Here is a 72,089-nt window from a genome sequence, read left to right as displayed (position 1 = left end):
ATACGAAACCATCCTCCCCATAAACATCTTTGAACTAAGGACGATTAACAATGTCCTTTTTCAGGCCTTCCACCTGTTACAAAATCACGCCACTCAAGTACAAGCAGACAATGCCACCACGGTGGGCTACATCAATCGACAAGGCGGAACCAAAGGCAAGGTGGCTATGAGAAGTCACCAATATCCTCCTTTGGGCAGAGTGACATGCCACGGCACTGTCTGCCATATTCATTCTGGGAGTGGACAACTGGGAGCCAGATTTCCTCAGTCGGCAAGATCTCCACCCGGAGAGAGTGGGGTCGCCACCCTCAATTCTTCTGTCAGATAGTATCCCTATGGGGTTGGCCTCAGATCTGATGGCATCCCGACACAACACGCATCTTCAGTGTTACTGCTCAAGGACAAGGGACCCACAGGCGACAGCTGTAGATGCATTTTTTACGCCCTGGACCTTTTAGACGATCTATCTGTTCCCTCCATTCACTCTAGTACCACGAATCTTAGAGGGAAAAGGTTCAGGCAATTTTAATCTCCTTGGCGGGCCTGGTACGCAGATCTCTTCTCCCTGTTGGTAGCCAACCCCTGGCCATTGACGCTGAGATAAGATCTTCAGCAAGGCCCATTCGTCTATCCAAACTTACAGCGGCTATGTTTGACGGGGTGGAAGTTGAGAGGGAGATTTTAGCCAGGAAGGGCATTCCAGAGGCCGTTATCCCGACTGCTCCATGCTAGGAAAGATGTCACATCACGGCACTACCATCGGCTATGGAAGATGTATGTCTCCTGGTGTCAGTCATCGTTATCTGCCAGCGGTTTTCAAATTGGGTCGTTTTGCCTTGTCAGTCTTTTAACAAAAATGGTTGGCCTAGATCTCGGAGGTTCAGACCTTTCTTAAGGGTGTGCTCCACTTGCAACCACCTTTTGTATATCCTACGACCCCTTGGGATCTCACAGTTGGTGTTGGATTTTCTACAACCATTGCAGCAGGCGGAGTCCAAGTATTTGCTTGGAAGACTCTCACCTTGTTGGCTCTTGCTTCTGCGCGGCGACTCTCTGAATTGGGGGGCCTTGTCCTGAAAATCTTGGGTTTCACGAAGATCGTGCAGAACTCAGGACTTGTAGGTTGTCTCGGCATTTCACATAAATCCACCTATTGTAGTTCAGGTAGTAACCGATTCCTCCACGCCTCGTAGTTTGGATATGGTGCAAGCGTTGTGCATTTATGTCAACGGAATGGCTCGTACCCGGAAGTCAGATACTCCTTTGTTTTGTATGAGGCCACCAAGATTGGTTGTCCTGCTTCGAAGCAAACCATTGGATAAAACTCACTATCCAACAGGCTTATTCATTTGTGTCCTTACCTTTGCCACAGTCTGTCACCGCCCATTCCACTAGGTCGGTGAGATATTCCTGGGCGGCTGCTCGTGGAGTCTCTGCCTTGCAGTTGCGTAGGGCTGCTACCTGGTCCAGTGCCCACACTTTTGTTAAATTCTATTGTTTTGATACCTTGGCGTCGGGCGCTCAGTTTGGTTTTGCATGGATCTCGGCACACACCCACCCGTAATGAGAGCTCTGGCATGTCCCCACTGTAATTCACCATCCCAGTATACTCTATGGATGCTAGTTAAAACTGGATTTTGGTACTTACTGGTAAATGCTTTTCTCCAAGACCATAGGGGATACAGGCCGCCCACCTCTGTGCTTTCTTTTCTGCATATTGTTTGTGTTGTTGTGCATCAGCGTATGCGCGTTGCTTTCGCTATTTTTTTGTTTTACTTTTTAAGTTATGTTGCTCAGTTTCTCCTGTTCTTCTATTCTGTTTTTTCCTCCTCCTTGAGGCATGTTCCGTCTCCTTCGGGCACAGTTATGGAGACTGGTCTGATGAAAGGGGGCATAGAGGGGAGGAGCCAGCACACACTAGGTTGAAAAAATTTAAAGTGCACCACCTCAAATAGAACCATCTATACCCCGCTGTAATTCGCCATCCCAGTATCCCCTACGGACTTCAAGAAAAGGATTTACCGGTAAGTACCAAAATCACGTGTATTTTTTTGGTGTGTATGTGTGGTTTTTTTTTTTTTTTATTTATTTTTTTTTTATGCACTTTTTTAATGTTTTTCAGCTTTGCGGAATGATGAGTATTATCTGGCTGGTTTATCCATTTCACTATCACTGGTGCACGGTGGACCCGCTCCAAATTTTTTTTCTCCTGTCTTATACAATGCTCTAACATATGGCTGGAAAAATACTCCACTTGTATTACAAGATCTTGTAGATGTGGAAGCAAAAGAAATTATGCAGAAGGTATATACATAATGTTAATTTAATTACTGCATTTATTTTTAATTATGTGTCAATGATTTTATTTATTTTTTTTGTATATTCATTTTGAGTCGTGATTTCATTATCTCACATTTAGTAATGTCATGTTGACCTATAGATTTACCCATTTATATTTTTTTAAATTTCAGATTATGAATGCTACTTCAGTTGAGAATCTTCAAGACGTGTTGTATGAAAATAACCTGCTCCTTAATCTTGCTGGCTGTCTCCGTGTAATTAAAACAGTTGACGACAAACACCAAATTGTCCAAGACTACTTGCATTGGTATCTACGGGATAGAACAATGCATTCTGAAGAGAGGTTATTACATTTAAAGTTTAAATAATGCCACGTTTATTTAATTGTTGGATTTTCCAGTCGGATTATACTGACTTTATAGAATACTTTAGTGTTGAGTAGAATGCATAACCAGTTGCTTCTGTATGCTATAAAGATTAGCTGCATAAAAGAAAATACCTTTTTTTTTTTTTTCTTTTTTCTTTTTTGGAGATAAACAGCGTAACTATTTAAATGTGTGCAAAATGTAGAAAAAATGTATATTAAAATTTAGTGTTGGTAAATTGCAATGAACAAAAGTCCCTCTAGAGCAGTGGTTCCCAAGCTCTGTCCCCAAGTAACCTCAACAGTTCGTGTTTTCCAGGTCACCAAGCAGTTGAACAGGTGTATTCATTACTCACTGACACATTTTAAAAGACCCACAGGTGGACCAAATTATTTCACTTGCAATCCTGTGAGGGGACCTGGAAAATATTAACTGTTGGGGGTACTTGAGACCGCGGTTGGGTACCACGGCTCTAGAGGGTAAAACAGGATTTTAATTACCTACCGGTAAATCCTTTTCTCTTAGTCCGTACAGGATGCTGGGCGCCCGTCCCAGTGCGTACTGTATCTGCAGTTATCGGTTATGGTTACACTCATGTTGTTTTTCTTTTCAGTCAGTCCGTTGCTGATGTTATTCATGCCATGGCATGCGGTATGCTATTTTTGTTTGTGTTTACACAGGTTGTTACATTTTCGGTCAGCATATTGCTGTATATTTTTCATGCCGTCAGCTGGTGTTCTATTGAATGCCACGTTCTGCGGCATGTTTGAGGTGTGAGCTGGTATGACGCTCACCGTGTTTAAACAGTAAATTCTTTCCTCAAAATGTCCGTCTCCCTGGGCACAGTTCTATAACTGGAGTCTGGAGGAGGGGCATAGAGGGAGGAGCCAGTTCACACCCATTCAAAGTCTCTTATAGTGTGCCCATGCCTCCTGCGTATCCCGTCTTTACCCCATGGTTCTTTTGGAGTCCCCAGCATCCTCTACGGACTAATAGAAAATGATTTACCGGTAGGTATTAAAATCCTATTTTTCTCTTACGTCCTACAGGATGCTGGGGTCCATATTTGTACCATGGTGATGTACCAAAGCTCACCGAACGGGAGGGAGAGCGCGGAGGACCTGCAGAACTGATTGACCAAACTTTAGGCCCTCACTGTCCAAAGTATCGAACTTGTAAACGTAGCAAACATGTTAGACCCAGACTAAGTAGCTGCTTGGCAAAGTTGTAAAGCCTAGACACCCCGAGCAGCCACCCAGAAAGAACCCACCTTAGAGTAGAGTGGGCTTTAACAGATTTGGGACACTGCAATCCTGCAGTAGAATATGCATGCTGGATAGTGACTCTGATCCAGTGAGAGATCGTCTGCTTAGAAGCAGTACACCCAATTTTCTTGGGATCATACAGAACAGAGTCCGATTTTCTGTGACGAGCAGTCCTCTTCACATAGATTTTCAGAGACCTTGAAACATCTAAGGACTATGACGAAATAGAGGAGTCAGTAGTAGCGACTGGTACCACAATAGGTTGGTTGATACAAAAAGCCTACACAACCTTTAGAAGGAACTGCTGATGTGTCCGGAGCTCAGCTCTATCTTCACGGAAGATTAAGTAAGGGGCTTTAACAAGACAAAGCCCCCAACTCCGACACACGTCTAGCAAAAGCTAAGGCCAACAAAGTGACAGCCTTCCACGTGAGAAACTTGACTTCAAACTCCTGTAGAGGCTCGAACCAATCCGATTGGAGGAACTGTAACACCACATTAAGATCCCATGGTGACATAGGTGGCACAAAGGGAGTCTGGATGTGCAGAACTCCTTTCAAGAAAGTCTGTTCCTCAGGGAGGGAAGCCAGTTTCTGGAAGAAAATGGATAAGGCCAAAATCTGGACCTTTATGGATCCCAAACTCAGGACCATATCCACACCTGCTTGCAGGAAGAGGAGAAACCGTTCCAGTTGAAATTCCACTGTAGGAAACTTCTTGCATTCACACCAAGATACATACTTTTTCCAAATGCAATGGTAATGTTTAGACGTTTCTCCTTTCCTAGCCTGTATCAGGGTAGGAATAAACTTGTTCGGAATGCCTTTTACGAGCTCATATCTGGTGTTCAACCTCCATGTCGTTAAACGTAGTCGTGGTAAGTCTTGATAAGTGAATGGACCCTGTTCCAGAAGGTCCTCCCGAAGAGTAAGAGCGTTCAGGATGCTCCTCACAGCGCTGCAGTAAAGTACCGCTGAGCCGTCCGGGAGCGCACTTAATACTGCGCTCCTACCCTGAAGCCGCCATCTTCACACCGTCCCCCTGCTTGTTAGGTGGTGGCGGTGACTCCCTCGCCACACTTCAGCTCTGCAAGGGGGTGGTGGCCTGCTGCTGGGGTGAGCATTCCCCTGCGGCGGGGAGCGATCTATACCCTCTGGAGCTCAATGTCCAGTCAGTGGAGACAGTGGCTCAGACCCCGCAGGGCGGACACTCCTCCCCCGTTATTCCCCCCCTGCTGGCAGGCTGTTGCCAACAGCCTCCTGTACAAAAACAAACTCTAAAAAGTAACTTTACTAGAAAAACTCTATAGAGCTCCCCTAGGTGTGAACGGCTCCTCCGGGCAAATTTTCTAAACGGAGTCTGGTAGGAGGGACATAGAGGGAGGAGCCAGCCCACACTATTAAAGTCTTAAAGGTACTAATATGGACCCCAGCATCCTCTAGGATGTAAGAGAAATTTACTAAATATCAATTTGTTTTTGGAGTGTTTCAAAAATTTGAGTGTTATTTTACAAATCACATATTTACTAAATCCTCAATCAATTTCAAATCTTTTTTTTATTTTAATTTTAGACTAGTACTTTAGAGTCTGGGTACAGGTACCATAGGCCCATTACATGCTGGCCCTTGTGGTTCTAAAAGTTCAAAGCTGCTGGTGTAGGATTGCTGTAATCTCTAGTATCACTGTAAAGAAATAAGACTGGTACCCACACCATTTTTCTCCTAATTTTGATTAACCAGAATGGGCTCAGAAACTTTGTAGGATGGGTTAATCACGCAATTTTTTATTTTGTTTAAATTTAACTCTTTATTCTATAATATACCAAAGCATGCACAGATATTGAGCTATGCCGTCCTTATAATCTGTCTCTATTTGACTGATGTCTCCCATAAATAAGGGAATCTCAATGTAATTGACTAAAACTGGACACCAGAAACTGAAGATACCATAAAACACACTGCTTGTCCAGCGATTTGTTTTAGACTTCACACACAATTTTGTGTAGATTTTACCTAAGTAAACAGGCAGCGTTAGTTTAGCATCAGAGGGTGATCGTCAGTGGTGAGTACCAACCGGGGGCCCAGCTAGGAGTGACCCCCTGGTTTACTGTGCAGCTGACAGCATAGTGTGGAGGGCAGAACCCTCCTGTGGGGTCCCGCTATGGCCCCCGCGTGAGACTGGCTAAATAAAAGGTAAACCAAGCATTTATGTGAGGTTTTTAGATGCAGGGAAACATGGCCAGTATAAACATACAGCAGTAGCTCCGTTGCCATGGTGGGGGTCGGAGCTACATTAGAGCGGGCTCAGCAGCATTTTGGCACCTGCAGCAGCCTCCACAACTGCCCCTAGATCTTTCATTTCATCCTTCCGGAGTCCAGAAGGACTACCTATAGTTTATCTGTAGCGATTTGTTAATGTCCCAATATTCTATTGATTTAAATGTTTTAATTTTAGATTTAAAGAGGGACTGAAGACATTGGGTGTGCTTGACGCAATGAATGCGCATCCGGATTTATTTAAAAAAGCATTTATATGGAAAAAGGATGTTATGACATCCGATGTCGTGTCTCATCTCTTCAAAATATCCTATAGTCCAGTGGGTAGTAATGCAAGGATTCGTGAAGAGAGAATTATTTGCTACTGGCGAGACTTTATTCTGGATTGTGAAGGTTAGTATACTTTTATTTTCACATGCTTACATATATGCAAAAGTGCAAATGCCGGTACTAATGATTTTTAAGTTGATGATAACATTTGCTTTTATTTGGTTTCACTATTTCAGAGAGAGAATGCAGAACCAAGCTACAAGATATACTGTTGTTTGTGACTGGCGTAAACCATATTCCACCAATAGGACTTGACCCACAGCCATCCATTGAATTTATTGATGGATCGTCAAACTATCCAGAGGCTAACACTTGTGGCAATGTGCTTAGACTTCCATTTTCCAAAGGTTACAAAGAATTCAAAGAAAACTTAGAATTTGGTATTCTGAATTCACCTGGTTTTGGCCGACCATAGTATGTTTTGTTTTTTTTACATCTTTACCGTTTGTAACGTTTCTTGAAGTTGGAACATAGATGTTGACTATGACACTTAAAGGACCATCCCTCTGTATAATGTAGTTTCTGGATAGTTTTGTATTGTCCAAAACTGGGCTAGATGCTGATGGAAAAAAGTATATATATATATATATATATATATATATATATATATGTTCAGTGTCACATCTCTCTGCCCAAATCATCTAACACACCGCATAACACTATGCTACTACTGACACTAACATTGAGACACACAACCTATGTATAGTATTTGTATCCAAATATACATACACTAAAACACAAACTCCAGTGGTTTGAGCTCAGTTAACTTATGTCTTCTTATGCTGGGTACACACTGGCTGATATATCAGCCGTTCTGTTGAATGGCCCATATATTGTGGGTCAGTCAGCCAGTGTGTACGAACGATATATCTGTGAATGCTGTCCGTTGGCCCTGCAGTACAGCCGACTACCAATATATCTGTCGATTTTATTGGTGCATCGCTGTGTCTATGGGCGGTCAATGAATGGGCAGGCACATGTTAACACCCAAACAGTTGATGATGTCAGTCCCGATGGATCAGGCAGTGTGTTTGCTCAACACAATGCCCGGCCGTCCATACATATATATGCAGATATATCTACTAGTGCGGCACTTCAGCTATTGAGAAACTACACATCTCAGCACGCCCTGACACAGCTTTAGCATTCTCTGACAGCAAAACTGTGTCAGGGCATGCTGGGATATGTAGTTTCACAACAGCTGGAGGGCCGCAGTTTGGACATGCCTGTACTAATGTGTACCCAGCATTATATATATCAAAGGTGGCCTCACCTACAGTATAAGTAGTGCAGCCCACCATTCCTCATAGTTAAAATATCTCAGTGTGCAGGTGTCCATTTTAGAGGAGGTGACTAGGAGTTTTCATTATGTTTAAACATTTGATTCATAGAGTCTATGTGCAGCCTTTTCAACCCACCCTTTTTTATTATGGGGATGCTTTAAAAACTTGCTGTTTTTTCAACATATTTAGTTAAATGTTTGTTCTGTTTTTATACTATTTAGAGCAGAGTAAAATTTACGGAGGGAGTTGACTGCAATACTGCAGCTGGTCTTGCCTATATTTTTGTAATAAAAATTTAGAAATTGTGACCCAAGCCTGATATTTAAATTGTCACAGTATATCACACATTTATTCCTGTGGGTGTTCTATTTGTGTCCATTACAATGTTTCTCATTTATCTCCTTTAGTTCTTGTACGGTCTGTAATGTAGCTTTTTTTTCAGTGTCCTTTCTATCACATCCTACAAATTGCATCTGCTGTTATATTGTAATGTTTGTGCTTCCTTAAAAAATAAAAAAAATAAAGTATTTACATTTAAAGTCAAAATGGGACTGACTGCAGAATGCTTGCAGCAACAAATAGCTAGTGTGTCATGGAAATGCTTTTGGCACACGATATAGTAAAAAAATTTCACACAGGAGGCAGAATACAGTAGCTACGGGGGGAGGGGAGGGGAGAGGGAGTGTTTATACACAGTGTAAGTCCCAAGGTGGGTACACAGTGGCCAATCTATTGGACAGTCAATTGAATTAATATTGCTGGTTCAACGGACTTGGTGTACCCCTGATATGTCAGAATGATGGTGTACATATCGCAATAGCCAGGCAGCACATCAGATGCCTCATATCTGCAGCTATATCCGTGTGTGTGTGTGTGTATATATGTATATATATGTATATATATGTATATGTATATGTATATATATATATATATATATATATATATATATATATGGTCCGGCAGGGCTTGACAATGCAACTGGGTGGTTGCATGTAAATGCACACCCAGTTGTGAAGTCAGTCATTAAAGGTTGGGCAGTGTGTATGGCCAAATCATCTGCAGATGATCTTTCAGTGTGTATCCAGCCCTACGCATGCAGTAGCTATACCCCACACTCCTTCAGCCACCAGACCTCCACAGTGCATCTCATGACCCCTTCATATGGAGCTTCAAGGAAGGTCTCACTGTTGATATGTTGCTGCCTCACAGTATCTGAGAACTGCAGTGGTAAGCAGATTGAAGTTTATTGCTGAGCAGTGCACTACTGCTGGAACTAGTATAAAATGAGGCTACCCACATGTGGGAGTGACTTAGTGTATAAGGTGAAGGGGTGATCTTCAGTTTGCCGAATGTCGGGATCCCGGCGCACAGTATACCGGCGATGGAATCCCGACATACCGGCACATATTCTCCCTCGTGGGGGTCCACGACCACCATGGAGGGAGAATAAAATAGCGTTGTGCGCATAGCGTGTCACCGTCCCCACGGCGAGCCCACAAGGGGCTCCTTTGCGCTCGGCACGGTGTCGGGCTCCTGGCGCCGGTATGCTGGTCGCCGGGAGTCCAATCGTCGGCATACCATACTACACCCGAGGTGAAGGGCTGTCCTTCAAAAGCGAAGGTGGCAGTATCAATGGGGAGGTCAGATATACAAAGGAACCCTCCCAGGACAGCCATCCGAGCAGTGGTGCAGGATGGATTGGCTGCGCCCTGTCTTAGCTTGACCCTCTATCCCTGGACCAAGTTTAAATTTGACTTTCTAGAAATTTTACAGCCAACATAGGGAATCCAGCGCTGCACTAGTATAACATCCAAAACCTGGATAACAGTGCTGTCTGTGGGATACCTCTGCCTAACAGTATTGCACTGGGATGGAGGACTCGCAAGTTTAGCAAGAAACACCCCTCCATTTCTAGTCAAGGGGGTGGGTATACCCACCGCTGTAACAGAAGAATGTGCACGTTGTATCCACAGGTCAAGGCACAAACGCAATATAAGGTAATTTAGTCCTATAACAGATAGAGCTCAGCTTATTACTCCATAGGGAATACAGAACAATTCTAATAATAATGCTGATACACCCAGGTGTTGAGGTTACTCTCACATGGCCCTATCACTTCAGAGTCAAGAGGCATTAAATGATAACCCTTACACTATTTAGGTGCAAAGGACTAAATTTATGAAGATGGGAGATTTTTTAATATTTATTTTATATAACTGGTGATGTTGCCCATAGCAACCAGATTCTACGTAACATGAAGATAATAGCTACAATCTGTTTGGTATGGGCAACATCAATGTTTCTAAAAAACAAACCCCATCTTAGTCAATTTACCCCACAGAAGGTAGCCATGGTTTCACCAAAATACTTATCCGTGGTGTTATAATCTAGTAAACATATTACTGAACATACATTGTAAGGTCGCCGTGGAAGCTGTGCAGTGCATGTAATTTACTGAATGTGGAGTTTCATCGTAAGTACAGCAAATTTTCAAGAAATACAATTGTCAGGTCCTGGGTGCAGGTCATAACTCTAATACATCGTATAAGAAGTAAATGTGGAGCTACAGAATGTGTCCAAAGTGCAGAAGTCCTGTTTCACACACTGTGTGACCTTGCGCTTTGGAACCAGATTACCATCAGAATGGATCCCACTGTTATAACACAAATAAACGATTAATTTTTTTCAAGTTGTGCTAACCTGGAGAGGAGTGCATTGTGGGTAGAATATAGCAGATACACCGGTAACTTGCTAATATTAAGCAGCAACATTTCTATGCTAGTGTAATACAGATGAATTTTCTATGAACTTTAAATCCTCAGTACATTAGAGAGGGACAATGCAGCAGAGTAATGCACAGCAATGCAGTGGTATACTCAGCAACCTGTATGCAGATGCTAATAGTCTAGCACAGGCATTCCCAACCACGGTCCTCAAGGCACACCAACAGTGCAGGTTTTAGTGATATCCAGGCTGCAGCACAGATGGTTAAATCAAAATAACTGAGCTACTAATAAAGTCACCTGTGCTGAAGCCTGGAAATCACTAAAACCTGCACGGTTGGTGTGCCTTGAGGACCGTGGTTGGAAATGCCTGGTCTAGCAGGTAAAATGGGGGAATTGGAATTGTTAGCATCAAAGGCTGAGTATGACAGGTATTACGGAAACATGGTGGGACGACTCCACGACTGGGTTGCTAACTTAGAGGGGTATTCTCTTTTTAGGAGGGACAGGGCTAACAAAAGAGGAGGTGGTGTATGTCTTTATGTTAAACCATACCTAAAGGAGGTTATCTATGAGGAAACTGGCGATAATGTAGAGTCACTATGGGAAGAAATCTCAAGTGGGGGAATTTATGCAAAACTAGTCATAGGCACGTGCTACAACCAGCCGGATATTAGCATACATGAGGAAGAACAACTATTGCAGCAAATCAAAACGGCTGCGGGATTGGGGGACATCCTTGTGATTGAGGATTTTAAATACCTGGATATAAACTAGAGTAACGATTCATGTGCTAAAGCGAGGGGCAGCAGGTTTTTAAATACGTTTAGGCATCACTACTTGTCTCAATTAGTCCAGGACCCAGCTAGGGGTAAAACTACCCTGGATCTAGTAATTACTAATAATGTGGACATTATATCAAATACTAAAGTTGGGGAGACTTTGGGTAACAGTGATCACTATATGATCACATTCGACATCAGTTTCAGGAAACCTAGCTACAGGGGTTCCACCGAAACGTTTAAGTTTAGGAAGTCTAATTTCATGCTTAGATGTGCACTTAACGCCATAGATATATACCAGCTCACACCACTAACACGCCGTACAACATGGCATTTGTAACCAAACCCAGTCAACAGCATGAACAAAAACCCAGCAACAGGCTGATTATAACCAAACACAACCAATGTGTAACACAAGCAAAAACTACAACCACTTACTGCAGATAGAGTCCGCACTGGGACGGGTGCCCAGCATCCTCTACGGACTAAGAGAAAAGGATTTACCGGTAGGTATTAAAATCCTATTTTCTTCTACGTCCTAGAGGATGCTGGGGACACTTCACAGACCATGGGGTTTATACCAAAGCTTCAGATCGGGCGGGAGAGTGCGGATGACTCTGCAGCACCGATTGACCAAACAACAGTTCCTCATCAGCCAGGGTATCAAACTTGTAGAACTTTGCAAAAGTGTTTGAACCCGACCAAGTAGCCGCTCGGCAAAGCTGTAACGCCGAGACCCCACGGGCAGCCGCCCAAGATGAGCCCACTTTCCTGGTAGAATGGGCCTTAACCAATTTCGGTAACGGCAATCCAGCCGTAGTATGAGCCTGTTAAATCATATTACAGATCCAATGCGCAATAGTCTGCTTGGAAGCAGACGTCCCAATCTTGTTGGGAGCATATAAGACAACCGGAGCCTCTGTTTTCCAAATCTGAGCTGTTCTGGCTACATAGATTCTAAAAGCCCTGACCACATCCCGAGACTTTGAGTCCACGAGGGCGCCAGTTGCCACTAGCACCACAATAGGTTGGGTCATGTGAAAAGCTTAAACCACCTTTGGCAGAAACTGCTGCCGAGTTCTCAACTCCGCTCTGTCTTCATGGAAGATCAAATAGGGGCTCTTGTGAGACAAGGCCACTAACTCAGACACCCGCCTTGCGGATGCCAAGGCCAATAACATGACCACTTTCCAAGTAAGGAATTTTAACTGAACCTTCCGTAAAGGTTCAAACCAAGGAGATTGCAGGAACTGTAACACCACGTTGAGATCCCACAGTGCCACCGGAGGCACAAAAGGAGGCTAGATATGCAGCACCCCATTCATGAAAGTCTGAACCTCAGGGAGGGAGGCCAATTCCTTCTGAAAGAATATTGATAAGGCCGAAATTTGTACCTTAATGGAGCCTAGTTTAAGGCCCGCATCCACACAAGCTTGTAGAAAATGGAGAAAACGCCCAAGTTGCAATTCCTCCGTAGGGGCCTTTTTGGATTCACACCAAGACACATATTTTCACCAAATACGGTGGTAATGCTTCGCTGTTACTTCTTTTCTAGCCTGTAGTACAGTGGGGATAACTTCACTGGGAATCCCCTTCCGGGCTAGAATATGGCGTTCAACCGCCATGCCGTCAAACGCAGCCACGGTAAGTCCTGGAACATGCACAGAGACCTTGCTGCAACAGGTCCTCTCGTAGAGGAAGAGGTTACGGATCTCCTATGAGCAACTCGTGAAGATCCGGATACCAGGCCCTCTTTGGCCAGTCTGGGACAATTAGTTTCGCCGGAACTCTTGTTCTTCTTACGATCCTTATCACCTTCGGGATGAGTGGAAGCAGAGGGAACACGTAGACCGACGGAAACACCCACGGAGTCACCAGGGCGTCCAACACTATTGCTTGAGGGTCCCACGACCTGGAACAATACATCCGAAGTTTCTTGTTGAGGCGAGACGCCATCATGTCTACATGAGGAATTCCCCAATGACATGTCACGTCTGCAAAGACCTCTTGATGAAGACCCCACTCCCCTGGATGGAGATCGTGTCTGCTGAGGAAGTTCTGCTTCCCAGTTGTCCACTCCTGGAATGAGGAACGCCGACAGAGCGCTTACATGCCTTTCCGCACAGCTGCGAACTTTTGTGGCCTCTGCCATTGTCTCTCTGCTTTTTGTTCCGCCTTTGCGGTTTATGTACACCTCTGCTGTTGTCCGACTGAATCAAGATGTGCAGATCTTGAAGAAGATTCTCCGCTTGCCGAAGACCGTTGTAAATGGCCCTCAATTCCAGAATGTTAATGTGCAGACAAGCCTCGTGACTTGACCATTTTCGCTTGAAATTTTCCCCTTGTGCGACTGCTCCCCATCCTCGGAGACTTGCATCCGTGGTCACCAGGATCCAATCCTGGATCCCGAACCTACATCCCTCTAGAAGATGAGGACTGTGCAGCCACCACAGGAGAGAGATTCTGGTCCTGGAAGACAGACCTATTTTTCGGTGCATGTGCAGGTGAGACCCAGACCACTTGTCCAGCAGGTCCCACTGAAAAACCCCGGCATGAAACCTGCCAAAGGAAATGGCTTCGTAGGCCGACACCATCTTTCCTAGCAATTGAGTGCACTGATGAATCGACACCCTTGCCGGTTTCAGAATCCCTTTTACCATGTTCTGGATTTCCAGAGTTTTCTCCACCGGGAGAAAAACTCTCTGTAACTCTGTGTCCAGAATCATGCCCAGGAACGACAGCCGCTTTGTCGGAACCAACTGTGATTTTGACAAATTCAGGAGCCAACCATGTTGCTGTCGAATCTTCAGGGAGAGTGTGACGTGTTCTAGTAATTTCTACCTTGATCTTGCCTTTATCAGCAGTTCGTCCAAGTACGGGATAATTGTGACTCCTTGCTTGCGCAAGAGGACCATAATTTCCGCCATCACCTTTGTGAAGATCCTTGGAGCCGTGGAAAGCTCAAACGGCAACATCTGAAATTGGTAATGACAATCCTGAACCGCAATCCTCAGGTACGCATGATGCGGAGGGCAAATGGGGACGTGTAAGTACGCGTCCTTTATGTCTACTGACACTATAAAATCTCCACCCTCCAGACTGGGGATTACTGCCCAAAAAGATTCCATTGAATTTGAATCTCTTCAGATAGAAATTGAGAGACCTTAAGTTCAGAATCGGTCTGACTGAGCCATCCGGCTTCGATACCATGAACAGGCTCGAAAAAAAACCTTTTCCTTGTTGTGACGGTGGTACTGTGACAATGACCTGATGTTGACACAGCTTTTGTATGGCTGCGCATACTACCTCCCTTTCCGGGAGAGACGCTGGCAAGGTTGATTTTAAAAAATGTTGAGGGGGCACGTTTTGAAACTCCAGTTTGTAACATTGGGTTATCATGTCTAATACCCAAGGATCCAGGCCCGATCGAATCCAGACCTGACTGAAAAGCCTAAGACGTGCCCCCACTTGAGTGGACTCATGCAGAGGAGCCCCAGCGTCATGTGGAGGATTTTGCAGCAGCCGCGGAGGGCTTTTGCTCCTGGGAACCTGACACCGCAAGTGATCTTTTACCCCTTCCCCTACCTCTAGTAGCAAGAAAGGAGCCCCCTCGACCTCTTTTGTACTTATTGGTCCTAAAGGTCTGCATCTGATAGTGAGGCGTTTTCTTCTGCTGTGAAGGGACATAAGGTAGAAATGATGATTTACCCGCAGTAGCCGTAGATACCAGGTATGCAAGGCCGTCACCAAACAAGACACCACCTTTATACGGCAGAGTCTCCATAGCTTTCTTTGAGTCCGCATCAACATTACATTGATGAATCCACAATGCCCTCCTAGCCGAGACTGCCATGGCATTGGCCTGTGATACCAAAATGCCAATATCCCTTGCAGCGTCTTTCAGATATGCTGCAGCGTCCCTTATGTAACTTAAAGTTACGAGAATGCTATCCCTGTCCAGGGTATCAATTTCAGTGGATAAATTATCCGCCCACTTTTCAATAGCGCTACTCACCAATGCCGACGCCACGGTAGGTCTGAGCAGCGTCCCCGTATAGACATATCGATTTCAATGTGCTTTCCTGTCGACGATCCGCAGGATCCTTCAGGGCTGTCGTGTCCGGACTCGGAAGAGCTACCTTTTTGGACAGACGGGATAAAGACTTGTCCACAGAGGGGGGTTGACTCCCACATTTTCCTGTCCCCTGAGGGAAATAGATAAGTCAGCAGAATTCTCTTGTAAAGCAAAAACTGTCAGGATTTTCCTAAGCCTTTTAAAAAAAGAGTATTCAGTTCATTAGAGGGAGGGAACGTTACCTCAGGTTTCCTACACTTATACATGCAGACCCTCGTATCAGGAACTTCAGGGTCCTCCTTTATTGCCACAATCATGTACTGAATATTCTTAGCCAGTTTAGGATTCAATCTGGCATCATTATAGTCGACACAGGAATCAGTATCCGTGTCGGTATCTGTGTCTAACTCGGTATCTGTGTCTACTAACTGGGCAAATGAACGCGTCTGTGCCCCCCAAGGGGTTTGTAAGCTGTGGTGGGTCACCAGGGTCCGGTGATCCTGTGGTCAGGGCCCTGGATGCTGTCCTCAGGAAGCCATGGCGGGGCCTGCCTGTAGCTCCTACTGTGCAGACAGACAGCAGCAGCTTGCAATCTGCCTGTTGCAGCCTTGATAGAAGCAATTAAAAATTAAAGTATAAAAAGGGGCTGGAGCACAGGAAACATCCAGCTCACTCAAACCACTAATCTAAAATGGTCTTGGAGGAGTATAGAGGGAGAGGAGCGAGCTAAACTTATTTAAAGAAATTTTAAGTGTCAGGATATATTTATCCACCTGTCTATACCCCAGTGTACTGTATGTACTCCAGTGTCCTCTAGAGGATCAAGGTGAAAAAATATTGCGTGCCTTTGATAAAGCAGGTTTTTAGTAAATGAATAAAAGTGCAAATAAAGTGCTTCCAGAGATTGAATTTATTTTAATGTTGTAACAGTATCATGTTTAACAAATAAAGTTCTTAATTTTTTTTTAAAAATCATTATCTTTATACAATTATATTTAGACGTTCAAGAAAATCACAGGTGTTCTTAAAATGTTCAACTCCGTGGTTAAAATCATTTGTTGTGGGATCAAATTGTAGACAAAGGTTTGTCATCTCATCTACATCCAATATAATGGTATTGTCTGGTACAACAACATTATTATTTGTTTCTATTGTGGCTGTAGAGCCATAGTTATCTATGCCATACTCATCGATGTTTACTTCTGTGTCAAACATTGGATTATGAAGCATTCCAGCTGTCCATAACTGCATTGGGGAATGGTATCTTTCAGTGCTCATAAGGTGATTATTCCATTGTGCAACAAATTCTGTTACTGCATGATTAATTCTTCTCAGATATACATAATGCAAAGCAAAGAGATGGCACTCATTGTTAGTATTTAGTATTCCTCTATGCTCCATCCATAAAAATAAATCTTTAAAGTAGTAGATGACAACTCTGTTTAATTCTGCCCATAAGCGTTCTATCCGTTGATTGTGAACACTCTGGCCAGTTATGAAGCTACCCCTATTAGGTCCTCTTGAGTTAATCATGTAACGTGCTATGTTAATATTTTCAACACCCATGTCTCCTCTTACTCGTAATGGTAATCCAAACCTTGATACACCTTTTTGAAATAATTGCAGTGTTGTTGATGCATTATTGTTTGTAGCAGTTTTAAGATAAATTATATTTCTGCTGAACCCATCTATGCAACCATGGAACACAAATCTCCAAGAGATTAGCTTGTGGTTACTGTCAATATGCCTGAAAGAAAGGAAAAAAAATAATGGTTATTATGATGACCTTGTTTTCAACAAAATCACATATTGCTACTCAAAATTATACAACTGTCTAATTTAAGTTTATGCGTTTCTTAAGAAATGAGGGGCTTTTAATAATTGTGAGCACCTACTAACACAAAGGTGATACTGTAACTAGGTTAAATATTGTGGAACAATTAACCAAAGGATACATCCTTAAGTATATACCGTTAAGAACAATGCTCTCATTCTTATCTAGTTGCAAAACAGCTGCAGCAGGCACATCAGTCTCTTTTTTCAAAATGTGCATACCTCAGAGCTGCAATGCGCATGCACAGTGCATGAATTATGATAACAGTCGCAAACACCATTTAGACAGTGTTCGTGGTGGTAAATTGGAGTGATTGGGTGAACACATGAGTCATGGATGTTCAGAATGCATTTTCTGGTCATGCATAAATGATCAGCTATTAATTACCTTGCTACTGGAGAGATCGCTGCATTCGGGGAGAGAAGCATAGCCTGCATGTCTACAGAGGCACTATATCTTTGTGACGCACCCATATGAAACTATGGTACTGATTTATCAGTATTTGTATGCCAGCTAGGAGGCAGCAGTGGGCAGATCTATGCTCAGATTGCTGTTCACATTTGCAAGTACAGGTTGAGTATCCCATATCCATATATTCCGAAATACGGAATATTCCGAAATACGGACTTTTTTTGAGTGAGAGTGAGATAGTGAAATCTTTGTTTTTTGATGACTCAATGTACACAAACTTTAATACACAAAGTTATTAATAATATTGTATTAAATGACCTTCAGGCTGTGTATACAAGGTGTATATGAAACATATGTGAATTGTGTGTATGTAGACACACTTTGTTTAATGCACAAAGTTATAAAAAATATTGGCAAAAATGACCTTCAGGCTGTGTGTATAAGGTGTATATGTAACATAAATGCATTCTGTGCTTAGATTTAGGTCCCATCACCATGATATCTCATTATGGTATGCAATTATTCCAACATACGGAAAAATCCAATATCCAAAATACCTCTGGTCCCAAGCATTTTGGATAAGGGATACTCAACCTGTATATGCATATATTGGAAAAAGCTAAAGGATAGAAACAGCAATCACATCTGAATGAGGTACAATGTGTCAACTATACCAGATTTGGAGAGGTTTTTTTTTCTACCATCTGAAGTTATTATCAATAGCAAACCCTGACAGACTACAGTTAATATACAAACCAACTAATGCTTTATTTGTCGAGTACAAAAGAAAAGTTTACATTACATGGGTGGGATATATAATATATTTTTAGTTTAGTAATCCCTTTTTATATCAATAAAATAATACTAGTAGTAGAATTACTATTCACACCATTACATTGTGTACAGTAGACCAAAAAAATAAAATGATAAAAAAAAAAATAGGTTCTGGTTTATTGGATTATTAAGCCTAAATGAAAGTGCACACAGCTGATTACAATGGATTATATACAATATCCTGGCCATCAGGATGCCGGCAGTAAATATCCTGACACTGGCATCCCGACGGGCTCAGCAAGTATGCTACCCCCCTATACCTCCTGCAGCCTAACACTATCCTCCCCCATAGTGCCTTACCCTAAACCCCAGCAGCTTAAACCTAACCCTCCTCCCTTAATTCCTAACCCTAACCTCCCACCTTCCGCAGCCTAACACTCCTCTCCCACAGACTAACCCTAACCTCACCCCCTAGTTCCTAACCTTACCTCCACACAGCCTAAACCTAACCCTACCCCTTAGTGCCTAACCCTTACCACCTCAACCCGCAACCTAACACTAACCTCCCCCAGTAAGTGCCTAAACACTCCCCCTTACCCTCGGCTACATACTCACCTCCTCTGGCATCCAGAGATTTGGATCCTGACGGGATTCCGGCGCTGGTGTCCTGATCCTGTTCAGGATTTAGGTGTTGGTGTCCCTAGCGGGTATAATATTCTGTGATCCTGACGGGAAGGATCGAGCCCTGGGAGCGCGATTGCAACAACATGTTCTTACCACAAATGATTTGGACCTGGTACACTATAAACTCTACGCTGAATAGCCCGTCTTTTACGAACAGCTCGGCCAACAGGATCCAGAAGTTGCAGCCTCCTTCTAATTTTCCACCTCTGTACTCTCAGTGCTCGGCTTCTGAGACTACCTTGAATATAACTTTCTCCAGCATTTGGTGTGGAATTTAGAAAACTCAAGATATGCTGATCAAGTTCATCATCACATATATCACTGAATCTGTTGTCAGAAGATGTAGGCAAGTTTAGTTCTTGTCGTCTTCTGTACAAAGTTGAAACACTGATGTTTAAGCAAGTTGCTATTCGAATCCACGAAAAGCCTAGTTCCCACAAATATTGTATCTGTTCTCTAGAAACAATGAACCTTAAAAAAAAAAAAAAACATTAATAAATACTGTTGTGAGATCTTGAAGAATTTGTGAATGTGTTTCACAGGCCGAAACCCTCCCTTTTTTTTTTTTAAAGTAGTCATTCACTTTTTGAAAATGTATCATATCATTATCTACCTATCAGCTTTAATAAACACTTGTCTGTTTCATAACACCCTTGAGTGAATGACTCAGACTCTGTACATTTGCATAAACATCTCTTGTGCGATTTTGCACAGAACTTGCTCATAAAACAATATTCACATTTGTAACATTTTGACATTTACATCTGGAGAGGCAATTACGGTGTTAAAAAGGGTACTTGGACACGAGCAGTAAGGGCTTATTCTTGTACTAGTGTTTCCGAATCTTGAATATAAGGCATATATGGCCAAAAATCGGCATAATTTACAGATGGTATGTGTCAGGTTCAAGTTTCAGATAATGATCACTTGTACCGGTGAATGCCCACATTAACCAGCAGTTATTTCCTTTGTCACATATTCCAAAAAAAAGTTTTGTAATAGACACAATTTTGTTATAATTGCACAAGAGATGTGCACATAACCTATCTTTAGTATATGTATCGAAATATGCATTCATTTACCTATGCCTTTTTAAAGACTAGATAAATATCTTAAAGGGTCTACTACGGTAAGCGAACACTCTGGATACCGGCGCCAGGATCCTGGCAACAGGGTGAGCACAAAAGAGTCCCTTGCAGGCTCACTGCGCTCGCCGTGCTATTTATATCAAATGCCTCCCATCTTAAGACCGCTTCTGTTAACACTTTAAAAAGCTTTTTATCTTCAGAAACAAAATAAAATTATGTAAAGGTTGGAGTGCACCTGGCACAGTAGATGACTGCCCCCCTGTCATATTTGAAAAAGGAAAGGCACGTGTTAAAAATGGGGTGTGGTCTTGTGTGAAAAGGGCATGGCCCCACAAGAGCACAACCAATTCAAATTATGCCAGACAGTAGAATTGCCCCTTAAGGGCCCTACACACTGGTCGATACCAGTGAAAGATATGAACGATCTAGTTCATTAATTAACGAAATACCACTCATATTTTTCAGTGTGGAGGCACCAACAATGAACGATGTGCGGCCCCGCGCTCGTTCATCGTTAGTGCTCTGTCGCTTGTGCATGCAGGCCAATATGGACGCTCGTCTATATTTGCATGCACTGCTATAGAGCCGGGTGACGGGGGGAGTGAAGAAAATTCACTCCACCCGTCACCTCTCCCCCACCCACCTCCAGGTCGCCCGTCTGCCGTATTGGCGGCGGGTCGACCAGTCTGTAGCGCCCTTTACTCACATTACAATACATAGTTGTGTCCTTTAGTCACAATACACCACACACTAGAGACCCTTATTAACATTATGCTTCACAATAGTTCCCCTTACACACATTATGCCAGAGTAGTGGCCCTTACACAGTGGGCGCACTAGCTAGTGCCAGAGATGTCACATCCTTTACATCATAGTTAATTTTGACAAGTATTTTCAATTTAGTTTTTGTCTTAGTCATTTACTTAAAAAATGAATAAATTTAAAGTAAAATCACATTTTAGTATTGGTTTTTGTTTCGTTTTAGTCAAGATTTAATCAGTACATCTTTGTTTTCATTTTAGTCCTGAAATTAACGGTCAACAAATGTGCATTTTTATACAGGTTGAGTATCCCATATCCAAATATTCCGAAATACGGAATATTCCGAAATACGGACTTTTTTGAGTGAGAGTAAGATAGTGAAACCTTTGTTTTATGATGGCTCAATGTGCACAAACTTTGTTTAATACACAGTCATTAAAAATATTGTATTAAATGACCTTCAGGCTGTGTGTATAAGGTGTATATGAAACCTAAATTAATTGTGTGAATGTACACACACTTTGTTTAATGCACAAAGCTATAAAAAATATTGGCTAAAATTACCTTCAGGCTGTGTGTATAAGGTGTATATGTAACATAAATGCATTCTGTACTTAGACTTGGGTCCCACCACCATGATCTCTCATTGTGGTATGTAATTATTACAAAATACGGAAAAATCCGATATCCAAAATACCTCTGGTCCCAAGCATTTTGGATAAGGGAGACTCAACCTGTAATACAAGATTCTAAATGCCAAAAACCTAACTTTTTAGAAAAATAACCATAACTTGTAACACATCATAACATATGGGAATGTTTACAATATATGTAGCTACAATCACACACTTTTATGCAGGTGCAAGAGACTACTGCAAATGTAATTGTGTTATTGTGAAAATGACACAGAAAAAACAGAAAAATGGACTAAACTTAACACTTATTCAAATAACAATAGACCTTGCCTGAAAAGCATACAATCCATGGTTGCATTGCCAATCACTTATGAATAGAAAATAGTCGAGGTGTCATCACAAAATAGATAATAATTAATCATATTATTCTGTTAAAACAAAGCTAAAAGTTGATATTTGGCAAATTTATGACCTGGAGCAGAATGTGAAAACATACTGACAGAACTTCATAAAATACAGTAAAATAACTCGCCAGGAACACAGAGTATGGAAGGGTCCCACCCATTGGCACCTGTTCAGTATAATCCTGACAGTAAAAATTCCAATGGATCACGGTCACTATTATTACCCTAGCACTATCTCACCGCTCCCACAGCCTAACCCTAACTGTCCATTTCAGCTACCTAACTATAACCATCCCCTTCTGCAGCCTAATGCTGGGTACACACTGGCAGTGGGCTGGTAGCACAAACTTAAAGTGATATTTTCAGCTTGATATTTCTTATTATAGAGCATTTTTACAATCAAGAAGAATACGTTGATGAAAATGAAACTTACCTTGGCCTACCTACACCGACACTTAGAAGGGGAGCAGAATATCCAGGTGTTTGATTACAGTCAAATAAATGATTGATCCTGGTTTGGATATCCTCAATTAACAAAACTGTATGCTGAGATATGTCTTCTAGCATTGGAAGTAAAGTACTGTTTCCGCTAATAAAATGGTGACATGCAATGAGCATTGCAATTAAAACTTCTAAATGGCTTTCAAGTTTTCTATGTAGATGTTCCAAAAAATTTATATCCACTGAAAAAATAGCCCTTTCTGCAATAGTACAGCTTGACTTTAGTGAAAGAAAATATTCTTGAATATCTTCCACTGCCTCGATTAATATGAAATTAACACATAAACAGAGGAAAATACAAAAAGAGTAACTCATGGTTAATGGTTGCAATTGAATATATATTTAGTTGATATATAGTTAAAAAAAAAAATAATAATATTGGAATTATCTTGTCCTTCAAATTATTTGGAGATTTGCAAAACTGTATCAGAAGTCTCTCAAATTCCCTCGCTGGGCCACCATAATCTACAGCTCCTTCTGCATTCCCAAAGGAATCAGTCAAGTCAGTCAAGAGGACAGAAACGAGATTGTTTTCAGCCGTAATCCACGACACGCTCCTTCACAGACTAGTCCGTGTTTAACTTAGAACTGCTTTCAGTATAAATCTGTACTGCCAGATTTCACAGAACACCCTTTAAAGTCAAAAACAAAAATAAATCAAAATTTAGTTTCAAATAACTTTTAAAAATAAGGGCAAGTACAAATATTTATATATTTAGCATTCATGATTACCAATCCAAGCACTCACACACAGATTTTGATTTAATTGATGTCAAATAATATCCACACACATGCACATACAGATGCATGAGCACACATTGCGTCAAATATGAAGCTGGGCACCTCTGCATATACACTATATGGACACTGTATCCCAATACATATGGAGCAGGTACTTAATTTCCAAATAGAACAGCTCCCACTCTTCTTGGAAGGCTTTCCACAAGATTTTGGAGCGTTTCGATGGGAATTTGGGCCTATTCATTCTGTAGAGCATTTATGAGGTCAGGCACTGATGTTGGACGAGAAGGCCTGGCTCACAAGCTCCGGTCCAGTTCATCCCAAAGGTGCTCGATGGGGTTGCGGTCAGGGCTCTGTGCGGCCAGTCATGTTCTTCCACACAGAACTCATCAAACCGTGTCTTTGTACCCCAGTGCATAACGCAAGGACTATAGTCATCTTGGAATAGTAAAGGGCCTTCCCCAAACTGTTGCCACTAAGTTGGAAGCATAGCCCTGTCCAAACTGTCTTGGTATGCTAAAGCATTAAGATTGACCTTCACTGGAGAAAAGGAGCCTAGTCCAAACCCTGAAAAACAGCCCCATAGCATTATCCCTCCTCCACCTTCACAGTTTACACAACGTAGTCAGGCAGGTACCATTCTCCCGGCATCTGCCAAACCCAGACTCGCACTCCTGACTGCCAAACAGAGAAGCGTGATTCACCATCACTCCACAGAACACATTTCCACTGCTCACCATTCATGTATTGTGGGAAGACCAATATTGCTATATTGTTGCTCCCAGGAGGGGAGTCATTACAAATTTTTGAATGAAACAGACGCCCCTTGATAAACTACAACTTATGCCAACTGTCTCGGATGGTAAAGACTAATCCTGGAATTGGGAGAACTCTACACCAAAGCATAATTTTATGCAGAAAAATCTACTAACCCTCTCCCACTACTTACCTAAACATAAGCCTTTCCCCCACAACCTAACCCTAAGACATCCCCTACTGACTAAACTTTACCCCTCCTTCCCCTCCGATAGCCTATTCCCAAGCCTCCCCAGCATAATTACGTTTGGTATGCCAACAGACAGGTTTCAGGCATTGTGAGAGGAGTCAGGATTCCGGCATGGGTCTTCTCACCAGTATCGGGTGATAAAGCTGATTATTTACCTTATAACATTCACTATATGTGGGTAAGAGACTCAGTACGCAATTGGCGTATGGGGTACCGTAAGGGTACGCACTTAGCGTAGCAGACGCTTAGCCGTGGTCGAGACGCACGAGCGGCACGCTCACTCACAGCTTTACGCTTGGTATCGAACACGCTATAGGCGGCCGACTACCGTAATGCTATGCTACTAGCGTAGCGGACGCTGTGACCGCGAGGGGAACACGAGCGGCGCAGACGCTCACGGGATGACACTCAGTAAACCTTGTATGCAACACACTGAAAGATTGAGTTTATACTGTAAACCTTACTACTGAAATACTGTAGCGATATAATGCTGCTTAACCTTGTTAATATAAAAGCTGCTTGAGCGATTGAGACGCTCCGAATACCCTCAGCAATGTAATAAACACACAATTCCTTGCTAAGGCTCCTAAACCTTTACTAACGAGATTTAGTTATATCAAAAGGGGAAACACAGTTAACATTTCATACACTACAGGCTAACATTAATATCTAACAGAATAACTACACATGAATATACAATAGCGGCACAATCGCAAACACAAATACATAGACTAAAGGGCCCTACTCATTTGGCGATTCGCCGCCGAGGTGCCCGACGGCCGATACGGCCGACGAGCAACCCGGCGGCGGGGGGGCAGTGACGGGGGGAGTGAAGTTTCTTCACTCCCCCCGTCACCCGGCTGCATTGAAGTGCAGGCTAATATGGACGAGATCGTCCATATTGGCCTGCATGCACAGCCGACGGGAGATCAGCGATGAACGAGCGCGGGGACGCGCATCGTTCATCGCTGTAGTCTCCACACTGAAAGATATGAACGAGTTCTCGTTCATTTATGAACGAGATCGTTCATATCTTTCATTATATCGGCCAGTGTGTAGGGCCTATAAGAATGAATGGCTAACATTACATGGGTAACAAAGTGGCCACAGAGAAACATACCATACGGGGAACACTCGCCAGCGCAACCGGATCCAGTCCTCCAATTATCAGAGATAAATGTTGATGAGAGAGAGTACTGGCCGGTCTGGGGACAGTGGCCTTTATATACACAACATACAGTACACTACAAAGGGCCCTACAATCGCATTGTTCATTGGACACAAGAATGTCTCTCTGCACTGTAACAAAAGGTCATAGGTGGATTTGAACAGGTGGGCTGTGACTATTACAAACAGCTCAGGTGGGAGGGAATCTCAGGATTCCCGCCGCATGCATGAACCGCAAATATAGTAAATGTCCAGAAACTACTAATAGACATAACTATACGCAGGAGCGATTAATCTTTACCTAACCAACACCGGATTGTTACTAATAAAATACTCTTCGGTTAGGTACCAGACACCACTGTTCAACCTTTGTATCATGAAAAGAAGGATTCCCAAGTCCATGAACCAGTCATATTAAACAAACTTACAGTTATTATTAAGGGGAACATTACCTATAAAACATACTATTTAGATTTATTATGTAACGATTGAGTCGCCCGCTAGACGCACAAACTCTACCGTAAATGCACATACCACACGCTCGAGTGCATGGCCGTGGAGGTGCCATCACGCAACTGCGAATATGCGCACGCACGGGAGAGAATGTGCATGTGCAGCGGGCAAGCGCATGGGGTGAATATATGGCAACGTGTAGCATGATATTTTTCCGACTGACACGCGATTCCAGGCGCCGGCATCCCAAAAGACAGGAAGCCAACTACATCCCGTATTAAGGATTACATGCAGGGTCAGGGACACAGAAAGAAGCCTGTATGTGCTTTGAGAGCTGCTGGGTATTGTACGCATGTGTGGTCTTGCTGAACACACATTCACAATTGATCATACATGCACAGCACCCATTTTAGTGGGTTGAGTTGCTGGTGGCCGGGATACCGGCTGTCAGGATCCCGGCACAAGGTTATATTCAGCCACTATGGGGTTCGTGACCCCCAGGAGAGGGAATAGTCCTTGCTTGACAGTATTCCAGCATCGGCATACTGACCGCCAGGATCCCAACAGCCGGCATATTGACTACATTGCATCCTCATACGGACTACCCTTTTCCGCTAGGATCCGGCGTTCAACCGCCATGCCGTCAAACGCAGCCACGGTAAGTCTTGGAACAGACAGGGTCCCTGTTGCAACAGGTCTTGTCTTAGAGGAAGCGGCCACGGATCTTCTGTGAGCATTTCCTGCAGATCCGGATACCAGGTCCTTCGTGGCCAATGAAGATTGTTCTCACTCCTCTTTCTTACCATTCTCAACACCTTGGGTATGAGGGGGAAGAGGAGGAAATACATAGTCCGACTGGAAAAACTACTGCCTGATGGTCTCTTGACCTGGCGCAATACCTCTGTAGCTTTTTGTTGAGGCGAGACGCCATCATGTCTATCTGGGGTAGTACCCACCGACTCGCAATCTGTGCGAAAACTTCCCGATGAAGTCCCCACTCTCCTGGATGTAGGTCGTGTCTGCTGAGGAAGTCTGCTTCCAAGTTGTCCACTCCCGGAATAAACACTGCTGAAAGTACGCTTACATGATTCTCCACCCAGCGAAGAATTCTGGTGGCTTCCGCCATTGCCACTCTGCTCCTTGTGCCGCCTGCCTTGGCGGTTTACATGAGCTACTGCGGTCACGTTGTCTGACTGGATCAGAACTGGCTTGTCGCAAAGTAAGGTCTCCGCTTGACGTAGGGCGTTGTATATGGCCCTTAGTTCCAGAATGTTGATGTGAAGACAAGTCTCTTGACTTGACCAAAGACCTTGGAAATTTCTTCCCTGTGCGACTGCTCCCCAACCTCGGAGGCTCGCATCCGTGGTCACCAGGATCCAGTCCTGAATGCCGAATCTGCGGCCCTCTAGAAGGTGAACACTCTGCAGCCACCACATAAGAGATACTTTGGCTCTGGGGGACAGGGTGATCAACTGATGAATTTGTAGATGTGACCAGGACCATTTGTCCAGTAGGTCCCATTGGAAGGTCCTCGCATGGAACCTGCCAAAGGGGATGGCCTCGTATGATGCCACCATCTTTCCCAGGACTCGAGTGCATTGATGCACTGATACCTGTTTTGGTTTCAATAGGTTCTTGACCAGAGTCATGAGTTCCTGGGCCTTTTCTATTGGAAGATAAACCTTTTTCTGGTCTGTATACAGAATCATGCCCAAGAAAGTCAGATGAGTCGTAGGAACCAACTGCGACTTCGGGATATTGAGAATCCAGCAGTGTTGATTCAGCACCTTCAGTGAAAGTGATACGCTGTTCAGTAACTGCTCTCTTGATCTCGCTTTTATGAGGAGATCGTCCAAGTACGGGATAATTGGGGTCAGGGACTCAGGTTCGACAGCAAAAAGGTCGACATACCTTAGGTCGGCACCAATTAGTCGACACACCTTAGGTCGACATGGACAAAAGGTCGACATGGACAAAGGGTCTACATGAGTATTTTATGTTTTTTTGGTGTCGTCTTCTTCGTAGAATGACCGGGAACACCAATTAGTGTACCGCGTCTCCTCGCATGGATCACTTCACTCGCCATGCTTCGGGCATGGTACCTTCGCTCCGCTACCGCGTCACTCAGCACAGATACCCGGGATTGAAAAAATGGCCCGGGATTGGCTTCCCTAGGCGTCAGCTATCGGCGAAGACTCACATTTCTTTCTATCTTCCTCTGGGAAGGGAAAAGCAACCAAGACCCTCTTAGGGATATGGAATTTTTTTTCAGGATTTTCCAAGGCTTTTTCAAAGATAGCATTTCATTTCTTAGATGCTGGGAAGGGGAGAGGGGCCTTTTTACTGTCCGGGAAAAAGGGCTCCTCAACGTGCTCAGGATTTGTGTCAGAAATGTGCAACACATCCTGTACGGCTTCAATCATCAACTGCACCCCCTTTGCAAGTGATGCCGCCCCCCTCGAAAAACATCCCCGTCACCGTCCGCAGTGTCAGAATCGGTGTCCGTGTCATCCTACATAATCTTGGCAAGTGCACGTTTGTGAGAATGTACTTGCAGGGACCCTGAGGAAGCAGTATCTGACCATACAACCATAGAGTATTGCTGTACCCGAGTGGCCTGCTCAGATCTAGCAACCCTTTCAGAAATCTGAGATATAGTCCCCCTAAGAGAGGCTAACCACTCTGGTTCTCTAGCTGGGATCTGCGCTACAACAGTGCAATCCTGGTTACATGGGATGGGATCTTCCTGAGAAGATAAATCCTCTGCAGCAAATGAAACAGAGTCTCTAGACATGTTTGCTAATACACACCAATCACACCACATACACACAGAGTACTGGGCAGACAGAGTTTCCCCACAAGAATGGCAGAGAGACACAGAGATTGGAGACAACCCATACACAGCGCTATTACAGGTATAAGGAGACCCTAAACCTGAGCTGACTGTCCCTTAATAGGCAACACAGTCTTTCACAGCCTCCCCTCCCTTCTACAATACCCTGGTACCGTACAGATAGCTGGAGTTGCACTTGAGGGAATGATCTTCCACTTGCATCCAATTGCAGGCAGGAAAATGGCGCTGAAACGCTGCTGGGTCCGCTCTGAGGATGGCGCCATCTTCCCGCTCTTCAAGATTATACTGGCCTGAGGATTTTAGGTGCTGGCTGAAATCCGCAGACCCCGACAGGCAGAATTGGTCAGTGTAGTGTCAGGCGCTGGCTCAGGGCGCCCCTCACAGCGCCGCACTGAAGTACTGCTGAGCCGTCCGGGAGCGCAGTTAATACTGCGCTCCTACCCTGAAGCCGCCATCTTCACACCGACTCCCTGCTATTTAGGGGGGACGGTGACTCACTCGTCACACTTCAGCTCTGCAAGGGGGTGGCGGCCTGCTGCTGGGGTGAGCGTTCCCCTGCGACGGGGAGCAATCTATCCCCTCTGGAGCTCAATGTCCAGTCAGCGGAGACAGTGGCTCAGACCCCGCAGGGCAGACACTGCTCCCCCCCTTAGTCCCCTCCTGCAGGCAGGCTGTTGCCAACAGCCTTCTGTAGAAAAAAAAAAACCTCTATAAAATCACTTTACTAGAAAAGCTCTGTATAGCTTCCCTAGCTGTGACCGGCTCCTCCGGGCACATTTTCAAAACTGAGTCTGGTAGGAGGGGCATAGAGGGAGGAGCCAGCACACACTATTAAACTCTTAAAGTGCCAATGGCTCCTGGTGGACCAGTTTATACCCCATGGTACTAATATGGACCCAAGCATCCTGTAGGACGTAAGAGAAAATATAAAAACATTTCATACATCAGGCCTAGGCTCCAACTGGTGGATTTCTCAAGTCAGGTCTCCCTTTAGTCTCATGACACATGCAGAACACAAATCCTGCTGGCCTGGGAACCAAATGTTGGGACAAACATTTGACGGACACTTTATAGCTTGTACTGTCCAGGACTGGACACTTTATAGCTTGTACTGTCCAGGACTGCGCTGGCTGGATCACCCTCTCCCACTGCCCATGTCAGTTGCTGCCAGTTTAGTCTTGCAAATGCCTGAGCTCTCACTAGCCCATGGCTCACAGTGAACATGATCGGTGATGGTGGCTCCAGCTGCAAGATTCCCTTTAAACAGAATACACCAACCACTGGTGTCTCCCTAATGTTTCCACAGCTCCAGCTGTCCTAGATAATCCCAAGGTTAGGGCTCTTGCTGTGAACCGCAATAAGGGCTGTAGAGAGCCACACCAGGCAGCGGTAATGGAATAAGTGCATGGATCCACATTTGCTTTAAAAAAAAAAAAAAAAAACTGCAGCGCTGTGAAACAGTTAAGACCTACACAGGGGGGTGCCTATCAAATCCAGGGGGGCATGGGGGGGGGCAACTGATTCCCACCTTTTTGCGTCGGGAAGTGGGTTCCTCTTTGGCCGGCAATCCTCTTTCCAGTGATATTTAGGAAGATTGGGCATGTGCGCTTTCAATGTGCAGTGCCATCTTCCGACAGGCCGGGACAGAGTACATGCACTCCTGTGCATGACATGGGCACACACTAATCTCTGCTGGGTATGAGACTGAATCTGCTAATTTGTCACCCCCCCCCCCCCCCCCCCCCCCCCACCCATCCCCGCTCCTGTGCTGTTGACATTGACAGCATTTCAAGCAGCAACAGCATACATACAGTAAGTCAGTGGCACTGCATAGCGTCTGGTGGCACCAGGGACGTTTCTAGGGGCCTGCCCTCAACCGCTGCAGTAGACGCGTTTGAGCACCCGCCCTCCCTCCCTCCTGGCTTCCGGTATCAGTTTCCTCTCCTCACACAGGTAGGTACTCCGATAACCCCCCTGCGTGCACCACTGCATGTTACATTCCAAATCAAATATCCTCCTCTCCCATACTATCCCTCAGTATATGCAGATCCCCATATTAAGTTACAGTATGGTACACACAGCCTCCCCTCTACCACACTACTCCTCAGTACACACATCCCCCCTCTCCCACATCATTCCTCAGTATACACACACAGCCCACCCCCTCCCTATTCCTCTGCACACACAAAGCCCCACGTCTCCTCTGCACACACACAGCCTCGCCCCTCCCTATTCCTCTGTACACACACAGCCCCCCCTCCCTATTCCTCTGTACACACACAGCCCCCCCCCATTCCTCTGTACACACACAGCCCCCCCCATTCCTCTGTACACACACACAGCCCGCCTCCCTATTCCTCTGTACACACACAGCCCCCCTCCCTATTCCTCTGTACACACACAGCCCTCCCTCCCTATCCCTCTGTACACACACAGCCCTCCCTCCCTATCCCTCTGTACACACACAGCCCTCCCTCCCTATCCCTCTGTACACACACAGCCCTCCCTCCCTATCCCTCTGTACACACACAGCCCTCCCTCCCTATCCCTCTGTACACACACAGCCCTCCCTCCCTATCCCTCTGTACACACACAGCCCTCCCTCCCTATCCCTCTGTACACACAGCCCTCCCTCCCTATTCCTCTGTACACACACAGCCCTCCCTCCCTATTCCTCTGTACACACACAGCCCTCCCTCCCTATTCCTCTGTACACACACAGCCCTCCCTCCCTATTCCTCTGTACACACACAGCCCTCCCTCCCTATTCCTCTGTACACACACACACACAGCCCTCCCTCCCTATTCCTCTGTACACACACAGCCCTCCCTCCCTATTCCTCTGTACACACACACACACACAGCCCTCCCTCCCTATTCCTCTGTACACACACACACACACAGCCCTCCCTCCCTATTCCTCTGTACACACACACACACACACACAGCCCTCCCTCCCTATTCCTCTGTACACACACACACAGCCCTCCCTCCCTCCCTATTCCTCTGTACACACACACACAGCCCTCCCTCCCTATTCCTCTGTACACACACACACAGCCCTCCCTCCCTATTCCTCTGTACACACACACACACAGCCCTCCCTCCCTATTCCTCTGTACACACACACACAGCCCTCCCTCCCTATTCCTCTGTACACACACACACAGCCCTCCCTCCCTATTCCTCTGTACACACACACACAGCCCTCCCTCCCTATTCCTCTGTACACACACACAGCCCTCCCTCCCTATTCCTCTGTACACACACACACACAGCCCCCTCCCTATTCCTCTGTACACACACACACAGCCCCCCTCCCTATTCCTCTGCACACACACAGCCCCCCCACTATTCCTCTGCACACACACACACAGCACCCCCACTATTCCTCTGCACACACAGCCCCCCTCCCTATTACTCTGCACACACACACACAGCCCCCCTCCCTATTCCTCTGCACACACACACACAGCCCTCCCTCCCTATTCCTCTGCACACACACACACAGCCCTCCCTCCCTATTCCTCTGTACACACACACACAGCCCTCCCTCCCTATTCCTCTGTACACACACAGCCACCCCTCCCTATTCCTCTGTACACACACAGCCCCCCTCCCATTCCTCTGTACACACACAGCCCCCCTCCCTATTCCTCTATACACATACAGCCCCCCCCCCCATTTCTCTGTACACACACACAGCACCCCTCCCTATTCCTCTATACACACACAGCCCACCCACCCCCCATTTCTCTGTACACACACACAGCCCCCCTCCCTATTCCTCTGCACACACACACACAGCCCTCCCTCCCTATTCCTCTGCACACACACACACAGCCCTCCCTCCCTATTCCTCTGTACACACACACACAGCCCTCCCTCCCTATTCCTCTGTACACACACAGCCACCCCTCCCTATTCCTCTGTACACACACAGCCCCCCTCCCATTCCTCTGTACACACACAGCCCCCCTCCCTATTCCTCTATACACATACAGCCCCCCCCCCATTTCTCTGTACACACACACAGCACCCCTCCCTATTCCTCTATACACACACAGCCCACCCCCCCCCCATTTCTCTGTACACACACACAGCACCCCTCCCTATTCCTCTATACACACACACAGCCCACCATACCTAATCCTCTGTACACACACAGCCCCCCCCCATTCCTCTGTACACACACAGCCCCCCCCCCTATTCCTCTGTACACACACAGCCCCCCCCCCTATTCCTCTGTACACACACAGCCCCCCCCCCTATTCCTCTGTACACACACAGCCCCCCCCCCCCCCTATTCCTCTGTACACACACAGCCCCCCCCCATTCCTCTGTACACACAGCCCCCCCCAATTCCTCTGTACACACACAGCCCCCCCCCCCCTATTCCTCTGTACACACACAGCCCCCCCCCCCCCCTATTCCTCTGTACACACACAGCCCCCCCCCCCCCCTCCCTCCCTCGTTATTCCAATCCTCAGTACACTTCCTCCCTATTGTACCTGGCTTTCCTGTTTGTTTCTTACAGAGGGAGCCAGCACACACCACGTGGAGCCAGCCAGTGACTCAGGCGATGGGCACTTGAGCAGGCAGAGGAGGACAGGGCTTTTACCTCACAGCAGCTCACTCTATGATCGGCTGGCTCAGTCTGGGGCCAGACACTGAATGTTAAGCAGAGCCAGCACGAGTGTTCTGCCTTAGTTCAGGGGCGGGACACAGACAGCTGCACCACAACTTATCCTGCCTTCCACATGAGCAAGGTCTAAACGCTGCCAGACACTCTCAGGAGGATCACTAGTCACCACTCACCTCACTTGCAGCTGCTGCGCTTTGTGTATGCTGTTGCAACATCACATGGCGCGCAGAAATCGTTATCGCGCCAAGACACTGGGGCAGGTTAACCACTTCCTCTACCAGACCATAGCCTGATCTACAATGAGGGGGCGTGGCAAGGGGCGGAGCTTCCAACGGCCGCTATTACTGCAGACCGCTATGCTATCCCACTGCTGAAACTAAGGCAGCTTCTGTACCTCGGCTGATGGCCAGTCTGCCCTGCGGATGTCTCCCCAACCCATGAGTGCTGGCACTGGAAGCTTGTCACTCATGCATACAGCTTCCCCCTCCCCTATACTCAGTGTCTGTCCTCCTGTGAGTGCTGCACATTACATTTTCCCACACTCTGCCCTGCAAACCACAACTATTAGCTGAGCTGATCTGCAAATGCTTAGCTGCTCATTGTGTGTCATGTGTCTGCACCCCTGGTCTCCCCCTCAGCCCCTCTTCGGGTAGTGTTTGTCACCAGACATTCCCCCCTGCACACACCCCAATGGTACAGTACCTAGAAAGGGGTCAGGCAGCCTGAGGCAGGAGATGAGCTGCTCTGCAATGTGCCTCAGTAACACTTCTCTGCTGCTGACAATGCCACCTAGAGAGAGATCCACTTCACAGCTCTTCCACACTATACTGATCCTCCTCCCAGCCAGCACCACTGCTTATATAGGAGAGCTGTGATTGGCTGGCTGCATCATGTGCTTTTCTCAGTGTATGTCATATCCCCACATCTCACCATAGTCCATAGCCATCTCAGTGTATGTCATATCCCCATCTCACCATATGTCATATCCATCTCACCATATGTTATATCCATCTCACCATATGTCATATCCATCTCACCATATGTCATATCCATCTCACCATATGTCATATCCATCTCACCATATGTCATATCCATCTCACCATATGTTATATCCATCTCACCATATGTCATATCCATCTCACCATATGTCATATCCATCTCACCATATGTCATATCCATCTCACCATATGTTATATCCATCTCACCATATGTCATATCCATCTCACCATATGTCATATCCATCTCACCATATGTTATATCCATCTCAGCACAATCCATAGCCATCTCACCATATGTTATATCCCCATCTCACCATATGTCATATCCATCTCACTATATGTCATATCCATCTCACCATATGTCATATCCATCTCACCATATGTTATATCCATCTCACCATATGTCATATCCATCTCACCATATGTCATATCCATCTCACCATATGTCATATCCATCTCACCATATGTTATATCCATCTCAGCATAATCCATAGCCATCTCACCATATGTCATATCCATCTCAGCATATGTCATAGCCATCTCACCATATGTTATATCCATCTCACCATATGTCATATCCATCTCACCATATGTTATATCCATCTCACCATATGTCATATCCATCTCGCCATATGTCATATCCATCTCACCATATGTCATATCCATCTCACCATATGTTATATCCATTTCAGCATAATCCATATCCATCTCAGCATATGTCATATCCATCTCAGCATAATCCATAGCCATCTCACCATATGTCATATCCATCTCACCATATGTCATATCCATTTCAGCATAATCCATAGCCATCTCACCATATGTCATATCCATTTCAGCATAATCCATAGCCATCTCACCATATGTCATATCCATCTCACCATATGTCATATCCATCTCACCATATGTCATATCCATCTCACCATACATCATATCCATCTCACCATATGTCATATCCATCTCACCATATGTCATATCCATTTCAGCATAATCCATATCCATCTCAGCATATGTCATATCCATCTCACCATACATCATATTCATCTCAACAGATGTCATATCCATCTCAGCATATGTCATATCCATCTCAGCATATGTCATATCCATCTCAGCATATGTCATATCCATCTCACCATATGTCATATCCATCTCGGCATACGTCATATCCATCTCGGCATATGTCATATCCATCTCACCATATGTCATATCCATCTCAGCATAGTCCATATCCATCTTGTCATATGTCATATCCATCTCAGCATATGTCATATCCCATATCTATCTCAGCATACGTCATATCCATCTCAGCATACGTCATATCCATCTTGGCATACGTCATATCCATCTCGGCATATGTCATATCCATCTCAGCACATATCATATCCATCTCGGCATATGTCATATCCATCTTGGCATATGTCATATCCATCTCGGCATATGTCATATCCATCTCAGAATACGTCATATCCATCTCAGCACACATCATATCCATCTCGGCATATGTCATATCCATCTCAGTACACGTCATATCCATCTCAGCATACATCATATCCATCTCAGCATACGGCATATCCATCTCAGCATACGGCATATCCATCTCAGCATACATCATATCCATAAAGCAAAAATTAGCTATATGTTATATCCAGAAAGCTGTAATTTTGACTTGAACGGCCCCTCATAGACCTGCAGCTCCACTGACACTCCCTCACACAACTATGCTTTGTAAGGACGCCTATTACAACCAGGCTGCTCCTCAATTGTCATAAGTGTAAATGTGACTATGAGGACTGATCCAATGATAGTTGCCCAAAAGTCATGTTGACAGTGCTTGACACAATAATAGGCAATTAATAGTAATAGGTAAGTAATAGGTATGTGGTATTGTGGAGTTTTTGCTTATTTCCTTTTTGTTTTACTAGCCATCACTAGTACTAAGGTGACATGTAAGTCACTTGTGCTTCACAGTGCAAGGGTTCATCAAATGGGTCTAACTTTGTCAAGTATGAACAATAAGCCTTTTTGCTTGTCACTTTGATTAGTGTTGTACCCCATGTTACATATCTTCACAAATGTTGGTAGACACTGCTCTTGTGTACATATGTGGGTTTTAAATGCTGTCGATAGCCAAAATCAACTGTGGTATGTTTTCTGCGCTTGTCGAATTGCCCTTAGAGCACTGACAAGTACCAAAGAATAGGCTGTTATACCTTATTCCAGCTTGTAACCACAGTACTTTCTTATGTAATTTTTAGAGATGTGCGCAGATCCCCGTGTTTTGGGTTTGGTTCTACTTCATCATGTTTTGGTTTGGATTTTGGCAAAACCATCCTCAAGTGTTTTGATTTGTATTCAGTTTTTGGTTTGATTAAAAAATGCTAAAGAAATAATAATAATAATAATTTATAAAAATTAGAGATGAGCGGGTTCGGTCCCCGAGCTTTGCGATCCGAGCCGAGATCCGAGCCCGGCTCGGGTTTTCCCGATTGCCTCGTTTACGTCATCGAGGCAATCATCCCGCTGTCGAATTCTCGCGGGTTTTGGATTCTATACAAGTCCCTGTATATCAACGCCATCTTCACTCCGGCATTGGAGAGTGTACTGGATGGACGTGTCCGTCTCAGTGCTGGGTGGCGTGATGTGCGGTAGGTGGAGGTGCCCTGTGTGCTGTATCTGAAAAAGGGGTGCTCTCTATGTCTACGGTATCTGAAAAAGGGGTGCTCTCTCGGTCAGCTGTATCTGAAAAAGGGGTGCTTTCTCTGTCTGCGGTATCTGAAAAAGGGGTGCTTTCTCTGTCAGCTGTATCTGGAAAAGGGGTACTCTCTCTGCGGTATCTGAAAAAAGGGGTGCTCTCTCTGTCAGCTGTATCTGAAAAAGCGGTGCTCTCTCTGTCTGCTGTATCTGAAAAAGGGGTTCTCTCTCTGCGGTATCTGAAAAAGGGGTTCTCTGTCAGCTGTATCTAAAAAAGGGGTGCACTGTCAGCGGAATCTGAAAAAGGGGTGCTCTCTCTGTCTTTGGTATCTGAAAAAAGGGGGCTCTGTCTGTGGAATCTGATAAAGGGATGCTCTCTCTGTCAGCTGTATCTGAAAGAGGGATGCTCTCTCTGTCAGCTGTATCTGAAAAAGGGGTGCTCTCTCTGTTTGTGGTATCTGAAAAAGGGGTACTCTCTCTGTCATCTGTGTATCTGAAAAAAGGCCGCTCTCTCAGCGGAATCTGAAAAAGGGGTGCTTTCTCTGTCTTCGGTATCTGAAAAAGGGGTGCTCTCTTTGTCAGCTGTATCTGAAAAAGGGGTGTTCTCTCTGTCTGCGGTATCTGGAAAAATGGGTACTCTGTCTGCGTTATCTGAAAAAGGGGTGCTCTCTCTGCTGTATCTGAAAAAGGGGTACTCTCTGTATGGTATCTTAAAAAGGGGTTCTCGGTCAGCTGTATCTGAAAAAGGGGTGCTCTCTCTGTACACAGTATTTAAAAAAGGGGGTGCTCTCTGTCAGCGGTATCTGAAAAAGGGGTTTTCTCTCTGCGGTATCTGAAAAAGGGGTTCTCTGTCAGCTATATCTGAAAAAAGGGTGTTCTCTCTGTACACAGTATTTAAAAAAGGGGTGCTCTCTGTCAGCGGTATCTGAAAAAGGGGTTCTCTCTCTGTGGTATCTGAAAAAGGTGTTCTCTGTCAGCTGTATCTTAAAAAGGGGTGCTCTCTCTCTGTACACAGTATTTAAAAAAAGGGATGCTCTCTGTCAGCGGTATCTGAAAAAGGTGTTCTTTCTCTGCTGTATCTGCAAAAGGGGTGCTCTCTCTGTACATGGTATTTAAAAAAGGGGTGCTCTCTGTCAGCTGTATCTGAAAAAGGGATGCTCTATCTGTCTGCGGTATCTGAAAAATGGATGCTCTCTCTGTCCGCGGTATTGGAAAAAGGGGCGCTCTCTCTCAGCTGTACCTGAAAAAGGAGTGCTCTCTCTGTCTTTGTTATCTAAAACAGGTGTGCTCTGTCTGCAGAATCTAAAAAAGGGGTGCTCTCTCTGTCCGCGGTATCTGAAAAATGGTGATCTGTCCGTCCATCCAGGGGCTCTGCCCCAGTGTAAAATTAAAATAATAAAAGCTAAAAAACAAAAAGCCTAAAATTATAATTATAAAACATATTTATATTTTTTGTTTTGTTTGTGCTGTATCCCAGTCTACTATACAATTTTTATTTTATTTTCATAAGTACTATGACACTGCTGGTAAGACCGCAGTATATTATTTCCTATTCATACATGTATTGTGCGACGCTGTCGATAAAGTCAACTACAGCGTGTAATTATTATTATATACATTTCTGACTCATTTGTGTGACACTGTCTGTGAAGTCAACCGCAGTGTGTATTTATTATATACATTTCTGACTCATTTGTGCAATGCTGTCGGTGAAGTCATTGCATTGCATTGTGTAATTACCTTATATATTTCTGTCTAATTTCTATGACGCTGTCGGTGAATGTCAACCCCACTTTGTGTTGATAGAAATGAAAGCTACTACTAGTGCTGAAACTACTGCCACTAGTCATGACATTGACAATGCTAGTCCATCAACGTCATCTGCTAAAGCAGATGCCCAGGGGCATAGGGGGCTTAAGTCAGGGTATGTAAAATCATCTAATTTTAGACTGGTAAAGAAAAAAAAATCAAAAGGAAAGTTAGATGCAAATGCAGTTAGACAAAATACGCATTCAGAATCAGAACCATCAGACATTCCTTAAGGAACGTTTAGGGATGTCCACGTCAGCTGTCACACTGTCCTAATAGAGAAGCCTCTTTTACCTCCTTCCACTATTTCTGAACGATCTGCACATGTGCGGATCAGTACAAGTAAAGATGGTGATGAATCTGATGAGGAGGACATAATACAAGTTGAGGATTCGTGTGTGGAAGTGGGACTGGATGAGGGGGGTATGTGTGTACTATCTGACAGTGAGGATATTGATGAAGATGTTGTTTGTGTAAAGCAGTCACCGGTGGCTGCAGTTGTTGACCGTGATAAAAATAAAGCCATTGCGATACCTGGGCATAAGACCAATAAAGCCACCTCTTGGGTGTGGGATTATTATTACCCCGATCCTGACAATGTTTATGAAAGCATCTGCTCTATTTGTGAGGCCAAATTTAGTAGAGGTAGGAACGTTAGCTATCTAGGCACCTCCTCCATGTTACATAATTTGCTTCAAAGACGTTAAATTTATTGCACAAAATTATAATGTAATTAACATCTCATCATCAACATACTCAGAGTAATTACTTAATGGAGGAAGTCCTTCTAAAATATAGTTTTGTGGGGGCCTAAACAAGCCTATAATTTCAGCCACAAGTGATGGTCCCTTTCGCTGAAATGATTGGTTTGTTAAACTGTACATGTCCTGTTTAATATATGCAACATAAGGGTGGGTGGGCCTAAGGACAATTCTATTTTACACCTTATTTATTTGTGTTATGTGCTCTTTGGAGCATTTTTTAAGCATTGTTTATAAAACTAGGTAAAATAACGATAATACACTGGCGCACCTCGTTGAAGAAAGGCTGCTGGATTCAGGTGCTGATCTCACTAATCCTGCAAAGACAGATTAACCAACAAAAAATGATTCCTGCGCACTCTCCCAAAGGTAGATTAAACGTAATTAATCAATAAGTTATAATTAGCAATCGATCCGTATAGCACAATTAAGCAATAATGATAATAGTTTGTCTATTTAAACAATATGCAGTTCATAAAACCTGTTCGCTGTATAAATGAACAAGTCCAATAAGTCAACAGTAAAACATCACTTTATCATTCAGAGCACCAACGCGTTTCATCCTCAATGTGGTCTTTTTCAAGGTCCTTGAAAAAGACAACATTGAGGTTGAAATGAGTTGGTGCTCTGACTGCCAATGCTGCCCGTCATCCAAAGGAGGTACAGCTTAGTAGGGGGAGCTACTTAAAATAAACCCATACAGTATATGCTTTGTTCTGTGCCTTCCTTAGAAGGTTATTTGTGGTACGCATTCTAGGTATTCAGCTATCTTTTTAACCAATAAATGTGTTATGGTATACACTATGGTCTTTCCATCTGTTTGTTTTGCATAATTCACCCTGAGAGGTCGAAAGAACAAAGGTGAAGGAATTTGACACAGGGGATGTATTACCGAGATTGAAGGAACCGGAAATCCATTGTGATATAGTGATGTTTTACTGTTGACTGATTGGACTTGTTCATGGACACAGTGAACAGGTTTTATGAACTGCATATTGTCTAAATAGATGGAACTATTATAATTATTGCTTAATTGTGCTATACGAATCGATTGATGAATATAACTTATTGAAGAATTACGTTTAATCTACCTTTGGGAGGGGATCCGGTCTGAAGATCGACACAGTTTAGGTCGACAATGTTTAGGTCGACCACTATTGGTCGACAGTCACTAGGTCGACATAGTTCCTAGGCCGACAGGTCAAAAGGTGGACATGACTTTTTCCAATTTCTTTTTTTTTTTTTTTTACTTTTTCATACTTAATGATCCACGTAGACTACGATTGGAACAGTAATCTGTGCCAAGCAAAGCGGTAGCGTAGTGAGGGTACACAGTGCACTAATTGGACTTCCCGGTCACTGTACGGAGAAAACGACACCAAAAAAACATGAAAAACTCCTGTCGACCTAGACCATGTCGACCTAGAACCCCTTTTGACTTTCCAACCCTGTCGGCTTAGTACCTGTCGACCTATAGTGGTCAACTGAAACATTGTCGACCTAGAACCTGTCGATGCAACAATCCACACCCCTTTGGGAGAGTGCACAGGAATAATTTTTTGATAGTTTATAAAACTGCCATCCTGTCTGCCACTGCAGTGCCACTCCTAGATGTGCCAGGTGTTTGTGCCACCGACTTCAGTCGCTTAGCTTAGTCATCCAGCTACCCCGGTGCAACCTTTTGGCCTAAACTGGATGCAAACATCATTGTGAGCTGTGAGGTGCTCAAAATAGACTGGAAATGAGTGGAAATTAATGTTATTGAAGTTACTAATACTGCAGGAACAAAATCATCCCCAAATTCTGTGATTTTAGCTGTTTTTAAGATTAAAATAATAATAATAATAGAACCAAAACCAAAGCACACAACAGCGGTTTTGGCAAAAACAATCCAAAACCAAAACACAAAAAAACAAAAACAAAACACGAAAAATGTCCAGGCACACATATCTAATAAAAATCAACATTGATTAAAACAGCTAGAATCTTCTAATTTTTGCAACCCAAAACACAAAATTTGGTTTTAAATTCTGATTGGTGCAGAAGATATGAACCGGACCTGGTTTGGACTATTTTTGATTTGGTTCAGATTCCGAAAAATTTGGGTGCATTTGGATTTTTGGAAAACTGAATCGCACATCTTTAGTAATCTGTAGTGAAATAATATTCCCGGTTCCTGCTGTCCCTGTGCTGTTTTCCAGGTTTTTGCCACCCAGTCATCTGTTTCTGGTCCTGCCATTCCTGTGTCCTGCTCTTGGTTTCTGTCACTGTTCTCGTGTCTCCTGTTAGGGCCTGACCCAGTCTGTCAACTCTGCCATTCTACTAGACGTACATTTTTTAATGAAATAATGATTTAATTAAACAATGTGTTCTCTTCTACAATTAAATCCATGTTACTTTATACTGTAGAGATGTGCACCGGATATTTTTCGGGTTTTGTGTTTTGGTTTTGGATTCGGTTCCGTGGCCGTGTTTTGGATTCGGCAAAACCTCCCTGAAATGTTTTTGTCGGATTCGGGTGTGTTTTGGATTCGGGTGTTTTTTTTCAAAACCCCCTTAAAAACAGCTTAAATCATAGAATTTGGGGGTAATTTTGATCCTATAGTATTATTAACCTCAATAACTACAATTTCCACTCATTTCCAGTCTATTCTGAACACCTCACACCTCACAATACTATTTTTAGTCCTAAAATTTGCACCGAGGTCTCTGGATGACTAAGCAAAGCGACCCAAGAAGGCGGCACAAACACCTGGCCCATCTAGGAGTGGCACTGCAGTGTCAGACAGGATGGCACTTAAAAAAATTGGCCCCAAACAGCACATAGGCCCTCATTCCGAGTTGTTCGCTCGTTGCCGAGTTTCGCTATATTGCGATTAGTCGCTTACTGCGCATGCGCAAGGTTCGCAGAGCGCATGCGGTTAGTTATTTTACTCAAAAGTTAGGTATTTTACTCACGGCGTAACGAGGATTTTTCATCATTCTGTGATCGGAGTGTGATTGACAGGAAGTGGGTGTTTCTGGGCGGAAACTGGCCGTTTTATGGGTGTGTGCGGAAAAACGCTACCGTTTCTGGGAAAAACGCGGGAGTGGCTGGAGAAACGGGGGAGTGTCTGGGTGAACGCTGGGTGTGTTTGCGATGTCAAACCAGGAACGAAACTGACTGAACTGATCGCAGTGGCAGAGTAAAGGGCCCTACACACATGCCGATATTACTGCACGATATGAACGATCTCGTTCATTAATGAACGAGATAACGTTCATATCGTGCAGTGTGGAGTCACCAGCGATGAACGATGCGTGGCCCCGCGCTCGTTCATCGCTGGTGACATGTCGGCTGTGCATGCAGGCCAATATGGACGAGATCGTCCATATTTGCCTGCACGTCTATGGAGCCGGGTGACGGAGGGAGTGAAGAAACTTCACTCCCCCCGTCACTGCCCCCCCCCCCTCCGGGTCGCCCGTCGGCCGTATCGGCCGTCGGGCACCTCGGCGGCACATCGCCTAATGTGTAGGACGCATAAGTCCCGAGCTACTCAGAAACTGCAAAGAAATTACTATTCGCAATTATGCGAATCTTTCGTTCGCAATTCTGCAAAGATAAGATTCAGTCCCAGTAGGCGGCGGCTTAGCGTGTGCAATGCTGCTAAAAGCAGCTAGCGAGCGAACAACTCGGAATGAGGGCCATAATGCAAAGAAAAGAGAAAAATAGGTGCACTGTGGTCGCTGGACGGCTAAGCTATGCGACACAAACACCTCAATATCACTGGAATTATTTGTTCTAATCAATGGTATTATTGGTCCAAATCACTGGAAGAAAATGACAAAATCACTGGAATTATTCGTTCTAATCAATGGTATTATTGGTCAAAATCACTGGATGAAAATGACAAAATCACTGGAATTATTCGTTCTAATCAATGGTATTATTGGTCCAAATCACTGGAAGAAAATGACAAAATCACTGGATTTATTAGTTCTAATCAATGGTATTGTTTGTCCAAATCACTAGAAGAAAATTACAAAATCACTGGAATTATTCGTTCTAATCAATGGTATTATTCGTCCAAATCACTGGAAGAAAATGACAAAATCACTGGAATTATTTGTTCTAATCAATGGTATTATTGGTCCAAATCACTGGAAGAAAATGACAAAATCACTGGAATTATTTGTAAACATTTGTAGAAAGTTGCTGCTTTCTTATTACAGAAATGCTCAGATATTCCTGCGAATCCACAATCCCTTCCCAGAGGAAAAAGAAATTGAGAAACCGTTGTTTGAGAACGTTTGTTCTCTTTCCCTTACAAAGGAACAAACCACTTTCCAGGAAGACTGATGTTTTTGGGATTATGGAGACATATTGTTTTTGAATATAAATCCTAAAGCAGGTGGTGTATTAGAGCAAAAGAGCGCAAGAGACCAGCCATGCAGTTTCGGAAATATTATGACAAAATGTTACTGTATTTCATAAGCACTCATTCCTAACTCTGCTAAGTACTGTTTGGTATACTGTATGTGGCTTCCTTGAGGTAGTTGTCCATTACTTCAGCTTCCATTGACCTTTTTGAAAGCGGTAGAAGTTATCGATTCTTTTTTTTTATTTTTATTTTCCCCTATTTTTAATTTTCTCCTGCATAGCCCAGTAAAATGTTGCAATGTTAAGTATTGATTTGTGCCTTCTGGGGGTCCACTTCTTCACCAAACCCAGCCAAATCTCATGCTGATTCCTAACCCTCTGTTCCACGTTCTCTATGTACCCCATCTATGTTACCCATGTCTGTCTACCCCTCCCCTTTAGATTGTAAGCTCTCACGAGCTGGGCCCTCTTCCCTCATGTGCTTATATACTGTTGGTCACCAAAATGCTGCACTGTAATACTATATATACTGCTCACAAAAATGCCGCACAGATATGGAATGGATAGTTGCAGTGACACAGAGCTGCAAGATACAGCAATGGCCTACTGTACAACTATATACTGTTAGTCACCAAAATGCTGCACTGTAATACTATATATACTGCTCACAAAAATTCCGCACAGATATGGAATGGATACTTGCAGTGACACAGAGCTGCAAGATACAGCAATGGCCTACTGTACTGTACTACTATAATTATTATATAGATGACAGATATAAAGTTACATTGTGGGGGAATCCAGTATACGTTCTGTAACCAGGTACCAGTGAATGGCCACATCATGTATATAGGTGACAGATATAAAGTTACATTGTGGGGCAATCCAGTATACGTTCTTTCACCAGGTACCAGTGAATGGCCACATCATGCATATAGGTGACAGATATAAAGTTACATTGTGGGGGAATCCAGTATATGTTCTGTCACCAGGTACCAGTGATTGACCACATCATGTATATAGGTGACAGATATAAAGTTACATTGTGAGGGAATCCAGTATACGTTCTGTCACCAGGTACCAGTGAATGACCACATCATGTATATAGGTGACAGATATAAAGTTACATTGTGGGGGAATCCAGTATACGTTCTGTCACCAGGTACCAGTGAATGACCACATCATGTATATAGGTGACAGATATAAAGTTACATTGTGGGGTAATCCAGTATACGTTCTGTCACCAGGTACCAGTGAATGACCACATCATGTATATACTTATACTCAGGGCCGGTTCTGGGCCGTTTTGTGCCCCGGGCAGGAAATAGGGGCATGGCTTCATACAGGGGGCGTGGTGAAATGCTGTGCGGTGCGCGATGATGTCATCGCGTACCGCACACAAAGGTCCTCTCCATGAAGAGAAACTAGATGCTACGCGTCTAGTTCCCTTCGTGGAGAGGACCTTTGCTGTGCGGTGCGCGATGATGTCATCGAGCACCGCACAGTAAAGGTCCTCTCCACGAAGGGAAACTAGACGCTACGCGTCTAGTTCCCTTCACAGCGGGCAGCGGGACACAGCGGGCAGTGGGGGGCACAGCAGTAGCGGATCTTGCCATGGTGCGGCGCCCTCTGGATGGCGGCGCCTTGGGCAAAAGTCCTGCTTGCCCGTGGCAAGATCCGCTACTGCTTATACTGGTGGTCCCCAGTCCCCACAATGCAGCACACTGATCAGATATTTGCAGCACACTGAGCACAGATATGGAGCGTTTTCAGGCAGAGAACGTAGATATTTTCAGCACACTGAGCACAGATTATTTGCAGCACACTGAGCACAGATATTTGCAGCACACTGGGCACAGATTACAGAGCTTTTCAGGGAGAGAACGCTGCCACGTCCTCTCCGTTCAATCTCCAATGCACGAGTGAAAATGGCGGCGACGCGCGGCTCCTTATATAGAATACGAATCTCGCGAGAATCCGACAACAGGATGATGACATTCGGGTGTGTTCTGGTTAACCGAGCAAGGCGGGAAGATTTGAGTCTGCCTCGGAACCATGTAAAATGGGTGAAGTTCGGGGGGGTTCGGATCCCGAGGAACCGAACCCGCTCATCTCTACTTTATAGCTATTGATATTTCCAGTGAAACAGAGCCCTAGAAGTGTGGACTTACCCTGGTAGTAGTAAATGACAACAGGCCTCATAGTTTGGACTTTATTACTATAACAGGGAATCAGCAAATATTTGAGTGTCAATCACTGCATAAAACTGTCCAGCATCTTAACAGGGCTCAGTCCTTTAGCGGTGAGCCTGAGAAAAATGAGCAAGCCCCATCACCTAGAGAGTATTGGGCCAATTCTGAATCTAACTGAATCCTTCCTGCTCCCACATAGCTGTTGGGCCATGGGTAAAGCCCAGTGGCATGCGGTGAGGTCTGTGGCTGGTGAGGCACTGCAGTCATAATGTTCACTGAGTCCCACTGATGACCCATACCACAACTGTGGTTGTAGACATGCCCCCTCACAGAGAGCCTTTCTCACGCTGACGGCCAGGCCAAGCAGGAGAGGTTTGCAGTTGCTGCGATCCCTCACTGCGAGGGAGCCCTCTCACCCCCTGGGGCTCCCAGTGCCTGTAGTGATCCCCACTGCCAGAGAATCCTCTCATGGATCCGTTTTCCTCCCTCCATGGCACTTCCTGCTCACCTGGGACCCCGACCAGCGCTCACTTGGACACCTGTGGTGATGCAGTGTACAGGGAGGATCCAGGTAGGGTGCAGGGACACAGGGGACTCATAGACAAGTAGCAAACAACTCTCTAACCCACTGCTGACAGTGCCGGCAGACACCATGTGACCTGACCCAGCCGGCTGCAGGGACAGCAGGAGACACACGGGGTAAGGTGGACGGGGGAACACAGGGGTCTCTGAGCCTGTCAGAGACCATTTCTGAGGCAGGTGGGAGGCAGAATGACTTACTGCCATAGGCGTGCGCAGCACATTTTATTAGGGGGTGCACAGTCATATAGGCGCGTCTAGTACCACCTACTGGGCATGTCTAGCACAGCCTATCGGGTGTGTCTAGCACCGCCTATTGGCATTATTTTCTATTCAATATGCACCTTACCTATTTGGTGGTTTCTCATAACGGGGAACCTCTGTAGAAATGTATTCTTCTTGGTCAGATGGCGTCTTCAGTCGGTAATCACTATTCATGTAGGAGATCCCATGATCCGGAAGATGCCTGTGTAGGAATATAACCAATGTGATCATCATACAACAGAGGTTCACCTCCTGCCCCTTGCGTCTCTCAGCCACACCATCACCCCTTCCCTACATCTCTAAGCCACAACATCATCTCCGCCCTGCATCGTCTCTCAGCCACACCATCATCTCCCATCTGAATCTCTCGCAATACCCCTCACTTTGTCTCTCATCCTTCCCCCTTCACTCTGTGCCTCTGAGTCTCCCATCCTTCTCTCTGTGCCTCTCAGTCGCCCACCCTTCACTGTCTCTCAGCCTGCCCCACCCCATTCACTCTGTGTCTTTCAGCCTCCTCCTCCCTTCATTCTCCTTTCCCTTCACTGTATTATTAATAATTTATTACTAGTTATATTATATCCCCCCTGCACCTCACTCCCCCCCCCCCCCCCATTCTCTGCAGGCTGCAGTAGTTTATGGCTCACTCCTACTGACAGGAACGCTGTATGCAGCTCCTCCACCTCCTCATCAGTGGAGTTTGTGGGCACAGGAAAAGAACACAGGCAGGTGCTGGCCGTTCGTGTGGTGTGACATCATTGGGTCACATCACACAGTACATTGAGGCAGAGGAGTAGTGTGGATCAGGGGGCAGGATGGGAGTAGTAGTGCAGAGCACGAGGACAGGATAGGAGGAGTAGTGCAGAGCAGGGGGCAGGATAGGAGGAGTAATGCAGAGCAGGGGGGTAAGATAGGAGGAACATTAGTGTGGGGCAAAGGGGCAGTTTAGGAGGAGGAGGAGTAGGGCTGAGTAGGAGGAGTAGTGTGGAGCAATGGGGCAGGATAGGAAGAGTAGTGCAGAGAAGGGGACAGGAAAGGAGGAATAGTAATGTGGCTCAGTGGGGTAAGATAGGAGGAGGAGGAGTAGTGTGGGGCAAGGGGGCACGATAGGAGGAGTAGTGGTGCGGGCACGATAGGAGGAGTAGTGGTGCGGAGCACGATAGGAGGAGTAGTGGTGCGGGGCACGATAGGAGAAGTAGTGGTGCGGGGCACGATAGGAGGAGTAGTGGTGCGAGGCACGATAGGAGTAGTGGTGCGGAGAACGATAGGAGTAGTGGTGCGGGGCACGATAGGAGGAGTAGTGGTGCGGGGCAGGTTAAGAGGAGTAGTAGTGCAGGGTGGGTGTGGTATGGAAGGTTGACAGTAACTAGGTCGACAATGTCTAGGTCGACAGGGTATTTAGGTCGATATGTTCTAAATCGACAGGTCAAAATGTCGACATGAGTTTTTTTATGTTTTTTAGGTGTCGTTTTCTTCGTAGAGTGAGCGGGAACCCCAATTAGTGTACCGTGTCCCCTCACATGGCTCGCTTCGCTCGCCATGCTTCGGGCAAGGTGCCTCGCTTCGCTCGGCACAGATGACCTTTCCAATCGTAGTCCACGTGGATCGTTACGTATGAAAAGGTTCAAAAAAAGAAAAAAATTGTGAAAAACTCATGTCAACCTTTTGACCTGTCGACCTAGACACCCTGTCGACCTAGTTACTGTCGACCAATAGTGGTCGACCTAGACATTGTCGACCTAGTTACTGTCGACTTAGAGACCAGATCCCGTGCAGGGCAGGGCGGCAGAATGGGAGCAGTGGAGCGGGACAGGGAGGGTAGGATGGGAGTAGTGCGTGGAACAGGGGGTGCAGGATGGGAGTAGTGGTGATAAGCAGGGGGGGCAGGATGGAAGCATTGGTGCAGGGCAGGGGGGGCAGGATGGAAGCATTGGTGCAGGGCAGGGGGGCAGGATGGAAGCATTGGTGCAGGGCAGGGGGGGCAGGATGGAAGCATTGGTGCAGGGCAGGGGGGCAGGATGGTAGCATTGGTGCAGGGCTGGGGGGGCAGGATGGGAACATTAGTGCAGAGCTAGGGGGCAGGATGTGAACATTGGTGCAGAGCTGGGGGAGCAGGATGGGAACATTGGTGCAGAGCTGGGGGGGCAGCATTGGAGCAGTGGTGCAGGGCAGGATGGGAGCAGTGGTGCTGAGCAGGGGGGTGGGGGGGAGGGCAGGATGGGAGCAGTGCTAGTAAGAAGCCGGCAGTTGAGTTAAACATTAATGTCACCTGCTTCCTGCAGCTTCCGAGTCCCGGCCGCCGTCGCTCCCTCCGTGGACTGGCAGCGGCCATACACAGGAGCCGCATACACAGGAGCCGCCAAGGCTATTAAGCGGATCGAGATGGCCAAGTACAGCTCCCGCCGTGTGTCCCGCTCCGCCGGCACCTCCTGCTCATGACTCTCACAAGCAGCTCTCCTCTGCTATAGCTGCCTCACACCAGGGACGGGTCGCCAGGGGGAGCGTGGAGGTTGAGGAAGGACTCGAGGAGTCCGTGCGCTGTGCGGAGGTGCGGGGGGGGGGGGGAACGACACATTAATTATTGGCAGCACCGTAGCAGGCATGTGAGAGGGGGGTGCCTGAGCGCACCAGGCACCCCCGTGCGCACGCCTATACTTACTGCGGCAGGGTAAGTTGTTGCTGCCCTCCTGAATGTTGTGCCCGCGTCGTAAGCAGCGGCAGCCTGGACCAGGTCCTGAAGTAATGATCGGACCGGCCCTTCCTGCCCACTGCCCAATAACATCTACCCCAGTGACAGGGGAAGGACTAAGATCACGCCCCTGTCAAAGCTGCACCTCTGTTAGGTGCCGCTTCTGCTGCTTTTGTTAACGGGCTATCACTGTCAAGTGCTTGGCCCCGTCCCCTGCTTCCGGCCCTTTCATACTGACAGCGGGAGGCACCGAAACTAATTTAAAACGGTTTTTCATAGGGCAAAAACTATTAAAATAAAACACAGCCTAAAGCATATACTTATGACACATAAGTATCTACTTTGTATTATTTTATTCATTAATGACATTGGAGGCACTGCCTCCTCTGCCTCCCCTGACTGCACGTCCCTGGTAAAGCCGTATTAAGGGAGAGGTGAGAGGCAAACCTCAAATCCAGAGCCGGCCATAGGCATAGGCAAACTAGGCAATTGCCTAGGGCATCTGATATACCTAGGGGCATCAGCAGCTTCTGCTGATTAAAATGATATGCAGCATGCCTATATTCTGTGTTTAGCATTTCATATGCAGATACAGTCACAGTCTCACACAGTATATAGGCATGCTACGTATCATTTTAATCAGCAGAAGCTGCTTGTGCATCCTAGCAAAACAGCAATGCAAATAAGATGCATTTTCATAAAAAAAAAAGGTGTGCCCGACGTTAGTATTGAGGCAAGACTTATGAGGACAGAGGCAGAGGTCACAGTGTTAGTGGCAGTGTGAGTGCTGTGTGCATGTGAGTAGGTTGGTTGTGCAGTAGTGTTCGAAATATGTGTAAGGAGCATTATGTGTGTCATGTAAAAATGCATTAATAATGTGTAACATATGTGTAAGGGGCACTATGTGTGTCATTATGTGTATAAGGGCATTAATAATGTGCGGCATATGTGTAACAGGGTACTACTGTATGTGTGTTATGTGTATAGGGGCACTAATAATGTGCAGCAAATGTGTAGGGGGCACTCTGTGTGTCATTATGTGTATAAGGGCATTAATAATGTGCGGCATATGTGTGTAAGGGACATTATGTGTAAAAGGGCATTAATAAAGGTTGTCATAATGTGTAAGGCGCATTATGTTTATATGGACATTAATAAGGTGTCTCATATGTGTAAGGGGCATTACTGTGTGGAATTGTGTATAAATGCATACTAATGTGTGGCATTATGTGTATAAGGTGCTCTACTATGTGGCGTTTCATATAGAAAGGGCACTACTGTGTCGTCTAATGTGAATAAAAAGCAATAGGGTGTGGTGTAATGTGAATAAGGAGCAATTCAGTGTGATGTAATGTGAATAAGGGGCACTACTGTGAGGAGTAACATTTATAAGGTAAAGTGATACTACTGTGGGATGTAATATGAATTATGGACACTATCGCATGATCAAATGTAAATAAAGTTGCAGTACTGTGTGGCGTAATTGATATTGGGGTTATTGTGTGGCCATGCCCCTTGCTAGCAAAAACACACCCCTTTTTGGGCTGTACGCCAAATGTGCGAACTGTTCCTATTTAAAATATAGGGGGTACAAACACCAAAATAAGGACTGCTATGGGTGAGGGGTGATGGTAAGAGGTGCAAGGTCAGAGGCAGAACCAGCGGTGGTGCTAGGGGGCACCAGCCAAAATCTTGCCTAGGGTATCATATTGGTTAGGGCCGGCTCTGCTCAAATCTGATACAAATCCACATAGAGCAAAAGTGATTCAGAAATTTTGGCCTGCATTGTATAGTAGTCTATTTACTGTAAGTGTTTGCAGTTTGTGTCCACCGGTCTGTGCATCTTTAGTCAACATTGTGTATTACAATAACAAATATAGGGCCTAATTCAGGTTTGATCGCAAAATTGGTGATTCGCAATCTGGTCGATTATTAAATGACTGCGCATGCGCAGCATTCGCATTGCGCGTGCACTAGCAAAAACAGTGACAGAAAATGCGTACACATTATGATTGTAATGCAGCCGCTGTTTGAGTGACAGGAAGCCAACATTTCTAGATGGAAACCTGCTGTTTTCTGGGTGTGTCTGAAAAAACGCAGGCGTGCCCTGGCGTTTTTAAGGAGGGCCTCTGACGTTAGCGATGACCACTTCCAGCCTCTTTTTTAGCAAAAATTGTGGACGACCTTCACTGGCGCAGATAGAAAAAATCTTTGATGTTCCGGTAATTGCGTTTGATTTTGCAATCAGCCCGCATATTGGGATGCATTCGCAATTTTTACAATAGGCATTTTTTCTATAATTCTGGGCAGCCAATATTTGATTGAAGAAACTGCTTTTCTCATACGTCCTAGAGGATGCTGGGGTCCACTTCATGACCATGGGGTATAGACGGTTCCGCAGGAGCCATGGGCACTCTTAAGACTTTTCAATGGGTGTGAACTGGTTCCTCCCTCTATGCCCCTCCTCCAGACCTCAGTTTTAGAAATGTGCCCAGGCAGACTGGATGCACTCCAGGGAAGCTCTACTGAGTTTCTCTGAAAAGACTAATGTTAGGTTTTTTATTTTCAGGGAGAACTGCTGGCAACAGTCTCCCTGCTTCATGGGACTGAGGGCGCAGAAGTAGGAACCAACTTCCTGAAGAGTTTCATGGCTCTGCTTCTGGCTGACAGGACACCATTAGCTCATGAAGGGTACTGAACGCTAGCCGTGTCTAGATGCTCACTTCCACAGCATGCCGTCACCCCATCACAGAGCCAGAAGTTAGAAGACAGGTGAGAAGATAGATCTTCAATCAAGTAAAGTGACGGCTGAGGTACCGCGCGGCTGGTGGGAGCGCAGCGCGCCATTGCTGCCCACACACACAGGCACTGCAGGGTGCAGGGCGCAGGGGGGGGGCGCCCTGGGCAGCAAAATACCTATATAAACTGGCTAAAAGGGGGCATAAGATGTCCAGGCACAGCCCTACCCCCGCCAGTATAAATATTATAAAAACTCTCTGAGGTAAAAATGCACCACTGCGGGGGCGGAGCTTCTTCCTCAGGTAGCCAGCACACTGCTCAGCGCCATTTTGTCTCTCTCCTCAGGCTGCAGAGACATCACTGGTCCTCCTCCACTTCTGACTACAAGTATCAGAGTGCAAAACAGGGGGGGGGGGGGCACAAGCAAATTTGGTGCTTTACAAGTGTGTTTACTGTGTAAAACAGCGCTGCATGTCAGTGGGCATTTTGTGTTCACAGGCATTAGATACTGGTGCTGGGGTTGTGAACTGGCTGCTCCTAAACTGTGTCCCTCTGACAGATTTTACTGTGGGTCTGTCCCCTATAAGTCCCAGTGTGTCTGTGTGTGTGTTGTGCACGTGTGTAAGACATGTCAGAGGCAGGGAGTTCTTCCCCGAAAGAAGCCATTTTAGGGACACAGACTTGTAATGTGTTGGCGCTACCGGCACACCAAGAGCCTGCATGGGTGAAAGAAATATGTGATAGTATGCATCATATCAATATCAGGAGGTTAGATAAGTCTGGATCTCATAGAGAATGCTGGAGAAAGATGTGTTTTTTCAGGGTTCTGTTCTTCCCCCCGCAGGCGACTCCTCTGGGTCACATAAGAGACCGTTTGCAAATATTGTAAATACTGATACCGACACGGACACTGATTCCTGTGTCGACGATAGTGACTCCAGGGAAATAGATCATAAATTGGCGAAAAATATACAATATATGATTGTGGCTATAAGAGAAGTTCTGGAGGTTACTGAATCCACTCCTGTACCTCAGGAGAAGGCCTATTTCTATAAAGAAAATAAATCTAAGGTTACTTTCCCTCCTTCCCACGAGCTTAATACTCTCTTTGAAGGGGTGTGGGTGAATCCCGAAAATAAATTTCGTATTCCCAAGAGGATTCAGATGGCTTATCCTTTCCCTACAGAGGACAGGAAAAAGAGGGAGTCACCCCCGGTGTTAGACAGTGCACTGTCCAGGCTGACAAAGAAAGTAATTCTCCCTGCACCTAGGACGGCTTCACTAAAGGAGCCGGCAGACCGCAAAATGGAGACTACATTAAAATCCATTTATGTTGCCAATGGTATGCTGCTCAGGCCCACAATTGCTTGCGCGTGGGTAAGTCGCGCTATTGAAAAATGGTCAGAAAGATTGTCATCAGAAATTGACACGATTGATAAAGATCAGATACTCCTTAAGTTAGGGAATATCAAAGATGCTGCCGCATACATGCTAGAGGTGATGAAAGATATTGGACTCTTGGGTTCAACAGCCGCTACCATGGCAGCATCGGCTCGGCGGGCATTGTGGATTCGCCAGTGGAATGCGGATGCAGATTCCAAAAAGAATATAGAGGCTCTCCCGTATAAATGTGAGGCCTTATTTGGTGATGGACTGGATGCGTTAGTCTCAGCGGCTACCGCAGGTAAGTCGACATTTTTGCCTTCTGCTCCTGCACCAGCGAAAAAGACATATCACTCTCACATGCAGTCCTTTCGGCCCAATAAATACAAAAAGGCAAAAGGTTCTCCCTTCTTTGCAGGTAGGGGAAGGGGAAAGGGAAAGATGTTCTCCATGACTTCAGGATCCCAGGAGCAGAAGTCAACCCCTACTTCTGCCAAATCTACAGCATGACACTGGGGCTCCCTTGCGGGAGGCCGCTCGGGTGGGGGCACGTCTCAAACTGTTCAGTCAAGGTTGGATTCAATCTGGCCTGGACCCCTGGGTTTTACAAATAGTGTCCCAGGGGTACAAGCTGGAGTTTCAAGACGTTCCCCCATGCCGATTTTTCAAATCGACCTTGCCAGCTTCTCTTCCAGAAAGAGAGGCAGTAACGACGGGGATTCAAAAATTATTTCAGGATCAGGTCATAGTCCTGGTACCTGTGTCACAGCAAGGGGGGAGGGGTTTTATTCAAGCCTCTTTGTAGTTCCAAAGCCGGACGGCTCGGTCAGACCAATTTTGAACCTAAAAAATCTGAATCTCTACTTGAAAAGGTTCAAGTTTAAAATGGAATCACTGAGGGCAGTGATTTCCAGTCTGGAAGAGGGGGACTACATGGTGTCAGTAGACATAAAAGATGCTTACCTGCATGCTCCTATTTATCCTCCTCACCAGGTTTATCTGAGATTCGCGGTTCAGGATTGCCATTACCAATTCCAGACGTTGCCTTTCGGTCTCTCCACGGCGCCGAGGGTATTCACCAAGGTGATGGTGGAAATGATGGTCCTCCTTCGTCAAAAAGGAGTCAGTATAATCCCTTATCTGGATGATCTCCTGATAAAGGCGAGATCCAGGGAGCAGTTGCTACAAAACATCACACTCTCCCTGTTCATACTCCAACAACACGGTTGGATCATAAATTTCCCAAAGTCACAGTTGGAACCGATGACAAGATTGGCTTTTCTCTGAATGATCCTGGACACAGAGGTTCTGAGAGTATTTCTTCAGGTGGAAAAGGTACTGGAAATCCAGGAAATGGTTAAACAGATATTGAAGCCAACAAGTGTGTCGATCCATCAGTGCATTCGGTTGTTGGGGAAGATGGTGGTGGCTTATGAGGCCATACAGTTTGGTAGGTTCCATGCCAGAGCATTCCAGTGGGACCTGTTGGACAAGTGGTTGGGTTCCCACCTACACATGCACCGGAAGATAATCCTGTTGTTGAAAGCCAGGATTTCGCGCCTGTGGTGGCTACACAGTTCTCACCTACTAGAGGGACGCAGGTTCGGGATTCAGGACTGGCTCCTGGTAACCACGGATGCAAGTCACAGAGGCTGGGGAGCTGTCACTCAGGGGGAAAGCTTCCATGGAAAATGGTCAAGTCAGGAAGCCTGCCTTCACATAAACGTGCTAGAATTGAGAGTGATTTACAACGGCCTTCAACAGGCGGTACATCTTCTTCAAGATCATCCCGTCCAGATCCAGTCGGACAATGTAACAGCAGTCACGTACATAAACAGGCAGGGTGGAACGAAAAGCAGAGCGGCAACGGCAGAGGTGACAAAGATTCTCCTCTGGGCAGAAAGACATGTACAGGCTCTGTCGGCGATTTTCATTCCGGGAGTAGACAACTGGGAAGCAGATTTCCTCAGCAGACACAATCTCCATCCAGGAGAGTGGGGCCTCCACCAAGAAGTCTTCGCAGAGGTGTCAAGTCTTTGGGGAATTCCTCAAGTAGACATGATGGCGTCTCGTCTCAGCAAGAAGCTTCAGAGATATTGTTCCAGGTCGAGAGACCCTCAAGCAATAGTAGTGGATGTGCTGTTGGCCCAGTGGGTGTTCAGGTGGTGTATGTTTTGCCTCCACTTCTGATGATCCCAAAAGCTCTCAAGATAATAAGAAGAACAAGAGTTTGTGCAGTCTTCATTGCCCCAGACTGGCCAAAGAGGGCTTGGTACACAGATCTTCAGGAGTTGCTCATAGAAGAGCCTCAGACTCTTCCTCTTTGCGAGGACCTGCTACAGCAGGGGCCGTGCGTGTATCAAGACTTACCGTGGCTACGTTTGATGGCATGGCTGTTGCGCGCCGGATCCTAGCCCGAAAGGGTATTCCCAAGGAAGTCATCCCCACTCTTATTCAGGCCAGAAAAGGAGTAATGACTAAACATTACCACAGTATTTGGAGAAAATATGTGTCTTGGTGTGAATCCAAGAAAGCTCCTACGGAAGAATTTCAGTTGGGACGTTTTCTCCATTTTCTACAGGCTGGTGTGCAGGCGGGCCTTCGATTGGGATCAATCAAGGTCCAGATTTCGGCCTTATCAGTTTTTTTCCAAAAACAATTGGCCTCTCTTCCAGAAGTTCAGACCTTCGTGAAAGGGGTGCTGCACATCCAGCCTCTATTTGTGCCTCCAGTGGCACCATGGGACCTTAACGTGGTGTTGCAGTTCCTTAAATCGGATTTGTTTGAACCTCTACAAGAGATAGAGTTGAAGTTTCTCACTTGGAAAGTGGTGATGCTTTTGGCTTTGGCATCCGTAAGGTGGGTGTCTGAATTGGGGTCCTTGTCTCACAACAGCCCTTATCTGAACTTCCATGAAGATAGAGCAGAGTTGAGTACTTGCCAATATTTTCTTCCAAAGGTGGTTTCATCTTTCCACATAAACCAACCTATTGTGGTGCCAGTGGCTACTGACACCTTCACTGAGTCAAAGTCTCTTGATGTGATGAGGGCTTTGAAGATTTATGTTGCTAGAACAGCTCGGATACGGAAAACAGAGGCTCTGTTTTTCCTGCATGCTCCCAACAAAATTGCGTGTCCTGCTTCCAAGCAGACTATTGCGCGCTGGATCAGAGGAACGATTCAGCATGCTCATTCTGTGGCTGGTTTGCCGTTACCTAAGTCGGTGAAGGCCCATTCTACTAGGAAGGTGGGCTCATCCTGGGCGGCTGCCCGGGGGGGTCTCGGCATTACAACTCTGCCGAGCAGCTACTTGGTCAGGGTCAAACACATTTGCAAAGTTCTACAAGTTTGACACCTTGGCCGATAAGGACCTCAAGTTCAGTCAATCGGTGCTGCAGGGTCATCCATACTCTCCCGCCCGTACTGGAGCTTTGGTATAAACCCCATGGTCATGAAGTGGAACCCTGCATCCTCTAGGACGTATGAGAAAACAGGATTTTAATACCTACCGGTAAATCCTTTTCTCCTAGTCCGTAGAGGATGCTGAGCACCCATCCCAGTGCGTACTTTACCTGCAGTTTTCTTATTAGAGTTACACAAGTTGTGTTATATTAGTTTCAGCATGTTGCTGAAATTGGTTCATGCCTGTTGGCGTGTGTGATGTTGAAGGCCATGTGTGCGGCATGGTTGAGGTGTGAGCTGGTATGTATCTCACCATTAGTTTTAAAGTAAATCCTTTCCTCGAAATGTCCGTCTCCCTGGGCACAGTTCCTATAACTGAGGTCTGGAGGAGGGGCATAGAGGGAGGAGCCAGTTCACACCCATTGAAAAGTCTTAAGAGTGCCCATGGCTCCTGCGGAACCATCTGTACCCCCATGGTCATGAAGTGGACCCCAGCATCCTCTACGGACTAGGAGAAAAGGATTTACCGGTAGGTATTAAAATCCTGTTTTTAGCAAAAACTGCAATCCTTACTGAATCGGACTTAAAGTCCAGAACTCCTTGCACAGAACTCCTCCCTCTATGTCGCGTTAACTATGGGCTTGATTTGGGTTACCCGCATCAACGTCCATATACATAATTACTTTCTTGTGCTAATGTGAGATTCCATCCATGTATGTGATAGACCCATGCATCTCTATGTGGAAGGCCACCATGCTTACTACTTAAACATCCAAATCCACAGCCATCTTCATTAGTATATGACTTGTGCCCACTCCATGCTGCTTGAAAAAGATCATTCTGAAACAGACGTCCAGGGATGTATTGGGCCACCAGGTAAGTCCAGGTAAGGTAAGGGCAGGTCCCGTGTTTCACTCTGCCAGTCAGTGTATGCACCAGTGACGGCTGCCGCGCTTCCAGGATTTGTTCTCCACTGTGAATGCTAACCAGAAGGTGTCATCTTCTCTGGCTAGAAGGCCCTGCCAGCACAGTTTATGGAGCTCATGCTCCAGGCAGTGGCTTCGGTGGGGGGCAGAGGCGATTTAAGAGAGGAGGGGGCCCGTGTGCAGAATCCATGTGGGTCCACTCCTCTCCACGGCGCCGTAGGCTCCGGCAGTGTGCCAGAGCCTACTGCACAAGCACAGTTCTCCAGAAACATGGCCCCTGCCAAGGTCCAGATACAAATGTCGTACTGCACATGCATGGTGTCCATTTTGGATGTGATTTTTGCTGCTGTTGCAGCGCTCGTCGCAGGACTCAGGAAAGGTAAGTATTAAAACAATTAGGGTGTGGTGTGGTCCCCCTCTGGACCCAGGGGCCTGTGTGCACCATACACATTGCACCTATGATAGAAATCCCAATGTGGGGGGCCTAAAGTTAATCAGCCCTACACCCTGGTCTCATAAGAGAGTACCCACCCTAACCACTACCTCCCCTCAGGAACAAACTCATAATCCCCCCAACTCCTCACCTGGCCTCCGGAATATACCTTATGCCACCCCCACCTCACTCGCTAGACATACAGTACTTCCCTTGCCCAGGAACACACCATTATTTTTTCCTGTTGGGATTTTTTTTTCCCCGTGGGGGCCAATGTGTTTGTTTGATTTTCTATCAGGGCCAGTGTGTTTGTTTTTTCCTATTTGAGCCAAAGTGGTATTTATTCCTGTCAGGGCCATTGAGTTATATTTTGTTCCTGTTGAGACCAATCTGTTTTTTCTGTGTGGGCCAGTGTGTTTTATTGTTTTCTGTAAGGAACAGTATGTTTGTTTTTTGCCAGTTGGGGTGAATGTGTTTAATTTTTTCCTTTGCAATGTTTTTCCTCTGCGCATGGATTAAGTAGCACCATGCATGCATCCTGATCGTCTTTGTACAGAGTTGCAGTACAGATTCAGGCGCACACACGGTAGAAGTATATTAGAAATGTGTTGGACGTTTCTAGGCAATTATGATGGGTTGACTTATTACACGCAGAGTGGAGGCCATACTCAGATGGATTATCTGCACTTACCATAGGGCTAGTACAAGTTTCAATGTTGTGATTGATGTCTAAAGACGCACGAAGCATGATTGCAGTGACTGTAGACACTGAAAGTGGGTATCTCAGTCCTTGCTTATTTGGACGCACGGATGTACACCTGTGAAGGGCATTGTAAAAGCATTAGCATAAAATCATAGACACAACTGCAGCAAAAGATGCAAGGAAGGCTGTAACATGTCCAACTCAGCATCAGGCCCTATGATGAGGAATCCCGACCCACTCGACAGACCACACCCCATGAACAGGCACCCATTATACTACTTCCATAAATTTCCTGGGCTGGTTTTCAATCCCAATCCACCCTTCCTGCTGACCTTCCGTCTCTATCCGCATGCTACGATCTAGCACGGACATTGGCTTGCATATCCATGACACTTCCATTACGCTCCCAACAGCCTGAACAGTCTCCCTCAGTAGTGGACTACATTTTTGGTGCCCTGAAGCTTGAAGTGTTATGGGGGCTCCTTTGCAACCAGCAACAATAGGGCAACATCCAACATGGCACAAAGGGCCTTGCTGCTCTTGCAAGGACAGCACACACACTGCTCAGTGCCAACAACATTACCTTATTAGATGACTCCTTGTCCCGGGATCCTTCTTCTTACCTTTCATAGCTCCTAGCCTCCTTCCTAGGATGGGATTCCTCAGGCTTCACCATTCCTGGGAATGTCACAAAGAGAAGTTCTGCAGGCTGCTGGGAATTGTAGTTTAAAATGGATACAAGTTTCATGCTATTTACAGAGAGCAAATCACAGAGCTACTGTAGATTACAATTTCCTGCAGTATTAAGCAACGCGCATCCAAGCTGTAATTGCAGCTATACTGTATTAGAAACCTGGTTGTCATGGTGTTATTGGTGACGAGTTATAACCATACAATACATAACAAGAAGTGAAAATCTGATTTTTGGTGTTAGAATCATCGTCTTGCTTGTGCATTTTATCACTAAAATAACCTTATTTTAATAACACACAAATTCAATAGATTTTTTGGGAAAAATTCAGTCAAACAAAAAAAAAATGCTTCAGGGCCCCTCTGGGATTAGGGGCCCTGAAGCTTAAGCTTAATTAGTTTCACATTAAATCTACCCCTGGTCTCAATCTGTTGCTGAAAGCTCCATGCACTGAAGAATTGTTCCATGATTGAATAGCTTAATCCATCTGGGCAAGCAATTTCTGTCCATGTGTGCATTCTATGTCTGACATATGCACAGTAGCCATTTTCTTGCTTCACTGCATGCACAGTGTATAGATATCCACAAGATCCATGCGCATTTCCACTTGAGTCCAACCCAGAATTACGCCCTCTATGTAGAAATGCTTAATGCTGTAACAACAAACTGTTACTTCAAAGCGTCTCTGTGATCATATTGGCCAATCTGTATTTGATATGAGGTTTTGTGTTTTTACTCTTTCTACAGAATTTACACAAGTTTTGTTTGAGCAATAGAGGGTAAACCGTACTAAGCCTTGGACAGTGATGAAGTGAAGTTGCCCAAAGCAATCGATAATCTTGTAACTGGGATTTATCTAACACAGTCTATGAAATGACAGAAGTTGATTGTTTGCTTTGGGCAACTTCTCCACTTTATTACCCTCCAAGGCTTGATACATCTCCCCCAGAATGCTGGTGGCAAGGTCTGAAACCAGTGGCACAATCTTGCTCACCTAGACCGACAAATTTTATTAATTGGATCTCAAATGTGTTTTCAATGATGCTGCACTGGCAGTTACATCGTCAGTACAACTAGTAAAGTGGCTAGCTGCCGGCAATTTATAAAATGTATAAATATTTATAGATTGTACTAAGTAAAGCAGCATGCCCTGCAACCTCCAACAGTCCCTGACCTGGATAGAAGCTATGAATTTAACTCTAGGGCAGAACAGTTAAAATAGTAAATTAGCCCTTTAGAGAGCCAAATTGGGAAGGACCAGAAATCCAAAAGCTAACAGTGATAAATTTACTACCAAAATGCTTCCAATTCATTGCGCAGGAGAAGAGTAAGACACAACCACTTATCATTCTACTCTGAAATTTGCATGTCTGCTTTTAGGGCAATTAATTAATATGAGCTTTTATTCCATCATTCTGTCCTCCCTGGCAATGTAAATGTTACATATTTTCCCAGTCCCATACGTTAGACAGCAAATGAAAGAATGTTATGATGTGAAAATCTTAGTAAGTCAATGTAATGTATAAATTACACAGGTTATTTTTTTCACATGAATTTAATCTTCATAGATAAAAAGTCAAGTAAACATATAAGAAGTTCAAATGTGGGGTCATTGAACATTTTATTGTCATGCTCAGGTTTTATATTATTTATAGAAACTTGATTAAAATAACATTTAGGCCCTCTGTAAAGATTAAACAAGACTCCCAAAGAGTTTATGATTTCATCATTTATAAAATCCATTACAAATAGCTTGATAATGAGGTCACTGATTAGATAACAAAGAATTTTTCAATCATAATTGCATCATTAAGATTACACAGTATCTTTTATGACATCAGCAATTAAATCACCAATCAAATATTGTGAAAATAATGCATAATAATAAAAGTATAAGTTCATATTTTATTTAAACTGATATTTTTCTGATGACATATTTCTTAATATTGTTTTTGTTGTAAGTGCACAGTAGTTCACCATCCTCTATAACACAACATTTGTAATAGCGATCTACAGTATATGATTGTTATGCCTTCAGCATACTGTATGTCTGTTATACAGTATATATCTTATTTCTGTATTGCATGCATTCAGCATATACAGTACTGTACATCTTATTTCTGTTCACAGCCATTTCTGGTACCAGCTTCATTTAGTGGTCAGCAGAGCACACAAGGGGTGGTATTTATGTGACCGGCAGTCAGCAGACCGATGGTCATATGACCTCCCCCAAAATCCCGCCCCCTCATTATCCCGACGGTCGGCATGCTGACCAACAGGGACTATTTCCACTCGTAGGTGTCCACGACACCCACAGAGTGGGAATAGAACCCGTGGCGACTGCAGGTCACCACCGTGGCCGCAAGGGGCTTGCTGCACTCGTCCCTCCCCATCGGAATCCCGGCGTCGGTATGCTGCCGGGATCCCGGCGTCGGTATGCTGACCGATGGTCAGTAGACCATCATCAGCCATACCACACCCCACATAAGTACTGCAGCTCAATTGTGAACCTCACAGCCCACCATAGCAAGGTTCTCAGGGTAATCTGGGTAATTCACTGGAGGCATCTTTTGTGTACTTCCCTCATGGTCCCAGCCAGACATCACAAGTGCTCAACCGCAGAACCAAATCCAATGGTAAGAGATACTGACCCTTAAATCTGCCATCATAGATCTATTGACAGTTACGTATGCTAGCGACAGCCAATCCTTTTCATACCTTGTTCATGTTTCGGAATCCCACATGTTATATTTTTATTGTATCTCATATTTGCACATTGTAATTGCATTTCATGTGTATTTTCACCAATTTTCTCTGTTGCATAATCCACACCAATCCTCAGCTCATCACAACTAATGTGGATTATTGAAAAGTAGAGGTGGTTATGCTGTAAGCCTGGAATTTGTCAAAGAGACTTAGCGGGTGATTCAGACATGATTGCTGCTGTGCGTTTTCGCACAGCAGGTGATCAGGTCCTAACTACGCATTTGTATGCACCGCAATGCGCATGCGTGTCGGACAACAACAATGGGCATTGGCGGTCAGCGACAGGATGGTGCAAAAAATCAGCACACACGGGCGTTCGCAAGGTGATTGACCGTTTGTGGGTGGCAACTGAGCGTTTACAGGGAGTCTGAAAAAACGCAGGCATGTCCAAGCGTTTTCAGGGAGGGTGTCTGACGTCAGCTCCGGCCTCGATCAGCCTGTTCTCATCATACTGGAGGAGTAAGTCCTGGGCTACGCAGAGACTGCACAAAGTGGATTTTTGAAGCTCTGCGTGCACATGAAATCGCACACTTGCATGGAAATTTACACTCCCTCTGGAGGCGGCGACTATGCGAATGCAGGACAGCAAAGTTTGCAGCCCAGCGATCAGGTCTGAATCACACCCTAAATTGGCTGATTTACCATTTTTTTCTAAAAAAGCCATGATTTTGCTACTCACGAATTTACATAGGATCAATTCACATTGAAGTCACATGTCAGATGCGACTGCACACTCCAAATTTGCGGCAAATCATCAATGGTACAAACATCGTCAACATAACATTGACATCAATGGACATCACAAGTTTACTAAGAATCGTTGTTGCAAAATTGTTCAAATTCACACCAAAATTGTATAAATTTGCACCTCAATGCACAAAACCAATGCACTGTTTTGTTTTTTGAGCGTGTTAACATGTGAAACCCATTTTATTTGCTTTAGTCTCATCCAAAGCCCCAAAAATCATCATAATCATCACATTTCAATATACCACTTCCAAAAAGCAACATGTGAATCCATTATAATTAAGACAATCAGAATGCTAATAAAAGATCACCAAGTTACCTGCAGCACTCACTTTCTCCTCTCAGCCATGGCAGAGGCAGGTTTTAGAGTAGCCTGGATGCAGGCAGTGATTTCATGTAGCCTGCACAAGCTGACTGACAGGGCCCAGGACCAAGAAACAGAACAGAGGAAACAGAAGCTTGGAATGTGTTTGTGGTTTTGTCACTTTACAGTGACTTGTGGTGTGAATTGAGACGTGAATCGGTTTGTGCTGGCATGAGAATTCTGAGGCATTATATTGCGAATTTATTGCAACTTATAGCTCATTCAAGTGTAACTTCTAAAGCAACTTCCCATGGAAAACCGCAAAATTCACACAAATCGCACATGCCAAAATTCTACTATATGCACCATTGAAATGCATCAGTCAAGCCAAATGCCTATTAGTAAATGTGAGTTTTTTTGTTTAGGACGATTAGGGGCAATAATCATAGGCGATTTCTATACTCTCCCAAAAATGATTCTTAGTGCATTTCCCCCCAGGTCTGCAATAATTCAAACAAAAAGAAGCAATTTTAACTATATTTAGGTGGAATAAACTAGCATATGAGGTAGAATGGAACAGTGAGTAATTCCAGAGGACTGGAAAAGAGTGAACATAGTCCAACTACACAAAAGTGGAAGCAAGGAAGAGGCAAATAACTACAGACCAGTGAGTCTTACATCAGTAGTAGAGAAATAGATGGAAACACCCTCAAAAGAAAGAGTTGTAGATTATCTCAAATACAGCAATTTACATGATCTCAAAACAGCATGGATTCACTCGAGGAAGATCATGTCAAATAAACCTTATTGACTTTTTTGACTGTGTGACTAAAGTAATGGATAAAGGTTGAGCCATGGATATAGCTTATCTAGACTTTAGTAAGGCTTTTGACACTGTTCCACATTGCAGACTGCTAAATAAACTCGAAAGCTTGGGATTGGATACAAAGATTGTTGAATGGATAAGATCTTGGTTGCAGGATAGAAAACAGAGAGTTGTAGTAAATGGAGTGCATTTACAGGAGGGAAATGTTATCAGTGGAGTACCCCAGGGATCTGTACTTAGACTAGTGCTTTTTAATATCTTTATTGGTAACATTGCAAATTTTATTAAAGGGAAAGTATGCCTTTTTTGCAGATGACACAAAGGTATGCAACAGGGTAGACACACCAGGAGGGGTAAAACAAATGATTGAGGATCTAGGAGGAATGACCAAGAGTGTGGCAATTACAGTTTAATGACAAAAAATTCAAAATTACGCACTTGGGTCTCAAAAATTCAAAGGCTAAATATAATATTAATGGCACTATACTGGAAACTACTGTGGAGGAAATGGATCTAGGAGTCACTATTTCAGGTGACTTAAAGCCTGGTAAGCAAATGAACAAAGCAATGAGGATGAGGAAGGCTAATCAGCTACATGGCTGCATTGATAGAGGAATCAGCAGCAGAAAGAAGTAATAATGCCACTGTATAGGTCATTGGCACGGGCTCATCTAGAATACTGTGTTCAATTCTGGAAGCCATATCTTCAAAACGATATTAATACATTAGAGACTGCACAAAGAAGAGCAACTAAAATGGTGCATGGCCTACATCACAAACATATCTAGAAAGACTAAAAAAATCTCAATATGTATAGTTTGGAGCAGAGAAGGGAAAGAAGGGGGGGGGGGGCATGATAGAAACTTTGAAATATATCAAGGGTTTTAACAAGGTCCAGGAGGGAAACATGCTCCAAATGAAGATAAGCAATAGGACACGAGGATATGCACTGATACTGGAGACTGGAGGTTCAGGGGGAATTTGAGAAAAAAATATTTCACAGAAAGGGTAGTGGACAAGTGGAAAAGTCTCCCATCAGAGGTGGTAGAAGCTAAGACAGTAGGGCAATTTAAACATGCATGGGATAGACATAAGGATATCCTTACAAAGAAATAAGGATCAAATAAGGTTTGAAATAAAAATATGGTAAAAAAAAGGGGGCAGACTATATGGGCCAAGTGGTTCTTATTTGCCGTCAAATTCAATGTTCTATGTTTCTATGTTATCAGGGAATATGGAAGAGATTTAAGAGGTACAGATGTGTCCACATACATCTTTGCTATATCCCGCCATGTATGGCACAGTTTTGCATGCCATAGACTCAGAGATTTAGCCATGCCTTGTGATTTTTCTGAATGTGCCTCTTTAATATGTTACTTTATACATATTCTATTATGGCAAACAAAAATTTTAAAATTCATCCACTCGCTACTCGTGAAAAACAGCTTAGCCGTGTTTTGCATGTTGTGCCAAATTTGTAAAAAAGCAAAGATGTAAGAGGACACATCTGTATATTGTGAGTAATAATGAGTGTAATAGAGTGTGTGAAAAAGTAAAGGGTAGCAGGAAAAAGTTGGGATGGAGGAGAGATAAGGTGAGAAGGAAAAGAGGAGATAGGGGATGTGCCAAGTTTAGGAGAGAGGATGACTAGAATGTGGATAATGATTAGGGCTTATCATTGAGTACAAGGAATTGGTACAGCGTAATGGGAGAACCAGGGATCCCAGACTGCATAGTATTTATCAATCATGATGTTTAGGAGCCACGTATATATTCCATATAGAAAAACAATCCATATTCAGCAAGGTGGTAAGTGGGGTTGACCCTATCTGAATTGGAGAGTGTTAGGGAAATGGTAAAGACCAACAAAGTGGCGAAGGTCTGTATTTAGCTGGCAGCCATAGAACGTGTGAGAGCAGACCTATTCCGACCAAGTTGGTCTCCAAGTAGTCACGTCAGTGGAGTTTTGTGAACTCGAATCAAGAGATGGAGAATCAGCTTGGGAATTAGGAGAATGTAGGAAGCTAGGAGGCCTGATGCGGCTCCTCCTTATATGTGAGATGACTGAGTACCGGTATTTGCGATTTATAGGTTGGTTAATACTGAGGAAGTTCTACGGCACCTGCACTCCTGGATGGATGTTGGAACTGGTATAGAGACACCGATAATAGTGCATATAAACTCATGAAGGAAAAAGAGTATTTAAGAAGTAGAATACACTACACTGTGTGTACAAGGTGAGTGCAAAGCATAGAACAGTTACTGGTAATTTATGGTGCACACTTTAAATAGATACTGTACTCGCAGACTGTAGTGCACTGTGAGGACTGGACACTGGTACTGGCAGAATGAAGTGCTCTGTGTAGAATGGATACTGGTATATGCAGACAAGTGCACTGCATGGAATGGATCTTAGTACATGCAGACTGAAGTGCACTGTGTAGAATAAGTATTACTTGCTGGAACTTGCAGATTGGAACACAACTAGGAAGTTATTATGGAACTGGTTTGCTCACAGCAACAGCCTTTAATAGAGCGCACTATATCCTGACAGGCTGCTTGGGTCAATTAATTCTAGCGTGGCTTTCGGTTGGTTAACAAAGTGTCAGCTGACAGGAATCAAGATGGCACCACTGATATGAGAGATGATACTAGAGTTATGTCAACCACATGGCTGATTGATTCAAGACATGGCTCCTGTGACCCGCAGGAGCCACTAATTCTATTAAGCAGCAGCATTGCATCAGGTAGTGGAGTTTAGAACCTTGCTGTGTGACACAAGTAAACCCAGTCATTAGTAGATGGCTGAGCATTCCAGGCCAACATTTGAATGAAATGTGTCCATTATAGTACCTAAGAAAAATAGGGAGCCTGAGGTCTCCACTGGTGGTTGATCTACATAACAGATCTCTGCTACGATGGATATTTTATGACTTAAATTGAGAACAAGAAACGTGAAGTGAATAGATCATGAGAGTGAGGAAAGATATCTGTAATGTTTGAAAGGGACAATATTCAATTTCACTTCCTCGAACCGGAATACACAAGAGATATTTATGATAAGAGATGTTTATGCTAGAGCTATAGGTCTTGTTTCATTTTGGCAAGTAGAGGGGGATAATTGGCACCATATTGTTGAGCGTATGTCGTAGTATTATTATTACCCATGCATTTAACAAAGTTGAGTTTCAAATGTTTTTAAGTGGTGTGAGTGGTAAGTGGTAAGGTTTCTAGTTTAGAACTTTATTGGGAATTATTTACAAACTTTATTGGGAATTATTTACAGTCATGCCACTGCTGTCAAGGAGGGACAGAATTCTGGAGGCTAAGGGTACCATGACCAAGGTAAAGAATAGTGCTGATAGAGGGCAGCCCCATGGTGCCATTGGTGATACTAAACCAATCAGACAGCATGACATCAGCAAGGACTGAGACGGGGTAAGAAATGATAGAGGGCCATAGTCTCCTGTAGAAATTTGCCTTGGAACTCAAATGTTAATACTATCTGACTCATAAAATGGCAAGTTATTCTGTCAAACTTTCCCCTACTAAGACAAGAGCAACAGACAGTAGTTTAAAGCTGTTGGGTCCTGATTCTGAGTCACACGCAATGCCAATGCTCAAGGAGTTAAGCATTTCTTTGCTACTGAGTCTAAGGCTGGGTACACACCCGGACAATATCTGCACAATATGTCACTGCCGGCCGAACCAGAACAACATATTGTGCAAATACGGCAGTGTGTACACCGATTGCGCAAACCCGTGGGTCACATGTAATATCTTCTGGTTGGCCGCACTGCCCAGTGAAGTGCTGCATACGATATGTCACATATGGTATGTCGGCTGGTTGGCTGGCATATTGGCCAGGTACACATCGTTCTGATGTGTAGCCAGCCTAAGGCACTAAAAGGTTGCACAGTGCATGCATGTTTATGTACAGAGCCGCAGTTGTGACTGAGAAGCATGGTATCAGAAATATATTGGGAATGTGCTTGCCATTCCTGGGAGGTGGCAATTCACACACAAAAATTGTCCAGCTTAAGGGTGTGTTATGGGAGTGTCATTGGTGTGTCACTGATTTGGTTGCAAACTCAGACTTACAATCATTCACACTGGAGACTATAGCCCTCATTCCGACCCAATCTCATGCTGCACTTCTTCGCAGCGGTGCCATCGGGTCTGGAATGCGCATGCGAGGCGTGCGCATTGCACACGCGCGTCATTGCCCGGCGACCCGCTGACAGCGAAGAAAGCAGTCACAGCGCGGCCGCAAGAAGATTGACAGCAGGAAGGCGTTCCGGGGCGTCAACTGACCGTTTGAACCCGATTTCGGGGAGTGGTAAGAAAAACGCAGGCGTGTCCAGGCAAACGGAGGGCGGATGTCTGACGTCAAAGCTGTGACCATCATCGCTGGATCCGTCGCACACGGTAAGTAGGTCTGACCCTGGTCTTGTTTTGTGTGAAACTTTTTTAGCATAGCAGGGCCTACCTGGTCTTAGTGAATCAGGGAAGGTAGAAACTGGTTTAATCTATTCGCTAGCACTTTGGCAAAGATCTTTAGTCTATATTCAAAAGTGGGTGATTGATCAGATTGAAAGATCTTTACCCCGTTTGTGGATAACAGAATTCTTCACCTTGACCATATTAGGATGGCAAATCTGACTATCAAAAATGTTGTTAAAAGCCTCAGTCATGTGTGGTACTACAATTGAAATGTGTCATAGTAAGACACTGGATAGCCATCAGAGACTTGAGAATGTTTTTATTTTTAAAGGCATCATGTACCTCTTCCTCAGTCTGCCTGAAATGAACAATATTAATCTATTTTCCATTAACCCCACACCCACCACCACCAAGGGTGTGTGGAATAGCCCCTGCCTTTCAGCCCAGGGCTAGTTGTTCCTTGAGAGGGTGACTCCATTTTTTGGGATCCCGATTTCTCAAGGATTTCCAGCTTTGGTCTGACCCATTTGGGGATGGTTAAACTTATGGCAGGGGGGCCCCACCCTGTATGTCTCCCTTTTATAGCATAATCCCCCCAGATGGGTAAACTCAATGCTGGTTACAGGTAGTGATGAGCGAGGTTCGGTTTTACTCGGTTTTACTCGGTTTTACTCGGTTCTCAAAACGGCATCTTATTGGCTATCCAAAACACGTGACATCCGTGAGCCAATAAGATGCCGTTTTGAGAACCGAGTAAAACCGAGTAAAACCGAATCCGCTCATCACTAGTTACAGGGAAATAGGTGCAATCCCACACTGTATTTTCCCTCCATTTTCACATACCATCCCAGGCTGAGAGGTCTGGGACAGATTAAAGCTTTTGAGGGGAGGGGGTTGTTTGACCAGACATATTGTTTTCTAACTTTTAACTAATTCAATTGCTTTTAACCATAAATTATCTGTATATAATCATACTGATCTGTGCAGTGCTTCTTTTTGGACGATGCTGGCATCGTGTTTTAACATCTATGGCATTTAGAGATTAAAAAAGGCTGACATCGATGTTGGGTTTCAATTGAAGCTGAAACTCGATAGGTTATAAATATCTGTTATTTTGCTTTCCAAACACATTCAAAGGTTGTTTTTTTCGGTCAGATATGAAAATGAGTGTGACACTCTGAACTGGACCCCTTAATTTGTACTACAAAGGGTATGCATTGCAGGCAACTGTCGGACAGGATAAGACTTGAGTAAGGTCCCCTAATTTTCCCCTTGCTGAGCTTTGATTACTACCCATCCTGTTAACGCTGAAGGGGTTAACACTCCCTTCTGCTGTTGCCTGGGAGACGCCAGCAGGACCAGTGAGCAGACAGGCACTAGGACCCTTGGACTTCCTTATAATGGAGGAGAGAGTGAGAAGGCTGAAGGAGTTTTGATTGGCTGTGGCAGAGCAGGAAAAAAGAGGAGGCGGGGTTCGCACCATTGTGTGTGAGAGGAGACATGCTGTGGACAGTGGATCTGCCGCTGATGAGACCGCTGTGAGGAGGCACACTGTGGAGAGCGGAGCCGCTGCTAAGGAGACTGCTGTGAGGAGACACATAGTGGAGAGCAAAGCTGCTGCTGAGGGGTCTCCTCAGCAGCAGCTTTGCTCTCCACTATGTGTCTCCTCACAGTGGCCACCAGAGCCACCAGCAGCTGCAGTGAGACCAGCCTGCCCAGTACTGAGAGAAGCTGCAGGGAAAGGTCTCAGGTGATAGAGGGGAGTGGGTGAGGCCGCTGATAGCAGGTATCTACCTCTGACACACAGACACTCCAGCTAATGCCCTCAGTTAGACACCCAGAATCACCCAGCTCCACATACATAGTTGAATAGGGGTCAGATGAGAGAGAGAAAGAGAGACACTCTTCCTTTTACTTGGCAGACACAGCTTTTAAGAGTACTGGATAGTATTAAATATTGTACCTTTCAACAAAGGAGTCCATTTAATGACCAGCGCGACCCTTTTTGGATAAAATTACCTCAGGAAAGGCAGGTACCAGGTAGTAAAAGAAACTCTAAACTGCCCTAGTGAAAAGAGTGACAGGAAAGAGTGGACACCTTGTGTATTTTAGACACTCCACAGCTTGTATCAGCCAGCTTTATTATACCTTCCCTGCAATCTGTCTGCACCTTTCATGTGATGCTGAACTGTATTGTGAACACACTCTAGCTATTCAGAGCCTCAGCTACTAATATAGCCTGCAACTGCCAGCTGTGCTTATAACCTTACTGCTTTGACTGGAAACTACTTTAAATTCATTTGCACACTGCGGAATCTCTTATTAAGTCTGCCAACTTATGAATGCCCCTTTATTCTCTGAACGGTGTGAGGAATTAGTATGCTATATTTCACCCTTCACTGAACTGCTTACTTGGTACTGTATACCTACTGTCTGTTAATCTGCAATATCAAACTGTGCTTAATTCTGCTATTGAATTTCAATTATCAGCATTACCTGATACTATTAAGACAGTAGATTATAAAGGGTTCAGAATCTTAGCATGTAAATTGACTCTTTTGCTGCCCTAGTTTAGTTCCGGTACTAGGTATACAACTCAGTCTCCAGCAGCTTGTGATGACAACAAAGGTTACCGCCCGAGCGGGCACAGAATATTACTAATTCTCAGTATGTAAATGCATATGCATATGGTTTACCGATTTGATTATTAGTATACAGTGATGTTGCTGTATCGTTTGCAACCTTTTCCTATATCCTCATGTGCATCCTTTGTCTTTTTTGTAGAAGTGTATTTGCCTTTTAATCCATTATTCTCACAGAGGTGACCAGTTTGATCCTGATTAATAAATCTTTATGTCACCGTCCTAATGTGTGGTGACTTATATGTTGGGTCCTTCAGGGTTGGGGTTCCTCGTCCCTATGCCTAGGGTTCCAGAAGTGAGACCCAGTCCAAGAAGTGATTCTGAGTGAAGAATCCAGGTGCATCCACCGACACCGGCACTTACAACAACACTCCACCATACCTAC

General features: G+C 44.9%; 2 protein-coding genes across 5 annotated transcripts in view; one reads left to right on the top strand and one right to left on the bottom strand.

The window, feature by feature from the left end:
* Positions 1 to 8,366, top strand: part of LOC135051127 (uncharacterized) — a 30,937-nt gene extending 22,571 nt beyond the window's left edge. Inside the window, exons 8-11 of the mRNA XM_063957282.1 lie at positions 2,123 to 2,304; positions 2,472 to 2,644; positions 6,386 to 6,600; positions 6,714 to 8,366. Of these exons, the coding sequence (XP_063813352.1) occupies positions 2,123 to 2,304; positions 2,472 to 2,644; positions 6,386 to 6,600; positions 6,714 to 6,952 (809 nt within the window). The 3' untranslated portion in view covers positions 6,953 to 8,366. The remainder of the gene's footprint in view (positions 1 to 2,122; positions 2,305 to 2,471; positions 2,645 to 6,385; positions 6,601 to 6,713) is intronic.
* A 7,929-nt stretch (positions 8,367 to 16,295) lies between these two features.
* Positions 16,296 to 34,189, bottom strand: LOC135045840 (uncharacterized). Of its 4 annotated transcripts, none has more exons than XR_010238272.1 (4): positions 33,226 to 33,442; positions 22,426 to 23,125; positions 19,035 to 19,574; positions 16,296 to 17,147 (listed from the first exon to the last, which is right to left on the bottom strand). XR_010238272.1 is itself a non-coding variant. In XM_063955329.1 (4 exons), exons 2-4 carry the CDS (start codon positions 22,806 to 22,808, stop codon positions 16,382 to 16,384), a joined length of 1,527 nt encoding a protein of 508 aa, XP_063811399.1. In that variant the 5' UTR covers positions 22,809 to 23,125; positions 34,062 to 34,189; the 3' UTR covers positions 16,296 to 16,381. The 4 variants fall into 4 exon arrangements, 3 of the variants coding, with proteins under 3 accessions (XP_063811399.1, XP_063811398.1, XP_063811400.1); XM_063955329.1 differs by lacking the exon at positions 33,226 to 33,442 and adding an exon at positions 34,062 to 34,189 and having other exon boundaries at positions 19,197 to 19,574; XM_063955328.1 differs by having other exon boundaries at positions 19,197 to 19,574; positions 33,226 to 33,417.
* Positions 34,190 to 72,089: the final 37,900 nt, after the last annotated feature.

This window comes from Pseudophryne corroboree, chromosome 2 (genome assembly GCF_028390025.1).
Source record: "Pseudophryne corroboree isolate aPseCor3 chromosome 2, aPseCor3.hap2, whole genome shotgun sequence".
Taxonomy (NCBI): domain Eukaryota; kingdom Metazoa; phylum Chordata; class Amphibia; order Anura; family Myobatrachidae; genus Pseudophryne; species Pseudophryne corroboree.
This window is presented reverse-complemented; position numbering and strand designations above follow the sequence as displayed.

Coding starts and splice junctions, on each gene's coding strand:
- LOC135045840 (XM_063955329.1), bottom strand. CDS start 22,808: ATGAGTTACTCTTTTTGTATTTTCCTCTGTTTATGTGTTAATTTCATA. Junction 19,575..22,425: donor GTCGGTGTAGGTAGGCCAAG/GTAAGTTTCATT, acceptor TTTTTTTTTAAG/GTTCATTGTTTCTAGAGAAC. Junction 17,148..19,196: donor CCAGGTCCAAATCATTTGTG/GTAAGAACATGT, acceptor CCTTTCTTTCAG/GCATATTGACAGTAACCACA.